The sequence below is a fragment of the Lolium perenne genome, chromosome 2, assembly GCF_019359855.2.
Source record: "Lolium perenne isolate Kyuss_39 chromosome 2, Kyuss_2.0, whole genome shotgun sequence".
Taxonomy (NCBI): Eukaryota; Viridiplantae; Streptophyta; class Magnoliopsida; order Poales; family Poaceae; genus Lolium; species Lolium perenne.
In genome coordinates this window covers 89,808,505-89,880,593 of record NC_067245.2, presented here as the reverse complement: position 1 = coordinate 89,880,593, position 72,089 = coordinate 89,808,505, and the positions used below count along the sequence as shown (strand labels likewise).

The 72,089-nt window shown below is 48.0% G+C and overlaps 1 protein-coding gene across 2 annotated transcripts; it reads left to right on the top strand.

Annotated features, from left to right (window-relative positions):
• The first annotated feature begins 24,727 nt into the window (after positions 1–24,727).
• LOC127333214 (cysteine-rich receptor-like protein kinase 6) lies at positions 24,728–28,530 on the top strand. 2 transcript variants are annotated; one of them, XM_051359557.2, is made up of 7 exons: positions 24,728–25,693; positions 26,408–26,542; positions 26,712–26,836; positions 26,947–27,157; positions 27,248–27,485; positions 27,561–27,734; positions 27,810–27,915. In XM_051359557.2, exons 1-6 carry the CDS (start codon positions 24,856–24,858, stop codon positions 27,721–27,723), a joined length of 1,710 nt encoding a protein of 569 aa, XP_051215517.1. In that variant the 5' UTR covers positions 24,728–24,855; the 3' UTR covers positions 27,724–27,734; positions 27,810–27,915. The 2 variants fall into 2 exon arrangements, with proteins under 2 accessions (XP_051215517.1, XP_051215516.1); XM_051359556.2 differs by having other exon boundaries at positions 24,731–25,693; positions 27,561–27,711; positions 27,810–28,530.
• Positions 28,531–72,089: the final 43,559 nt, after the last annotated feature.

The window sequence follows — 72,089 nt, the reverse complement described above, 5'->3', positions numbered from 1 at the left end:
ATGCAATCTTCCCAAGACTTCAAATTCTTCTTGACAAGGACTCGTAGTAATGTGGAGAGGCTTCGGTTCACCACTTTGGTTTGCCCATCGGTTTGTGGGTGTGAGGATGAGGAGAACAAAAGCTTGACGTTGAACTTGGCCATTAGCGTCTTCCAAAGGTAAATCATGAACTTGACATCTCAATCCGACACAATGGTTCTTGGTACACCGTGGAGTTTCACAATTTCCCTAAAAAACTAGGAAGCAATGTGTGAAGCATCATCCGTTCGGGAGCATGTATGAAATGAGCCATTTTAGAGAATCGATCAACCACTACAAAAATTGAATCATGACCATATTTGGTTCTAGGCAATCCTAGCACAAAATCCATACTTATGTCGGACCAAGGAGCATGAGGAATAGGCAATGGTGTATAAAGACCATAGGGGTTGGAAGTTGACTTAGCTTGTAAGCATGTTGTACACCGTCGGCAAAGGCGCTCCACATCGCGCTTCATTCTTGGCCAATAATAGTGAGTGGAGAGCATGGCATATGTCTTGTCTCTTCCAAAGTGTCCCATAAGACCACCACCATGCGATTCTTGTAAGAGCAAAAGGCGAAGCGAGGACATGGGAATGCAAAGTTTGTTGCCCTTGAACAAGAATCCTTGGTGCAAATAGAAATCTTCGATGCCCTTCTCACTAGACCACTTTGCAAAGATTGGGCCAAAGAAAGTATTGGAGGCATATAAATCTTTGATTTCATCAAGACCCAAAACATTGATATCCAAACGAGTGAGTAAGAGGGTGAGTTTGCGGGAAAGAGCATCCGCAACAACATTGTCCTTGCCCTTCTTGTATTTGATTACATATGGAAAGGACTCAATGAACTCAACCCATTTTGCATGACGTTTGTTCAAATTGTGTTGACTTTTCAAATATTTCAAAGACTCATGGTCGGAGTGGATAACAAACTCTTTTGGCCAAAGATAGTGTTGCCAAACTTCAAGAACACGAACCAAAGCGTAAAGTTCCTTGTCATATATAGGATAGTTGAGGCGTGCGCCATCCAACTTCTCGCTATAGTATGCCACGGGTTTTCCATCTTGCATAAGAACTCCACCAATACCGAGTCCACTTGCATCACACTCAATCTCAAAAGTTTTGGAAAAGTTTGGAAGAACAAGAAGTGGTGCCTCGGTAAGTCTCTTTTTCAACTCATCAAAAGCTTTTTGTTGTGCCTTGCCCCACACAAACGGAACATTCTTTTTGGTAAGCTCATTCAAAGGGCAAGAAATTGTGCTAAAATCTTTCACAAAGCGGCGGCAGAAACCGGCAAGTCCATGAAAACTTCGAACTTGACCAACATTGGTAGGAGTGGGCCAATTGTGGATGGCCTCAACCTTGGAAGAATCAACTTCAATGCCATTGGCGGAAACCACAAATCCAAGAAAAACCAACTTGTTTTGAGCAAAGGTGCACTTGGGAAGGTTTGCATAAAGCTTCTCATGACGCAAGATGCATAAGACTTCTCTCACATGTTGCACATGGTCCTCGAGATTTTTGCTATAAATGAGAATATCATCGAAATAGACAACCACACTCTTGCCATTGAGAGGTCGCAAGATGTGATTCATGAGACGCATGAAAGTAGATGGAGCATTTGAAAGACCAAATGGCATGACAAGCCATTCATAGAGACCAAGTTTGGTCTTGAATGCCGTCTTCCATTCATCACCTATTGCCATGCGAATTTGGTGGTAGCCACTACGCAAATCAATCTTAGAGAAAATCGTGGCACCACTCAATTCATCAAGCATGTCATCTAAACACGGAATGGGATGGCGGTATCGAACGGTAATGGCATTGATGGGGCGACAATCCATACACATTCGTTGCGTCTCATCCGGTTTAGGAACAAGAATCACGGGAACCGCACAAGGGCTTAAGCTTTCACGAACATACCCTTTTTCGAGGAGGTCTTGTATTTGGCGTTGGATCTCCTTTGTGTGTTCGGGGTTGGTGCGGTAGGCGGCGCGGTTTGGTAGAGGGGCGCCGGGTATGAGGTCGATGCGGTGCTCAATCCCACGAAGCGGTGGTAGTCCATGAGGAAGCTCGTCGGGGAAGACATCTTGGAATTCCTTCAAAAGAGACAACAAAGACGAAGGAAGTGTTGTTAAGTTGTTAGTCTCCGAGGATGGCCCCTTGCAAATGAGCACATAGTGCAATATGGTGGATGGGTTGTGGTGCAATTCTCTCATCTCACTCTTTGTAGCTATGAGGACACTCTTCATCTCACTCATATATGGCTTGTGGCGCTCACTTTCATTTTGGTGGGTCACTCTCTCACCACTCATCTCACTAGTGATGGTAGCTTCCTTAGCCCTCGCTAGAGCCTTTGCATTGTCCGCAATTAATTGGCTAGGAGTCATTGGGCGTAGGATGAACGTCTTGTCGCCGACCTTGAAGCTATAGGCATTTGTGTAGCCATCATGGCTTGCTCTTTTGTCATATTGCCAAGGGCGACCAAGTAGCATGTGGCACACCGTCATGGGCACTACATCACAATCAACGGTGTCTTCATAGGCGCCAATCTTGAAGGATACGGAGACGGTGTGTTGTATCTTGACGTTTCCATTGTCACTTAGCCATTGCACATGGTAAGGATGGGGGTGTTTCCGGAGTGTGAGGTTGAGATTGGAGCATAGTTCGGTGCTTGCAAGATTGTGGCAACTCCCTCCATCGATGATAACTTTTATTGACTTGCCATTGATTCCGGCTCTTGTTTGGAAGATGTTGCATCTTTGATCTTCATTGTGAAGTGCATTTGTTGTCAACACTTTGGTCACCACAAGGGATGGGCTTGCATCATGCACACATAGGACTTGCTCTTGGTCTTCCAAGTCATCATCCTCATGAGTGGTTGCGGCTTGTACCAAGGCTTCATATTCACCTTCACTCAAGTACTCCACATCTCCATCATCTCTAGTTATCATAACTCTTGTGTTCTTGCATTCAAAGGATTTATGTCCTTGAGCTCCACACTTGAAGCAAGTGATGTTACTAGATCCCGTGGAAGCTTTGGAGGACATAGTTGATTGATCCGGCTTGAAGCTTGTTGTCTTGAAGGCACTCTTCGTTTGCTTGGGAGGATCCTTTGGAGCAATAGCACTTGTGTTCTTGATGCTTGAGGAGGTGTTTGTTGCATTCCGCGCGGCGAAGAAGGACTTTGTTTTTGCACTTGCTATGTCTTCTCGCACTTGGCGCTCGGCTCTTGTAGCTTGATGAAGCAATTCAACCATGTTGGTGTAAGGCAAGAACTCCACTATCCTCTTGACGGGAATGTTCAATCCATTCAAGAATATTGCCATTGTTTGCTCTTCTCGCTCGTCCACATTGGCACTCATCATGGTCATATGCATCTCCTTGTAGTACTTCTCAACGGACTTGTAGCTTTGCTTGAGTTGAGTAAGCTTGTTGAAGAGGTCGTGTTTATGGTGGTTGGGCACAAAGCGTTTGTGCATGACTTCTTGCATCTTTTCCCATGTAGCAATGGGTTCTAGTTCTTCCTTGTCACGCTTCTTGTTCACTTCTTCCCACCAAACATTTGCATACCCTTCAAACTCTAGTGATGCCATGGCCACTTTCTTTGCTTCGGAGAAGTTGTGTATGCAGAAAATCTTGTCAACCTTGAGAACCCAAGATAGGTATGCATCGGGGTCTTCTTCTCCGTGGAATTTGGGCATGGTGAACTTGAGCTTCCCAAAGATTTCCTCTTCATTGCGGTCATTGCGTCTAGGAGGTGGTCTTTCTTCACCAAGGTCTTGACGTTGTTGAGGTGGAGGTTGTGGACCTTGAGCATCTCTATTGTTGTTGCTATGTTGTTGACGAGGAGGTGGTCTTCCATGACCTTCATCTTGATCATCATTGTTGCGGGGGCGTCGAGGCATCACAATTTCTTCACTTGATGCTTGGTGATGACTTGAGTCTTCATTTCTTGCCCTTGGAGGTGGTCTTCTAGCATGAGGATGATCATCATGATGGCGGCGATTGTCTTGACCTTGAGGGCGTTGAGGATGAACAACATTGATGATTTGGTGCTCTTGGCGCGCTTGCCTTTGTTCCTCTTCATGAAGGCATTGTCTTCTAGCTTGAGCTTCTTGTGCTTGTCGTTGCCGCTCTTGTTCTTCAAGTGCTTGTTGTTCATTGCGGAGACGCTCTTGTTCCCTTGCTCGAACTAGCTCTTGATCATGTCGAAGGCGTTCTTGCTCTTGTTGGAATTGAGCATTGAGGTTCTCTTGGTGAAGGCGCTCTTCTTCAAGGCGTTGACGTTCTTGGACAAGTCGAAGTCGAGCTTGCTCCACTTCTTGAGCTTGTTGGTGAAGCACTTGAACATCCACATTATGGTGGCATGGGTCTTCATTGGAATCATGGTGAGACGGTGTAGGAGCTCGTGACCTTGAGCTATGAGAGCGCGAAGACCTTGAGTGGTGTCTTCTATCTTCTTGATGGTTGAGTGTATGGAGGTGATACGTCTCCGACGTATCGATAATTTCTTATGTTCCATGCCACATTATTGATGTTATCTACATGTTTTATGCACACTTTATGTCATATTCGTGCATTTTTTGGAACTAACCTATTAACAAGATGCCGAAGTGCCGCTGTCTTTTTTCTGCTGTTTTTGGTTTCAGAAATCCTAGTAAGGAAATATTCTCGGAATTGGACGAAATCAAAGCCCAGGGGCCTATTTTCTCACGAAGCTTCCAGAAGTCCGAAGGAGAGACGAAGAGGGGCCACGGAGGGGCCACACCCTAGGGCGGCGCGACCCCCCCTTGGCCGCGCGGCCCTGTGGTGTGGGGCCCCCGTGCCGCCTCTTGACCTGCCCTTTCGCCTATAAAAAGTCTCCGTGATTTAAAACCCCAAGATCGAGAACCACGATACGGAAAACCTTCCAGAGACGCCGCCGCCGCCGATCCCATCTCGGGGATCCAGAGATCGCCTCCGCACCCTGCCGGAGAGGGGAATCATCTCCCGGAGGACTCTACGCCGCCATGGTCGCCTCCGGTGTGATGTGTGAGTAGTCTACCCCTGGACTATGGGTCCATAGCAGTAGCTAGATGGTTGTCTTCTCCCCATTGTGCTATCATTGTCGGATCTTGTGAGCTGCCTAACATGATCAAGATCATCTATCTGTAATTCTATATGTTGCGTTTGTTGGGATCCGATGAATAGAGAATACTTGTTATGTTGATTATCAAAGTTATGCTTATGTGTTGTTTATGATCTTGCATGCTTTCCGTTACTAGTAGATGCTCTGGCCAAGTAGATGCTTGTAACTCCAAGAGGGAGTACTTATGCTCGATAGTGGGTTCATGCCTGCATTGACACCGGGACAAAGGATGAAAGTTCTAAGGTTGTGTTGTGCTGTTGCCACTAGGGATAAAACATTGATGCTATGTCTAAGGATGTAGTTGTTGATTACATTACGCACCATACTTAATGCAATTGTCTGTTGCTTTGCAACTTAATACCGGAGGGGTTCGGATGATAACCCGAAGGTGGACTTTTTAGGCATAGATGCAGCTTGGATGGCGGTCTATGTACTTTGTCGTAATGCCCAATTAAATCTCACTATACTCATCATGATATGTATGTGCATGGTCATGCTCTCTTTATTTGTCAATTGCCCAACTGTAATTTGTTCACCCAACATGCTGTTCGTCTTATGGGAGAGACACCTCTAGTGAACTGTGGACCCCGGTCCAATTCTCTTTACTGAAATACAATCTACTGCAATACTTGTTCTACTGTTTTCTGCAAACAATCATCTTCCACACAATACGGTTAATCCTTTGTTACAGCAAGCCGGTGAGATTGACAACCTCACTGTTTCGTTGGGGCAAAGTACTTTGGTTGTGTTGTGCAGGTTCCACGTTGGCGCCGAATCCCCGGTGTTGCGCCGCACTACATCTCGCCGCCATCAACCTTCAACGTGCTTCTTGGCTCCTCCTGGTTCGATAAACCTTGGTTTCTTTCTGAGGGAAAACTTGCTGCTGTGCGCATCATACCTTCCTCTTGGGGTTGCCCAACGAACGTGTGAAATACACGCCATCAAGCATATTTTCTGGCGCCGTTGCCGGGGAGATCAAGACACGCTGCAAGGGGAGTCTCCACTTCTCAATCTCTTTACTTTGTTTTTGTCTTGCTTAGTTTTATTTATTACTTTGTTTGCTGCACTAAATCAAAATACAAAAAAATTAGTTGCTAGTTTTACTTTACTTGCTATCTTGTTTGCTATATCAAAAACACAAAAAAATTAGTTTACTTGCATTTACTTTATCTAGTTTGCTTTATTGTCTTGCACTCTATATTAAAAATACAAAAAAATTAGTTACTTTTGTTACCATGTCTAGCTCTGAACCTGTTACTTCTTCGCCTGAAGAATTAGTCTTCACTTTTAAACAAGGGGATGAGGAGAGTTTTAAGGATGCTTGGTCTAGAATTTTTACTTCTTATCGTAAAACTGAACCTCAAATGACTCTAAGTTTGCTCCTTAGTAATTTTTATTTTGGTCTTATGGTTCGCTATAGATATGCTTTGGACACTTTAGTGGGAGGAGATTTCCTTCATTGCAATGGGGATCAAGCTTTTAATGCCATAAAGAAGTTGGTTGCATCACATGATTCAGCTAATAACTTTGATTCAGCCCTCACTAGCATTTATAGTAGATTAAACAATCTCGAGATAAGTACATCTCGCTTGGATGATAACTATTGCCACGTTCGTAATCGTCTTGAACAAGTCTTAGTGAACTCTAAACTCTCATTGTGGGATCCCGCTATTAAAATTGTTATCGGTGATCGAACTCTCCATGCCTACTGTGATATTATGTATGAATTTTGCCTTATGCCTGAAAGTATTTATAAATCTTTGAAACTTTGGGGAGTTGAGGAAGGAGGAGAAGAAATAACTCTCATTGATAACTCTACTATAATTCCTAAAGGAATAGCCGCAGGTGTGCATACAACCATTCTTGGAAGAACAATATCCATTGATTATCTTGTTGTTGAAACAGGAAAACTCACACTCGGAAGATCCCTGCTGAAACTATTGGGAGCAGTCATTGATGTTGGAGAAGGCACTCTGAAATTCACCTCAATACCGGGGGGAAATCATATATTTCCTAAACCAAAGGGAAAGAAGAACAATAAGAAAGGTAAGGGTAAAGCCCAAGGTAAGGTTAACACTTCGTCTCTTGATAATACTTGATACACACTTTCTGCGCCTAGCTGAAAGGCGTTAAAGAAAAGCGCTTATGGGAGACAACCCATGTTTTTACCTACAGTACTTTGTTTTTATTTTGTGTCTTGGAAGTTGTTTACTACTGTAGCAACCTCTCCTTATCTTAGTTTTGTGTTTTGTTGTGCCAAGTTAAGCCGTTGATAGAAAAGTAAGTACTAGATTTGGATTACTGCACAGTTCCAGATTTCTTTGCTGTCACGAATCTGGGTCCACCTCCCTGTAGCTAGCTCAGAAAATTAAGCCGATTTACGTGCATGATCCTCAGATATGTATGCAACTTTCATTCAATTTGAGCATTTTCATCTGAGCAAGTCTGGTGCCATTTTAAAATTCGTCAATACGAACTGTTCTGTTTTGACAGATTCTGCCTTTTATTTCGCATTGCCTCTTTCGCTATGTTGGATGAATTTCTTTGATCCACTAATGTCCAGTAGCATTATGCAATGTCCAGAAGTGTTAAGAATGATTGTGTCACCTCTGAATATGTCAATTTATATTGTGCACTAACCCTCTAATGAGTTGTTTCGAGTTTGGTGTGGAGGAAGTTTTCAAGGGTCAAGAGAGGAGTATGATGCAACATGATCAAGGAGAGTGAAAGCTCTAAGCTTGGGGATGCCCCGGTGGTTCACCCCTGCATATATCAAGAAGACTCAAGCGTCTAAGCTTGGGGATGCCCAAGGCATCCCCTTCTTCATCGACAACATTATCAGGTTCCTCCCCTGAAACTATATTTTTATTCCATCACATCTTATGTGCTTTTTCTTGGAGCGTCGGTTTGTTTTTGTTTTTGTTTTGTTTGAATAAAATGGATCCTAGCATTCACTTTATGGGAGAGAGACACGCTCCGCTGTAGCATATGGACAAGTATGTCCTTGGTTTCTACTCATAGTATTCATGGCGAAATTTCTCCTTCGTTAAATTGTTATATGGTTGGAATTGGAAAATGATACATGTAGTAATTGCTATAAATGTTTTGGATAATGTGATACTTGGCAATTGTTGTGCTCATGTTTAAGCTCTTGCATCATATGCTTTGCACCCATTAATGAAGAAATACATAGAGCATGCTAAAATTTGGTTTGCATATTTGGTTTCTCTAAGGTCTAGATAATTTCTAGTATTGAGTTTGAACAACAAGGAAGACGGTGTAGAGTCTTATAATGTTTTCAATATGCCTTTTATGTGAGTTTTGCTGCACCGGTTCATCCTTGTGTTTGTTTCAAATAAGCCTTGCTAGCCTAAACCTTGTATCGAGAGGGAATACTTCTCATGCATCCAAAATACTTGAGCCAACCACTATGCCATTTGTGTCCACCATACCTACCTATACTACATGGTATTTTCCGCCATTCCAAAGTAAATTGCTTGAGTGCTACCTTTAAAATTCCATCATTCACCTATGCAATATATAGCTCATGGGACAAATAGCTTAAAAACTATTGTGGTATTGAATATGTCATTATGCACTTTATCTCTTATTAAGTTGCTTGTTGTGCGATAACCATGTTTACTGGGGACGCCATCAACTGTTCATTGTTGAATTTCATGTGAGTTGCTATGCATGTTCGTCTTGTCTGAAGTAAGGGCGATCTACACTGAGTTGAATGGTTTGAGCATGCATATTGTGAGAGAAGAACATTGGGCCGCTAACCGAAACCATGTTCCATGGTGGAAGTTTCAGTTTTGGACAACAATCCTCAAATCTCTAATGAGAAAAGAATTAATTGCTGTTGAATGCTTAAAGCATTAAAAGAGGAGTCCATTATCTGTTGTCTATGTTGTCCCGGTATGGATGTCTAAGTTGAGAATAATCAAAAGCGAGAAATCCAAATGCGAGCTTTCTCCTTAGACCTTTGTACAGGCGGCATAGAGGTACCCCTTTGTGATACTTGGTTAAAGCATGTATTGCGGTGATAATCCAGGTAGTCCAAGCTAATTAGGACAAGGTGCGGGCACTATTGGTACACTATGCATGAGGCTTGCAACTTATAAGATATAATTTACATGATGCATATGCTTTATTACTACCGTTGACAAAATTGTTTCATGTTTTCAAAATCAAAGCTCTAGCACAAATATAGCAATCGATGCTTTTCCTCTATGAGGACCATTCTTTTACTTTCAATGTTGAGTCAGTTCACCTATTTCTCTCCACCTCAAGAAGCAAACACTTGTGTGAACTATGCATTGATTCCTACATACTTGCTTATTGCACTCATTATATTACTCTATGTTGACAATATCCATGAGATATACATGTTACAAGTTGAAAGCAACCGCTGAAACTTAATCTTCTTTTGTGTTGCTTCAATATCTCTACTTTGAATTATTGCTTTATGAGTTAACTCTTATGCAAGACTTATTGATGCTTGTCTTGAAGTGCTATTCATGAAAAGTCTTTGCTATATGATTCACTTGTTTACTCATGTCATATACATTGTTTTGATCGCTGCATTCACTACATATGCTTTACAAATAGTATGATCAAGATTATGATGGCATGTCACTCCAGAAATTATCTGTGTTATCGTTTTACCTGCTCGGGACGAGCAGAACTAAGCTTGGGGATGCTGATTCGTCTCCGACGTATCGATAATTTCTTATGTTCCATGCCACATTATTGATGTTATCTACATGTTTTATGCACACTTTATGTCATATTCGTGCATTTTCTGGAACTAACCTATTAACAAGATGCCGACGTGCCACGTGCTGAATTCTGCTGTTTTTGGTTTCAGAAATCCTAGTAAGGAAATATTCTCGAATTGGACGAAATCAAAGCCCATGGGCCTATTTTCTCACGAAGCTTCCGTAAGTCCGAAGGAGAGACGAAGAGGGGCCACGGAGGGGCCACACCCTAGGCGGCGCGGCCCCCCCCTTGGCCGCGCGGCCCCGTGGTGTGGGGCCCCGTGCCGCCTCTTGACCTGCCCTTTCGCCTATAAAAAGTCTCCGTGACGAAAACCCCGCATCGAGAACCACGATACGGAAAACCTTCCCGGAGACGCCGCCGCCACCGATCCCATCTCGGGGATCCAGAGATCGCCTCCGGCACCCTGCCGGAGAGGGGAATCATCTCCCGGGGACTCTACGCCGCCATGGTCGCCTCCGGTGTGATGTGTGAGTAGTCTACCCCTGGACTATGGGTCCATAGCAGTAGCTAGATGGTTGTCTTCTCCCCATTGTGCTATCATTGTCGGATCTTGTGAGCTGCCTAACATGATCAAGATCATCTATCTGTAATTCTATATGTTGCGTTTGTTGGGATCCGATGAATAGAGAATACTTGTTATGTTGATTATCAAAGTTATGCTTATGTGTTGTTTATGATCTTGCATGCTTTCCGTTACTAGTAGATGCTCTGGCCAAGTAGATGCTTGTAACTCCAAGAGGGAGTACTTATGCTCGATAGTGGGTTCATGCCTGCATTGACACCGGGACAAAGGATGTAAAGTTCTAAGGTTGTGTTGTGCTGTTGCCACTAGGGATAAAACATTGATGCTATGTCTAAGGATGTAGTTGTTGATTACATTACGCACCATACTTAATGCAATTGTCTGTTGCTTTGCAACTTAATACTGGAGGGGGTTCGGATGATAACCTGAAGGTGGACTTTTTAGGCATAGATGCAGTTGGATGGCGGTCTATGTACTTTGTCGTAATGCCCAATTAAATCTCACTATACTCATCATGATATGTATGTGCATGGTCATGCTCTCTTTATTTGTCAATTGCCCAACTGTAATTTGTTCACCCAACATGCTGTTCGTCTTATGGGAGAGACACCTCTAGTGAACTGTGGACCCCGGTCCAATTCTCTTTACTGAAATACAATCATCGCAATACTTGTTCTACTGTTTTCTGCAAACAATCATCTTCCACACAATACGGTTAATCCTTTGTTACAGCAAGCCGGTGAGATTGACAACCTCACTGTTTCGTTGGGGCAAAGTACTTTGGTTGTGTTGTGCAGGTTCCACGTTGGCGCCGGAATCCCTGGTGTTGCGCCGCACTACATCTCGCCGCCATCAACCTTCAACGTGCTTCTTGGCTCCTCCTGGTTCGATAAACCTTGGTTTCTTTCTGAGGGAAAACTTGCTGCTGTGCGCATCATACCTTCCTCTTGGGGTTGCCCAACGAACGTGTGAAATACACGCCATCAGGAGGATATTGTCCAACGCCGTCTTCATTTACCTTGTCTCTTGACCTTGTATGGCAAGTGTTGCCTTCAACTCATTGCCTTGAGTTTCAATCTTCTCATTGAGGTCTTGAACTTGATTGTTGAGATCATTCCTTTGCACTTGAGCTCTTTCTTCATAGCGGGCATTGGTATCCTTGAGCATGGCTTCAAATTGATTGAGCTTGGCGTGGACGGCTTGAGTAGCTATCCAATGTTGGTGCCACATCATCGGTAGTTGGTTCCCTTCTCCACTAGACATGGTTACAACTAAAAACAAGAACTATGTGGTGGGTGGTTAGGAAAGACTACCAAGAATGTCAAAACTTGCAAACCAAAATCGAAAAGTTGTTTCAAGTCGGAGGGAAACCGATATGTATGCACACACACAAAAAACAAAAACTCTATATGGTGTTAGGTATGGATGTGGAAATCCAAATGGAAGAACCAAACGAAAAGTCTATTGTCAAAAGTGGGTAAGATCCAAAAGTCACAAGTCAAAGGCGGTGATCACAAAAGGCATACACAAGGAGGAACACACGCGTGGGACAAAATGGGGTTAGCGCGACTTGGAAAATGAGCAAGAACAAAATGGTCCTAACGAATACTACTAGCTCGGTGTCACGCTAACGCAAGAGAGACCGTGGCTTGGTTGCAAAATCGAGAAGCAACAAGATTTGCGCAAGACGCCTCTCTTCTCTTTTCTCTCTTTTGCTTAAAAGCTTTGGACTCTTTTGTGTATAGGTGTCACTCACACACTTTTTTCTTTTTGTATTTTTCTTTCTTTTTCTCACTATGTAAGTATACTACTATCTATGTAAGTATGTCACACTTCTTTTGCTTATCTTTTCGCACGAGCTTGCTTCGTAGCTTTGCTCAACACACGCACACCCTCACGGTCGGGATGCTTGCGCAATGCTTCGGAACACTAGAAAGCCACTCTCGATAGGAAAGGTACGCAAAAGAGGCTAGGGTTACAAGTTAGGAGCAAGTTATACCACTTGATGACGGTGGCCGACGATCTTGAACTTGCTATGGTGGTGGGGGTGTCAAATGAACCGCTTGGATCCCCGGGGTGCCGTCGTCGTTGTCGATGTTGCGGAAGCTTTGTGGTAGCTGAAATGGCACTCAAACCAAAATCCAAACACAAGGGGGTTAGTACCAAAACGAAAAACGAAGGTTGCTGTCAAAATTTCGGCCAGGCGGAACTTCCAGTCCTGAGGGGCGGAACTTCCGGTCCTGAGGGGCGGAACTTCCAGTCGCAATCAGATCTGCGGGCTGTCGATTTGGGCGGCAAATCCGGGCCGAAATCCTTCGAATTCGAGGAAATTTTGGCACTAAAAGCTGTAGGAAGGTGGGGGAATTGCAGATCAACACCAAAGACAAGTTTCTATTGGAGCAAAACCACCAAAAACTCAACAAATCGAGAGATCGATCCAAGGCCAATTTGGGGCTATTTCTTGGGAAAAAAATTTGGAAATTTTTTTGGGCGAAATTGGTGGAATTGGGGGATGTGGGGGTCAAATCCGTGGCAACCAAAGACCTGTTGATACCATATGATAAGGGCTAAGCCCAAGGATGTGCCCGATCTTCACGGATTTGGGTGGAATTCGTGGGGGAGGTGGATGAACGCGATGAACACGAAGAACGCGAGGGGAATCGTGGGGATACAACACACACACACACACAAATCGGTTTTCCCTCGTTGGCCCGAACCACCAACTCGATAGAGGTTGCGAGAAAAGACCTTCCGGTAGAAGTCCCGCAAAGAGATCGACAAATCGAAACTCGCAAGATCTAGAAGGGTGAAAAGACCGGAAGGTTGATAGAAGTGCAAGCAAAAGACCAAATAGGTAGAAGTGCAAGCAAAAGATCAAACAAACGGTAGAAGTCACCAAAGAGATCTTCACGAGTCGATAAGGAGCCCGGGTGGGTACAAGATCAAAGATCTAGGTAGGGTTCCCACAAGGGTGAGCTAAGCTCAGGTTTAATTTCACATCAAGTCTAATCTCAGATCTGAGCCAACAAGGCTATTTATAGGTGGGGGCGAAGGGGTAAGTTACACGCTGAAAAGTGCTGTCTTGCTGAAGTTCAATGGGGCGGAAGTTCCGATCATCTTGGGCGGAAGTTCCGGTCAGGGGCGGAAGTTCCGGTCTGGTGGGGCGGAAGTTCCGGTCGGGGCGGAAGTTCCGGGCAAGTTCCAGCCTTGTTCCGGAATTCCGCCATTGTCCCGCAGTAACATCCAGTATGGTTTTCGCGGACTTTCGGAACTTGGGCGGAAGTTCCGGTCCTCTGGGGCGGAAGTTCCGGCTGGGTCCTTTCTCCTGGGTGCTGGAAGGCATCTTGAGGGCATCTGGCCGGAAGTTCCGGTCTTGGGGGGCGGAAGTTCCGGCCTGGGCGCTGTAGCTCCATCTTCATCATTTCCAGCTCTCTCTTCATTGGCTTGGTCTCCATGGCTCGCTTCTTGGTCGATGTACCAGATTGAACATAGGGTATTGGCATGAAGTAGCAATCCATCCAAAGGGGTGTCAAAAGCATACGTGGAGAGGAGCGAATTCACCTCTTGGTGTAGGGCTTGGGCTCGAGCTCGTGTCATTGGACCACGAGGAGGGCTTGTCGGTCTTGATGTAGTATCGACCTTGGGTAGGGCTACATCAAGAACCATCCAGCATTCCAGTACCAGACGGACTCGTGGGAAGCAAGAGTCGGAAAAATCCTCTTGGTGCGGAGCACGAACGTCATGCTACCACAGTTCACCATGCCCTTGTCCTTGGTCTCCTTCTTGATGATACGTCTCAAACGTATCTATAATTTCTTATGTTCCATGCTAGTTTTATGACAATACTCACATGTTTTATATACACTTTACATCATTTTGATGCATTTTCCGGTACTAACCTATTAACAAGATGCCGAAGCGCCAGGTCCTGTTTTCTGCTGTTTTTGGTTTCAGAAATCCTACACAGGAAATATTCTCGGAATTGGACGAAACAAAAGCCCACGGTCTTATTTTCCACGGAGCCTTCCAGAACACCGAAGAGGAGACGAAGAGGGGCCACGAGGCGGCCACACCATAGGGGGGCGCGGCCCCACCCCTGGCTGCGCCGCCATATGGGGTGGGCCCCTCGGGCGCCTCCCGACTCTGCCCCTTCTCCTATTTATTCTTATGTAAGTTTTGCTGTACCGGTTCATACTTGTGTTTGCTTCAAAAAAACCTTGCTAGCCAAAGCCTTGTACTGAGAGGGAATGCTTCTCGTGCATCCAAAACCTTGAGCCAAAACTTATGCCATTTGTGTCCACCATAACTACCTACTATGTGGTATTTTTCTGCCATTCCAAAGTAAATTGCTTGCGTGCTACCTTTAAAAATTTCATTCCTTGTCTTTGCAATACATAGCTCATGGGAAAGTAGCCTAAAAACTATTGTGGTAATGAATATGTCGCTTATGTATCTTAGTTCTTATAAGTTGCTTGTTGAGCGGTAACCATGTTTCTGGGGACGCTATCAACCTGTTACACCTTTGTTGAATTTCATGTGAGTTGCTTGCATGTTCATCTTGTCTAAAGTAAGGGAGATTTCTCATGATTAAATGGTTTGAGTATGCATATTGTTAGAGAAGAACATTGGGCCGCCAACCAAAGCCATGTATCATGGTGGAAGTTTCAGCTTGGACATTAATCCTCACATCTCTTATGAGAATATTATCTGTTGTTGAATGCTTAAAGCATAAAAGAGGAGTCCATTATCTATTTTCTATGTTGTCCCGGTATGGATGTCCTCAAGTTGAGATCTATCAAAATTGAGAAATCAAGTGCGATCTATCTCCTTGGACCTTTGTACAGGTGGCATAGAGGTACCCCTTTGTCACACTTGGTTGAAACATATGTAATGCAATGATAATCCATGGAAGTCCGAGCTAATTAGGACAAGGTGCGGGCACTATTGGTATTCGATGCATGAGGCTTGCAACTTATAAGAGGTTTTATGCATAACACATATGAATTATTACTACCGTTGACAAAATTGTTTCCATGTTTTCATAATAAAAAGCTCTAGCACATGAGTAATCCCTGCTTCCCTCTGTGAAGGGCCTTTCTTTTACTTTATGTTGAGTCAGTTTACCTACTTCTTTCTATCTTAGAAGCAAACACTTGTGTCAACTGTGTGCATTGATTCTTACATGTTTACTTATTACACTTGTTATATTACTTTGTGTTGACAACTATCCATGAGATATACATGTTACAAGTTGAAAGCAATTGCTGAAACTTAATCATCCTTTGTGTTGCTTCAAAACCTTCTATTAAGAATCTATTGCTTTATGAGTTAACTCTTATGCAAGACTTGTTGATGCTTGTCTTGAAAGTACTATTCATGAAAAGTCTTTGCTATATGATTCGGTTGTTTAGTCGTTATCTATTTGTTAACAAATTATAGACCATTGCTTCGAATCATTTCATTCATCTCATATACTTTACAATAGTATTGATCAAGATTATGATAGTAGCATGTCACTTCAGAAATTATCCTTGTTATCGTTTACCTACTCGAGGGCGAGTAGGAACTAAGCTTGGGGATGCTTGATACTTCTCAAACGTATCAATAATTTCTTACGTTCCATGCTAGTTTTATGACAATACTCACATGTTTTATATACACTTTACATCATTTTGATGCATTTTCCGGTACTAACCTATTAACAAGATGCCGAAGCGCCAGTTCTTGTTTTCTGCTGTTTTTGGTTTCAGAAATCCTACACAGGAACTATTCTCGGAATTGGACGAAACAAAAGCCCACGATCTTATTTTCCACGGAGCCTTCCAGAACACCGAAGAGGAGACGAAGAGGGGCCACGAGGCGACCACACCATAGGGGGGCGCGGCCCCACCCCTGGCCGCGCCGCCATATGGGGTGGGCCCTTCGGGCGCCCCCCGACTCTGCCCCTTCGCCTATTTATTCCTTCCGTCGCGAAAACCATAGTACCGAGAGCCACGATACGAGAAAAGTTACTGAGACGCCGCCGCTGTCAACCCCATCTCGGGGGGTTCTGAAGATCGCCTCCGGCACCCTGCCAGAGAGGGGAATCATCACCGGAGGGCTCTACATCACCATGCCCGCCTCCGGACTGATGCGTGAGTAGTTCATCCTTGGACTATGGGTCCATAGCAGTAGCTAGATGGTTGTCTTCTCCTCTTGTGCTATCATGTTTAGATCTTGTGAGCTGCCTATCATGATCAAGATCATCTATTTGTAATGCTACATGTTGTGTTTGTTGGGATCCGATGAATATGGAATACTATGTCAAGTTGATTATCGATCTATCATATATGTGTTGTTTATGATCTTGCATGCTCTCCGTTTTAGTAGAGGCTCTGGCCAAGTTGATACTTGTGACTCCAAGAGGGAGTATTTATGCTCGATAGTGGGTTCATGCCTCCATTGAATCTGGGACAGTGACAAAAAGTTCTAAGATTGTGGATGTGCTGTTGCCACTAGGGATAAAACATCAATGCTTTGTCTAAGGATATTTGTATTGTTTACATTACACACAGTACTTAATGCAATTGTCTGTTGTTTGCAACTTAATACTGGAAGGGGTGCGGATGCTAACCCGAAGGTGGACTTTTTAGGCATAGATGCATGCTGGATAGTTGTCTATGTTCTTTCTCGTAATGCCCTAAGTAAATCTCATAGTAGTCATCATGATATGTATGTGCATTGTTATGCCCTCTCTATTTTTCAATTGCCCAACTGTAATTTGTTCACCCAACATGCTATTTATCTTATTGGAGAGACACCACTAGTGAACCGTGTTTACATCTGAAATACAATCTACTGCAATCATTGTTCTCTGTTGTTCTTTGCAAACAAACATCATTCTCCACACCATACGTTTAATCCTTTGTTTACAGCAAGCCGGTGAGATTGACAACCTCACTGTTAAGTTGGGGCAAAGTATTTTGATTGTGTTGTGCAGGTTCCACGCTGGCGCCGGAATCCCTGGTGTTGCGCCACACTACACTCCTTCACCAACAACCTTCACGTGGCCTTCATCTCCTACTGGTTCGATAACCTTGGTTTGTTACTGAGGGAAAACTTGCTGCTGTGCGCATCACACCTTCCTCTTGGGGTTCCCAACGGACGTGTGCTTCATGCGTCATCACTTGACTCAATAGAAAAATTGCCAGAGGCGGACGTTCGGTCGGACTCCGAGATAACCCTCGCAAAGAGTTGCGAAGTTGGAGAGAAGGAGAAAGAATTTGGACATATGTTGTGTGGTTGGAGGCCATAAGTGCTAAGCACCGATAGAAAGAATTCGAAGGGAGGAAGAGAGAGACCGCGCTCCACCCAAGCTTTCGTGAAAACACGTTCGTCAGGTTTAGGGGTCGGAGTGCTGGAGTCTTTGTGGAAACTCCAGGTATCCGGAGCAATGAGACCCTCCTTTGCGAAGGCTCTGAGTTTCGAATCCGTGACTTTGCTGGGCCACCATTGACCCTTCTCGCCTTCACGGTTCCGGGTCTTCAAACCCTTCTTCTGCTCAACTTCTTGTACTTTGGCTGCCATCCTATCTTGCCCTTCTAATTCCTCCAGGATCTCTTCGCGTGTTGGGATCCGGCCAAGGATATTGCTGGAAGAGGCGGAGTAAGGTTGAGCTAACCTAATATCGGAAACATTGGGCGGAAGGAATGCTAAAGGCTCAACGAATGTTGGTTCCGTTGAGTTTGGCTGTGGGCTATTCGGAGAGCTACCAGTGAATTTAGGTGAGCTAGTGGACATGTTTTCCGGCTGCATGCATCTGGTAAAACGCTTAAGAAGCCGGATGTAGCTAAGTCTATCTTCTACAAGTCCGGTGGACTTACCGGCAAAGGCGTGGCGGTTCCCCGTGACACCGGCGAGGAAGAAGTTCTCGGACTTGATGCGTAGGCCACCGACGTGACCACGAATCGGCGGCGGAGACGAAATCCTGGTCAAGCGCGACGTGGGCGAGAAATGTGCTAAGTTACCGTTACAAAAGAACGAATGATTTTCCGGTTGAATGAAGTCGGATATGATGAAGTTTTGGAAGCTCTTCGAGATTCTCTTCGGATCCGGGCAAAGATAGGCGGAGGAATGATGAATCTTGAAGAACTTCGGGGGCTACTATTGTGGATATACTTTATGGGTATATTAACGACGTGGTCTAGATCCGACAAGCCCGGGTGGCCCACAGATGGTGATGGTGGCATGTGGCCCATCGGGCAGCCTAGTTGCTGTTGATAGATGATGGACGAAGTCAATCCCAGGAACAGGAGCCGGATCTCAACCGACCTATGCAGGCAGTCGGATCCGTGAAGGCCCATGAAGTATCCGGATCCAATACGGCGTATAAGGAAAGGTGGATCCTTGACGTGCACGGCAATGTAATATTCCGTAGTTAGGCATCTTGTATTCCGGCTAGAACTCTCCGTGTAAACCCTAGATCCGAGCGCCTTTATAAGCCGGATCCCGGGAGCCCTAGAGGCAAAACCCCAACTCATTGTAACAACGCGAAAGCGCCCAGATAATTCCAGACAAGCAGCAGTAGGCCCTGTCATCGTGCAGGTGTTTCGAAGCTGGGTAAATCGCGTACCACCGTCCCGAGGACTCTCCACCCGATGGCCCCTACTTCTTCTCTCCCTCGTGAGGATCCCTCCTTTGAGGTACCGTCAAATAGTGTAAGGGTATATTGCCCCTATGTGTGGTTTTGGTAATTAATGACAACCCCTATGGACTAATGTTTTCATTGAGTTTATATGAAGGAATATTCAATGGGTACTACTTGTATTCCATGTGTTGGATTCAAGTATGGATACCATGAAGATAAAGATATACCTTGTGTATTGGCATCAAGATCATCGATTTGAAGATATATATGTGATATGATCAAGAAGAAGAAATGAAGATAGAGTTCTTATGTGGAACTCAATATTAGCCATGCTTTAGCTTATGTTATAAGCAACGAATGATCAAGATCTTGAGTGCTTGATTCCAAGTGAAGAATTCAAGTTATGGCTCTAAGTCGGTGTCATGATAGTCTCATAAGTTGAGCTATGGTTGACTAAGATTTAGAGCATGCAAACCAATGAAGAATCCTTTATACACCTCAAGATAGTATGATAGAGCATGAGAAGATACAAGGTTGACCAATACAAAGAGTGAAGAATAGATTCAAGATTTGTCAACACATGAAGCATGAAGAATGTGCCACGAGAAGTCATGTGGTATGGTAAGCCGTGTCAATCATGCTTTATGAACTAACCCATCATATATGTTCCCTTGTGTTGTCTATGTGGGTTAGATATCTTTCCATGGGCATGCATCAACAGTGTGATCTCATATAGCCCATGATAGGATGATGTCAAGTGGTGATCGTCATCAAGGTTGAGTTGGGCAAGTTCAAGTTGATCATCTCAAGAGGATCATATGCTTGAAGCTTGTCGTCCATTTGGTGATAACGGACATGTGAAGATGTGCATCAATGTAGCTTTCCCATCATGGTATGTATGGGAGAGCATTTGTGAGTCTTCACGAAGCAACAATGATCAAGTGAGGCATTCCGGCTTGAGTGGAGCTTGAAGAGTTATCATAAAGATCAAGAGGGATGCGCAAGGAAAAGGTATGGCCTTGATAGATTTTTCCTTTTACCAGTCTCAAGGTGGTTGATGGGAGACCGGATTATAGGATAGATAGCCGCACTATCAAGAGGGGCTTTCAGTTGGGTAACTTGATCACATCGTCTTAGGGATCTCAATCCTTTGCATACTTTGCATATCCCTATTGCTTCTTGGTGTTTCTCCGTGAGAGGTTCTTGAGCTTGTTGCTAGCTTTACAACAAGCCCAAGCTCATCGAAAACGGAATCCACATGCATCTTCTATTGCGTTTTCAAATTTGGACGTCTTCACCGTTTCTTGACGGTGGGGGATTCCCTCTCTAAAAACATATAAAAATATCCCGTGAGGAGTCTCCATATTTCCAACAAAATTGGTTTCATGTCAATCAGGGTCCGGACACAAAAGTTATCACATTTTTTGTATAACATGTTTTCCTGCTGGCCCGGTTTCTCGCCCGGCGTGACCGACCGTCCCACCGGATGACCCGGTTCAAACCGGCCCCTGAACTGGTTCCAACCGGGGCCATGTACTGCAAGACACGGAAGTATCCCGGTCATGGCCCAGTCACAGGCCCGGTTTGGACCGGCCGGGTCCGGCCTGTGGCCCGGTCTGACCGGCACCTGGAACGGACAGCCCGGCCCCAGGCCTTGTTGACCAGTCTCCTCGACTGTGCTGAGCTGAATCTCACCCAACGGTTATATTTCTCCCTAGACTATAAATATGCCTTCTTCCACCTTGGGCTGGATAAGTTCTTACAGTCTCTCTCCTCCATTGTTGACTTTAAAGAACTTGCCCTCTCTCTTGATCCCCCCCATGATTCTTGCTCATTCTTGAGGGATCTAAGAGAGGAGATCTAGATCTACAATCCCCACCAATCCATCTCTCCTCTAAGTGAGGGGAACCCTTTGGATCTAGATCTTGAAGTCATTTGTTGATTTCCTCTTTGTTCTTCCTCTCTAATCTCATCCTAGCATTTGTTGCTTAGGTGGGATTTGGGTGTGAAGGATTTGAACACCTCTAGTGTTCTTGCTTTGCATCATTTCATAGTTTTGAGCTCTCCACCACGATTAGTTTGAGTGAGAGACCGTGAGCTTGTTACTCTTGGAGGGAGACCTCCTAGTTGGCTTGGTTGGTGTCCCGATGACCTCTTCGTGGAAGATTGTGAAGGGGTTCGGGCTTCTCCTTCGTGGAGCTTGTGAAGTGGTTGTGGAGCTTGCCATCTCCGGAGTGGAGGAAAAGCTAACCATAAGGAAAGGGCCATTATCCTTCGTGAGTTTGGCTCGGAGAAGAAGGTGAGCCTTCGTGGCATTGAGAAATCCTTCGTGGGACCACCACCTCTCCAAACGTGACGTACCTTCTTGCAAAGGAAGAGAACACGGGAATACATCTTCATCTCCGTGTGCCTCGGTTATTTCTATACCCGAGCTTACTTTCCTTGTGATAGCCATCGAGGTTGAAGTATCTATTATATCTTGCTATCACTTGTTCATATATATTGTGCCTATCTTGCTTAGCTCTAGTTGTTGTTGCACTTAGTTGAGCCTAGTATATTTAGGGTTTGTGCTTGTAGAATAAACATTGTTTAATTCCGCATTCTTACAAGCCAAATCCGTAAGAGTTTTTTAAACGCCTATTCACCCCCCTCTAGGCGACATCTCGTCCTTTCAAATTGGCAAGAACACGCGTCGTCCCGCCACGACTTCTGTAGCCACCATAGAGTTAAGGTAGCGGTTCACCACACCCCTGTTCTCGGAGTCTTCTCCTGCTAGATTGGATCCGAAACTTGCCATTGCTAAAAATATGAAAGGACTGTGCAGGAAAACAAGGTTCGCTCGAAAAGACTTGATGCGAGATTAGATCGGCAAAGAGGCGTATATATTGACGGTTTTTAGGGTAAGACTTCAACGCTGTAGTCCAAACGGAGGCAAAACGGACTTCAGAGGGGCAAAAGAGCTATGGTGGCACATCCTGTTGAGGGGGGCGCGCCACCTGGGCTCTTTCCCCTTTGGGACTCCGTTTCGTCCAAATCTTTTGCTACCCGCTTTTATTTTCCAAAAATTACATTCCTAAAAGATTAAGATATTTCAAGATCATTACGCACGTGAAAATTAGCTTTTATTAATTTCTAATATCAGGCAGGGGATATTTCTTTTCAATTACGACCTCGGGACTCTGGAGATTTAACTCTTCCACCGTTCCATCGAATTTTGTACATGCAATATAATGTTCAAGATGGTGTCCATTAACAACATGAGGTTTACCTTTGTAGTTTCCATGAAGATAGATGACTCCAGAGCGATTCACCTCCTGCAAAACTAATGCACCTTATCACTTCGATGTTAACTTCCCTACGGAGAACTTGAAACGAAAGTTGAACAATAATACTTGATATCTTACTTTAAATTCATTTCTCTTTATTTTTTATCATACCAAATCTTCACTTTTTCCCATTAATAACCTAGCATGTTCATAAGTTTCATTCCTCCATTCATCTAACGAGTTTAGGTCTAGAATTCTTTTCATAGACGGGGGGAATATAAAATTATGTCAGTCTTAGTTATAGTGACAAAGCTCTTGGTACAGTGAGGTCTGGCGGGCCGCCCTACCTCGGTTTTAGGGAAAAAATATATATGGATGATTCGATTCGTTCGTTTCAAATCGTTGGGGAGAAAAAAAAAGTACCCCCTTCATCCATAAAAAAAATCTTATATTTATATAAAGCTAGATATATCTATATATTAAATAGTTTGTATATACATTTAACTTACATGAATGTAAAATATCCTTTTACGAACAAAGTAGTATGAGAAAAAACAATTCTGAGAAAGAGCGGTTGTTGGACCGTGTGCTCTCGGCTTCGTGGGCCTGGGCCAACTCGCTGAGATAACTGGGTGCAGCTCGCGACTCGAACCGCGCGCGTCCGAACGAACACGAGCGACTTGCCATGAGACTATGGTGAGGTCGGCGGCTGACCAAGCACCGAACTTGGCACTTCTGCAACGGCCATCCGACAGCGAAGGCGCTGGTGGCTTGTCCTAGGAGACTGCGCGACAGCAAGGGAGCTGCTGAACAATGGGAGGTCGGCGATAGTGCGGCGTGCGGGCGTGCATGACTTCTCAACGGTAAACTGGCGAGGACGCGTATGTTGGCCTGCTAGGCGATGCCCTCTGTGTAGTTCCCTGGTAGGCGCTGATGGCGAAAGGAGTACGACGAGCGAGTCAGTGAGGTCGCGATCAGGGAGGAAATAAGGGGATGCGGTTAGGTTGCGTGGCACATGGAATCGGGTCAAGCCGCCGCTTCTGCATTTATTTCCTCGTGTTTCTTCGGCATCAGGTATTCTGTACCGAATGGCGATGAATAGGCACAGGAAATAGGAGGTGTCAAGATCAGCAAAGAAAACTTGGTGGCACGGGGGAATAAACTATACTAGGATGATTTCCACGAGACTAAGTTCAGTCAAAGGATAAAGGATAGGATATGTTGGCTCACCATTAGCTATCGGTCTTTGGAAGAAAAAAAAAACACAGCGCGCTTTCTTTGTGGCGCACACACTTTTATCCATTTTCTACTTCCTTGAGACGTGAACCATTAGTCGAGACTGTATCACGCCAATCCTCATTTCCCCGCCTCAACCCACCACCACCACCATTTTGAATGCCCTATTTTACAAAGTAGGTTAGCCGAATTCGTGACATGTATGGTAAAAAATAGTCCACCTTAGGAGGCAAGACTCCTCCATATAAACCGATCATGATGTTTTTATAATTTGGATCTACCCGAAAAAACACAGCTTTCTTCCTGGCGCACGCACTTGTATCCATTTTCTACTTCCAAGTCGTGGAATTCAACTTGTTCCTGTCGGTTTTCACTTGTACGATCGACCACCAATGTGATCCATTAGTGGAGACTGTAGTCTTTGGGTAGGATTCCTCCATGTAAACCCAAGATTATGATGCTTTTCTAAGCTATATCTGGGGAGGCATTGAGGTAGAACCAATTCTCTTATTGTAATTGTGTACTTGTTTCCCTTATAGTAAATAATAGAGGCACGCAGGGGCTCGCCACCGTTGCAAGATCTAAACCTGTGAAGCTTTAGCCCGCTTCTCTCTCTCTCTCTCTCTCTCTCTCTCTCTCTCTCTCTAGCTGTGAGGTACCCACTATGGTGCACTCATCGATCACACAACGACGCCACACCTTCTTGAATTTGAACGCCTCCTCCTGCGCCGCCTGGTTCACGATTTTTGCATGCCGACGCTAGTAAGGATTGGATGATCATCTCGCTTGGAGGTGCCCTCCTTCGAACGATGCCTTCCTCCAGTCGCTGCTTCATCAATTTTTAGGGATTTAATTACGTCTTCTTATCTTATGCATAGTCCTCTATTAGTTCACGATAAATTTTTAGGGTTAATCCTGTTTAAACATAAGAGTAATTTTTCCTCAATGTGTGTTTTCTTAATTTTCGTGCCAAATGCTATATAGCTTATATTTAGAACTTATTTTGCACTCAGTGGACAAGGTTGTGCAATTAGCTCTTTCTTTTCTAACAAACGAGCCATTTTTGGGTTTGGCTCATTTTCTACCCACATTCCACACGAAGCTCGAAACAACGGGCTCTCTCCTCCAGAGTTCAGATGTTTCGCCACACTAAAAAGTCAATGAATGCTTTGCTCCACACCTCCAGTCAACCCCTCCCGCTAATGATACACGGACACCGAACAACCCCTTCTCTTGGCAAGCCAGTGAGCCACCGCTGACGCCAGAGTGCCATGGACAAGCCCCACCGCCGCTTATCCCGGTACCTCGCCGGCATCAGCGCAACATTCCTCCTCGCCGTCCTTCATGCCCCGCTCACCGCCGCGGAAGACGAACCGCCTCCGTGGCCAACCTGCGGGCCCTATCCCCCCACCGGCAACTACACACAGAACAGCACCTACCACGCCAACATCGATCTCCTCGCCGCGTCCCTCCCCGGGAACGCCTCCTCGTCCCCGTCGCTCTACGCCACAGGGAGCGTCGGCGACGTGCCGGACATCGTCTACGGCCAGGCGCTCTGCCGCGGCGACGTCGCCAACGCCTCCGCCTGCGAGAGCTGCATCGCGACCGCCTTCCGCGGCGCGCAGCAGGCGTGCCCGCTCTACAAGGACGTGATGATCTTCTACGACCTCTGCCAGCTCCGCTTCTCCAACCGGAACTTCCTCCTCGACGACGACTACATCGTCACCACGTACACGCTCCAGCGCTCCCGGCTCGTGGGCGCGCCGGCGTTCGACGCCGCCGTCGGGCTGCTCGTCAACGCCACCGCCGACCACGCGGTGGGGGACTCGTCCAGGCGGTTCGGCACGGGGGAGGAGGGCTTCGACGACAAGGGGAACCCCAAGATTTACGCGCTGTCGCAGTGCGCGCCGGAAACGACGGTGGACGTCTGCCGGACCTGCCTTCGCCGCATAATTGGGCAGCTGCGGAACTCCTTCAGCGGGAGGACAGGTGGAGGTATTTTCGGGGTGTGGTGTAACTTCCGGTACGAGGTGTACCCTTTCTTCTCCGGCCAGCCGCTGCTGCAGCTGCCGCAGTTCGTGGAGAGGCCACCGGTGACCGGAGGAGGAGGTGAGTTGGCCGTACGAAGCGAAATCATTTAGTTTGTTCTGCAGTTATGCAATCTGATGGCCTGTTTGGTAGTGATTAGATGTGCAATAACGTCCATATGTAAGAAAATGCAACTAATTTCTGGAATGCTGAACTAACGATTCTGTGTCTAGGAAGTAAAATACCGTTTCAATTTTTTTTCTCCTAAAACAGGATTAACCAACAAAAGAAATTATCAGCACAATCATGGAAAGTTCTCTAGCAAAATATTACATGTGCTACAAAATTCTGATTCAGTTATAACTAAGAACTATACCTTCTGAATTTGTTAGTTATTACTTCACTTGCAGAGGAAACTAGTAATCGTACAGGTAAAGCTTCTGAATCAGTTGACAACACCTCATTGTTTACTTTCCTGCTAATTAGTAGAGTTGCTTGACCCGAAAGAACTCTATTAATATGTATGTCTTGTGCAAAATCGCCAAGTATTTTTCACTGTAATGCACATATTTTTTCTATAAAGGAAATATATTAGTATCGCGGTATAGAAAGAACATGCGCCTTGACTAAAGACAATCTTGAAAATGGTTTTGTATGCTCTGAAACTCGCAAGGTTTCTTTATGAAAAATCCTGGAAATTTTTGTAGCAAAATACTACATGTGCTACAAGATTCTGATTCAGTCATACCTTAGAACTATACCTTCTGAATTTGATAGTGTATTACTTACTTGCAGAGAAAATGAGAAATCGTACAGTTAAAGTTCTAGCTATTGTGATGCCTACAATTGCTGTGATATTGGCGATCCCGGTGGTATATTTTTTCTGTTGGAGGAAGAGGAGAAGACCAGAAGCAGATGCGTTTCTACCTTGTAAGGCCTCTTAACCATTTTAAACTATCGAATAATGGGCAGTGGAGTACTGAATCAATCGATTACCCAGCGGTTGCTAAATTCAGTACCAAAGATCCATGCTTTTCATCATTGTGTATTTATCCTCCAACATTTTTTTTGAATTTTTTTTATCCTCCAACATAATTAGCTACCTCGGAGGATATTCAACACATCGATTCGCTTCTTCTTGATCTAGCAACACTAAGAGTTGCCACCGATGACTTTGACGAAAGGAAGATGCTTGGTAAAGGAGGGTTCGGTATGGTTTATAAGGTACATAATCATGCCGTATGTAGCTTATGTTTCGAAACAAATAGCTGTCAAAAAGCTTGGCCAGTCATGTGTTCTTTGGCCGAGTAGTAAGTATCTTGTTACTTGGACAGGGAGTCCTACCTGACAGTCAAGAAATAGCCGTCAAAAGGCTTGGTCAGACTTCCAGACAAGGAATAGGAGAACTGAAGAGTGAACTGGTTCTAGTTGCCAAGCTTCACCACAGGAATCTCGTGAGACTTGTTGGTGTTTGCTTGGAAGAAGATGAGAAAATACTTGTGTACGAATATATGCCCAATAGAAGCCTCGATACCATTATTTTCGGTAAGTTTTTAGTACTTTTTTTATTCACATGAGTAGTAACACATCTGCCACCAAATTTACAGTACAATGGTAATCTTGTTTGGGCCACAGATTTTGAGAGAAAGAAAGAGCTGGATTGGGGAAAGAGGTTCAAGATCATCAACGGGGTCGCTCGAGGCTTACAATACCTCCATGAAGATTCTCAACTGAAGATAGTTCACCGTGACCTCAAAGCGAGCAACGTACTACTAGATTTGGATTACAATCCCAAAATTTCTGATTTCGGCCTAGCAAAGATATTCGGAGGGGATCAATCACAGGATGTGACTCGTCGTATCGCCGGCACATAGTAAGCATGTGAGGTATATTTCTCTCAGAAAACACCAGAGCTAAATCAGGTTTTGAAGTTCTGTTTCTATCACAGCGGATACATGGCGCCTGAATACGCCATGCGCGGTCACTACTCCATCAAGTCGGACGTGTTCAGCTTCGGCGTCTTGGTCTTAGAGATCGTCACCGGGAGGAGAAACAGCGGCCCCTATAACACCGAGCAAGACGTCGATCTCTTGAATCTTGTGAGCACCTGAAGCATGTCCATGTATGAACTCTGCACGCAGCCAGATTCTGGAAACAATGTCTGACTAGTGAGTACCCTTTACCAAATTTACTGCAGGTATGGGAGCACTGGACCCGGGGAAATGTTATCGAGCTGATCGATCCGTCCCTGAGCAGTCATCCTCCCGTCGACCAGATTCTGAAGTGCATCCACGTCGGGCTCCTGTGCGTGCAGAGAAAACCGGCGAGCAGGCCGGCGATGTCGTCGGTGAATATCATGTTCAGCAGCCACACCGTCCGTCTCCCTTCTCTGTCCAGGCCAGCGTTCTGCATCCAGGAGGTCAGCGTGAATGAAAGCTCGACCGCCTATTCGGAAACCTACCCACTCACAGAAAAATCAACTGTGATGTCTTCGAACGAAGTGTCGATCACGGAGCTTTCACCCAGATGAGTCTTCCAGCTCCAGCTTTGGGAGCGGGTTGCTGAACAATATGTGTATAGCACTTACTTCAATTTCTGGAAATGATCCCGATGGAAGAGCCCGCCCGCCGGTATGGATATTAGTGCTGAATCTTGCATTCTATGTAAGTAGAACTGCGAAGCTGCAATGCTTAGGGACTGAAACTCGTGGACTTCACTGCATCATAGAAGTCAGAGTGATGCTGGTGTACAGGATGATAGATTGTCACAAGGACGAGGCTCCCGTTAGATGTAGATGTATATGTCTGTATATCGTAGTTTCCCCATATGTTAGGGGGCTTTCTGCATATGTGCACCTGTACTTGTACTACATATTGTGGCCTTTGGCCCCCTGGTAATATTACACGCATATTTCCTAACATGGTATCAGAGCCAAAAATTGATTCTCTAGTCTAGTACGTGTTCCTCCGGCCGCTTCTCCGTCCCCGGCCGGCGCCCGCCCTCAGCTCCCGGCCGATGTTCGCCGGCGTTCTCGGCCGCTTCTCCGTCCCCGGCCCGCCCGATTCGCCTGCTCCCAAGCGCCGATCCGCTCTTCGCGCCACGCCGATCCTCTCTAGCTCCGATCCTGATCCACGCGTGGCGCGATCTGCGCGCGCTGCCGATCCGCGCGTGGCTGCTTCCTCCCGATTCGCGCGTGGCGCGCGTCTGCCAGGCCCGCCCGTTTCTCCCGATCTGCTGGTTTCTCATCCCGTTTCCTGTAAATCCAAAAAAAAAACAAAAGAAAAAATTTACTATCGTCGGCTGTTGTTATCCGATGTCTTCCGCTGATCCCGCCTTATTTTTGGGCCTCCCTTCGGTACTTGGTATTTGTCCGCTGTCTCCGTGTATGACGGCTAGCCATTTTTCGTCGCCGTTTGCGGCCTCTTCACGCGGCTCTGCCCGCGCTTTACCGACTCCGTCTACGTCGGCTCGCCGCTCTATACCGACTTTCGCGGCCTCTTCCCGCGGCTCTGGCCGCGCTTCGCCGATTTTGTCTCCCTCTACATCGACTTTTGCGGCCTCTTCATGCGGCTCTGCCCGCGCTTCGCCGACTTCGTTTACGTCAGCCCGCCGCTCTACATCGACTTTTGCGGCCTCTTCATGCGGCTCTGCCCGCGCTTCGCCGACTTCGTTTACGTCGGTCCGCCGCTCTACATCGACTTTTGCGGCCTCTTCGCGCGGTTATGGCCGCGCTTCGTCGACTCCGTTTACGTCGGCCTGTCGCTCTACATCGACTTTCGCGGCCTCTTCACGTGGTTATGACCGCGCTTTGCCGACTCTGTCTTCATCGGCTTGTTGCTCTCCGTCGCCCCCTTTAGTGGCCTCTGTGCGTGTGGGTGATAGCTCCTCGTCAGCACCTGCTTGTACGCCGACCTCTCCAGTCGCGCCCCTCTCTGCGTATGAGATAGCGCAGCTTCACTACCTGCTTGATGCTTGGGATTCCAGTTTACGTCAGCAGCCTCGCGGTCCGAGTTTCAGCCCTCGCCCTCATTGCACCTACTGTGGCAAGGTTGGCCACACTTCCTCCACCTGCTAGACGCGGGATCCCAGTTTACGTCAGCAGTTCCAGGATCGTCAGCAGGCTGGCTCTTCAGGATCTTCTGCAGTTGCACTCTCTGATCAGGACATTCTGAGGGGTCTTCATGGTCTGCTCGCTACTACAGACTCTTCCTCGCCGGGCGCTGCTGGTTCTGTGACTGGCTCTTCTGGCACTGCGCGACCACCACTTTCTACACAGTCAGGTACGTCCCCATGGTATCTGGATTCTGGAGCTTCCTTTCATATGACCTCTGAGTCTTCTATTCTGTCTGCTCTTCGGTCTCTTATTTCTCCTGTCCGTGTTGTCACGGCTGATGGTACCTCTATTCATGTTTCTAGTAGAGGCACCCTTTCTACTCCCTCTTTCTCTGTCCCTGATGTTTCTCATGTTCCTCATCTTCAGATGAACCTTTTCTCTGCTAGCCAGCTCACCGATTCTGGTTGTCGCGTCATTCTTGACGCTGAGTCTTGTGCTGTTCAGGATCGGCGCACACGCCCTGGTTGGAGCTGGCCCTCGTAGCCGTAAGTCTCCGGGGCTTTGGGAGTTAGACTGGCTTCGTGTTCCTTCCGCTGCCACTTCATCTGCCAGTTCTCCTCCGGTTGTTGCCTCTGTCACCGGCTCTTTTCAGCAGTGGCATCATCGTCTTGGTCACCTTTGTGACTCTCGCCTGTCGTCTTTGGTTCATCGTGGCCTTCTGGGGTCTGTCTCTGGAGATGGGTCGTTACACTGTCAGGGTTGTTGGTTAGGCAAACAGATTCAGCTTTCCTATCCTACTAGTGTGTCTGTCTCTCAGCGACCGTTCGATTTAGTCCATTCAGATGTTTGGGGTCCGGCTCCCTTCGCTTCGAAAGGGGGCCATCGATACTATATCTTATTCATTGATGATTTTTCACGGTACACCTGGGTGTTTTTCATGCACTCTCGCAGTGAGGTGCTCTTTATTTATCAGCGTTTTGCGACCATGGTCCGCACTCAGTATTCCTCACCCATTCGCGTGTTCCGTGCTGATTCTGCTGGTGAGTATATCTCCCAGCACCTTCATGGTGTCCTTGCTGAGGAGGGCACCCTCGCTCAGTTTTCTTGTCCCGGCGCGCATGCTCAAAATGGCATCGCCGAGCGTAAGCATCGTCATCTTCTTGAGACCACCCATGCTATGATGATTGCTTCTTCTCTTCCGCCACATTTTAGGGCTGAGGCTGTCGCTACGTCGGCCCACCTCATTAACATTCAGCCTTCCGCTGCTCTACAGGGTGGTATTCCTCTCGAGCGTCTCTCTGGTGTTTCTCCAGACTACTCGACTCTCCGTTCATTTGGTTGCGTCTGCTATGTCCTTCTGCCTCCTCGCGAACGCACCAAACTGACTGCTCAATCTGTTGAGTGTGTTTTTCTCGGATACAGTGATGAGCATAAGGGCTATCGCTGTTGGGACCCCGTTGGTCGTCGGATGCGCATCTCTCGTGACGTCACGTTTGATGAGACTCGTCCCTTCTATCCTCGCCCCACCTTGGGTACTTACCCGATGGATGATATCTCGTTTCTTCTTTTTCCGGATGCACCCCCTGCTGTCCCTCCTCCCCTCCCTCCTACTTCTGATGCGCCCCCTTCGGTGCCATCCTCTCCTCTATCTAGTCCACCTAGTACTCCTCGTTCTCCTGCTTCGGATCCTTCTGATGCTGTCCCTTCTTCCGCTTCCTCTGATGCGTTGTCCTCTGCTGATGACCTTCCCCCTTCACGGCCTATCCGTCAGCGTCGTGCTCCAGCTCGTTACTCTCCTAGTCAGTATGGTCTCTCTGTCGTTTCCGAGCCGACTTCTTATCGGGATGCCGAGCGTCATCCTGAATGGCAGCTTGCCATGGCTGAGGAGATCGCTGCGCTTGAGCGCACTGGCACTTGGGATCTTGTTTCTCCACCTTCTGGTGTTCGTCCCATCACGTGTAAGTGGGTCTATAAAATTAAGACTCGCTCTGATGGATCTCTTGAGCGCTATAAAGCGCGTCTTGTGGCTCGTGGCTTTCAGCAGGAGCACGGCCGTGACTATGATGAGACTTTTGCCCCTGTGACTCATATGACTACTGTGCGTACCCTTCTTGATGTTGCTTCTGTTCGCCACTGGTCTGTCTCCCAGCTTGATGTTCAGAATGCTTTTCTTAATGGCGAGTTGAGTGAGGAGGTTTACATGCATCCTCCTCCTGGGTATTCTGTTCCCGATGGGATGGTTTGTCGTCTTCGACGTTCTCTGTATGGTCTCAAACAGGCCCCTCGTGCCTGGTTTGAGCGCTTCGCCTCTGTGGTGACTGCTGCTGGTTTCTCTCCTAGTCTTCATGATCCAGCACTTTTCGTTCACACTTCTCCTCGTGGACGTACTCTTCTTCTTCTCTATGTTGATGATATGATCATTACTGGTGATGATCCTGAGTATATTGCCTTCGTCAAGGCTCGTCTTCGTGATCAGTTTCTTATGACTGATCTTGGTCCTCTTCGCTATTTTCTTGCATTGAGGTTACCTCCACTTCTGATGGCTTTTCTATCTCTCAGGAAAAGTACATTCATGATCTTCTTGCTCGTGTTGCTCTTGGGGATGAGCGCACAGTTGATACTCCTATGGAGCTGAATGTTAAGCTTCATCCTACTGATGGTGATCCTCTTCCTGATCCCACCCGTTATCGCCATCTTGTTGGGAGTCTTGTTTATCTTGCTGTCACTCGTCCTGATATTTCTTATCCTATTCATATTTTGAGTCAGTTTGTCTCATCTTCTACCACTGTTCACTATAGTCATCTCCTCCGTGTTCTTCGTTATCTTCGTGGCACGATCACTCGTCGCCTTTTCTTTCCCCGTTCCAGCTCTCTCCAGCTCCAGTGCTATTCGGATGCCACGTGGGCGAGTGATCCTACGGATCGTCGTTCGCTTTCTGCTTACTGTGTGTTTCTTGGTGGTTCGCTTGTTGCTTGGAAGACGAAGAAACAGGTCGCAGTTTCCCGTTCGAGTGTTGAGGCTGAGTTGCGGGCTATGGCTTTGTTGATTGCTGAGGTGACTTGGTTACGGTGGTTGCTTGCAGATTTTGGGGTCTCTGTTACGACACCCACTCCACTTTTGTCTGACAGTACAGGTGCTATCAGTATTGCACGTGATCCGGTCAAGCATGAGCTGACCAAGCATATCGGTGTTTATGCTTTTTACACGCGTGCACAGGTACAGGATGATGTTGTTGCGGTTCATTATGTGCCTTCAGATTTGCAGTTGGCGGATTTCTTTACGAAGGCACAGACTCGAGCGCAGCATGATTTCTTACTCTCCAAACTCAGTGTTGTGGATCCACCATGAGTTTGAGGGGGGTGTTAGATGTATATGTCTGTATATTGTAGTTTCCCCATATGTTAGGGGGCTTTCTGCATATGTGCACCTGTACATGTACTATATATTGTGGCCTTTGGCCCCTTGGTAATACTACACGCATATTTTCTAACAGCTACAAAGTGCCCGGTTACCGGTTAGTCTTACCCGGTGCTCCCCCTGTCGGAATCTAATTCTTTCCCAAAATAGAAATGGGGGATGCGGTGATAGTGACAGGTAACAACTTTGGCACTACGGATACTCCGAAAATATAAAAGCACATGGTCCTCCACATTTCCTTCCGCGTGTTTAAACCCGTGCAATCTTAGATGCGAAACTTCGTCCATTTTTTACAAAAAATTATTACATCCCCTAAAATCAACCCATACCACTAAGTATGTGTGATCTAATTGAGGATGTACAAAATGCAGTGATGGATGTAAAAATTTGTAAAAATTACATCCAAACTCACTAAAACTTGGATCACAAAAATACAGTGTTTTACACCTTTATCAATTGAAACATTCTGAATGTAGAAAAATGAAAAAAATTACAGCTAGAGTGGAGAAGAATTAATATAGTTACATCCATCTACTGATCTCCGGATGAATAGTTCAAGAGCCACTAATTAGTCTGCAAAAAATTACATCCAGGAACCATAATATACATCTTTCTACCGATTTTAGTCTGCCAAAAATCACTTCCAGGAACCATAATATACATCCTTCTACCAATCTGGAAGTAGAAAGTTTAAGAGGCAAAATTATTCTGCAAAATTTACATCCAAAAACATCATTTCGATTCTTCAATTGATCTGGAAGTAGAAAACTACATGACCGATATGCAATAGAGTAGATCAAGTAGTAATAAGCACCTTAAGAAGCATGAACTCGCGAAACAAAACAGAGAAGGATTAGGGGCAAGAAGAGACAAGGAGTGGAGATGATAGCACATACACACACTAGAGAAAAAAGTGGCTTGTTGGCCTGCTGGCGTGCAGGGCCATAGCTGCAGCAGCTATCGATTGGGAGCCAGGCGATGGGCGGTGCTGCTGCGCGAAGAGCAAAGGCTTTGACCAGGGCCTGGTGTGGAGATTGGTTGCCCTGCTGCTGTCGGTGTGCTGCAGGTCCTGTGCCGGCCCGGAGACCAAGTCGAAGACGAGCTGGAGCAGTGACGATTGGGGCTTGGCGGTCGGATCAAATCAGCACGTCAGCTCTGCATGAAAAACAATACGCTAGGGTTTTGGGCTATGATAGTGCACAACTCAATCGTGAGCGTGCCTTGGCATTATATAGGTACAAGGTATACAGAATTAGAGTCAGATACGGTTGGTTTATACAAGCACCATACCGTATGTCTATACTAAAGTATTAGATAGTTTATCACCCTCCCTCGATCTCAACGGGACAATGTAAGTTGAGATTGCATCGACAGAAAGTAAATAGTGGTAGTGGAAGAGGTTTAGTGAATATATCTGCCAGCTGATCCTTGGAGGAAATAAATCTGATTTGAAGCAACTTTTGAGCAACCCATTCTCGCACAAAATAAAAATCTACCTCGATGTGCTTAGTCCTTGCATGAAACACCGGGTTCGAAGAAAGAAACGTTGCTCCAATATTGTCGCACCATAAAATAGGTGGACTACTCTGTGATACTCCAAGTTCACCAAGTAAAGCTTGTACCCAAATAAGTTCAGCAGTTGCATTAGCAAGCGCCTTGTACTCAGATTCTATACTGGAACGAGAAACTGTAGCCTATTTATGAGCACTCCAGGAAATAAGATTACCACCATAGAAGATAGCAAAACCCCCGTTGATTGCCGGTCATCAGAATTGCCAGCCCAATCCGCATCAGAGAAGGCACACAGAAGATCGGGCGTTGTACGAGACGGCCGAAGTAGTAAACCATGGGACAGAGTTGCTTGCACATAGCGTAAGATGCGCTTGACTGCTGACCAATGGGAACACCGATGAGCATGTAGATACTGACAAACTTTGTTAACAGCAAACGAAATATCGGGGCGAGTCATAGTGAGATACTGTAATCCACCGACAATGCTACGGTATCGAGTAGAATCATCAGCAGAGAGGAGAGTACCATCAGTAGCAGAAAGTCTGTCAGTAGATACCATAGGAGTAGACACTGGAGTGCATTTATGCAACCATGCACGCTGCAGTAAATCAGAAGCGTACTTGTGTTGACTCATAAGAAGATCACGACCAAGTGTATGCACCTCGATTCCAAGGAAATAGTGTAGAGAGCCGAGATTCTTCAGAGCAAACGAAGCACCAAGCTGATGAACAAGGCGATCAGCTAGTAGACGAGCTCACCACAATAATATCGTCCACATAAACAAGTAAGTAGAGCGTGATGTCAGGGCGCCGGAGCATAAACAACGAAGTATCTGCTGTCGATGGAGTAAAACCAAGAACAACAAGGACAGAACTGAGTCGAGCATGCCAGGCACGTGGAGCTTGTTTCAACCCATAGAGAGCCTTGTCAAGACGACATAGGTAACCAGAACAATCGGAATTCTCAAAACCAGGAGGTTGCCGCATGAACACCTCTTCTTCAAGAACTCCATGTAAGAATGCGTTCTGTATATCGAGCTGACGAAGATGCCAACCTCGAGTGAGATCCATGGAAAGGAGTAGTCGAATGGTGGTAGGTTTAACAACGGTACTAAAAGTATCTGTTATATTGTGATCCAAATTCCAAGAAGAGGCTAACTTCTGACGAGCAGAGCGAGGCCCGTCGCCGGTAGGCTTGGGCCGAGCGAAGCCCCCCGCCGTACGGATCGTTGCCACCGTCTATATATATTCCCTGTAAGCCGCCGCTAGGGTTTGGTCGCATCATTGTGCATCTCGATTATAACAAGTGGTATCAGAGCCCGTGTTCTTTGGATCTAGGGTTTACGAGATGTCGTCACTGAAGTTCGATCTACCGCAGCTGGACTACACCACGAGATTTGCTTTGTGGCAAGTGAAGATGAGGGCGATTCTCGCCCAATCTTCAGATCTGGATGAAGCGATCGATGCTTTTGGCGAGAAAGCGAAGGATACCTGGACCGATGCGGAGAAGCGGAAAGACCGTAAGGCTTTATCGTTGATTCAACTCCATCTGTCCAATAATATTCTGCAGGAAGTGCTGCAGGAGAAAACCACCGCCGAGTTATGGGTCAAACTAGAGGAGATATGTTTGTCCAAGGATCTCACGGGCAGATTGCATGTGAAGATGAAGCTGTTCTCGCATAAGTTGCAAGAGGGAGGTTCGGTAATGAATCACCTATCTTCCTGAAAAGAGATTGTTTCTGATTTGCAATCTATAGAAGTTAAGTATGAGGATGAGGATTTAGGTCTTCTTCTTTTATGCTCGCTGCCTAATTCTTTCAGTAATTTTCGTGACACCATATTATTGAGCCGCGGCAAACTAACTCTCGCGGAAGTTTATGATGCTCTCCAACAAAAGGAGAAAATGAAATCTATGGTGCAGGCTGAAAGTTCGTCCTCCAAGGCGGAGGCATTAGAGGTCCGTGGCAGGCCTGAGCAGCGAGATAACTACTACCACAACAACAGAGATAAGAGCAAGGGCGACAGAGGTCGCTCAAAGTCCAAAGGATGTGACAAGTTCTGCAGGTATTGTAAGAAATCTAACCACAATATTGATGATTGTTGGAAGCTGCAGAACAAGGAGAAAAGGAACAGAACTTACCAACCGGAAAATAATGATGGTAATGGTAAGGCTGCCGTTGTCACCGGTAAGGGTGAGGCTGCTGTTGTTGCTGGTAATGATGGTAGTGATAGTTCTGATGGAGATTGCTTAGCTGTCTTGGCTGCATGTGTTTCACGTGATGATGAATGGATTCTTGATACTGCATGTTCGGTTCATATTTGTTGTAACAAAGATTGGTTCAGTTCTTATGAGTCTGTGCAGAGTGGAGATTTTGTGCGTGTGGGGAATGACAACCAGTGCAGCATTGTTGGCATTGGTTCTGTTCAGATCAAGACCCATGATGGGATGACACGCATGTTGACAGGAGTGAAACACATACCCTCCATGGCGAGGAATTTGATCTCTTTGAGTACCCTTGATTGTGACGGGTACAAGTACAAATGTGGGAACAAACTTTTGAAGGTATCATCAGGTTCTCTCATTATTATGATTGGTGATATGAATTCTGCGAAATTATATGTCCTTAGAGGTAGCACTTTGCCTGGTATTGCTGCTGCTGTTAGTTCTGATGAATCTAGTAAGACTAACCTTTGGCATAAGCGTCTTGGACATATGAGTGAGCTTGGCATGGCAGAATTGGCAAAGAGAGAGCTAATTGATGGCTGCGATTTAGTTAAGCTTGAGTTCTGTGAGCATTGCATCTTTGGTAAGCATAAAAGAGTAAAATTTAATGCTTCCGTTCATACCACCAAAGGCATTTTAGATTATGTACACGCTGATGTTTGGGGTCCGTCCCGTAGAACTTCTAATGGTGGTGCTAATTACATGCTTACTATTATTGATGATTACTCAAGGAAAGTGTGGCCGTATTTCCTGAAACATAAATCTAATGTTTTTAATGCTTTTAAGAAGTGGAAAGTTATGGTAGAAACCCAAACTGAAAAGAAGGTTAAGATACTCCGTACTGACAATGGTATGGAATTTTGTTCAAATGAATTTGATGAGTTTTGCAGCAATGATGGGATGGTAAGACATCATACCATTCCGTACACCCCTCAACAGAATGGCGTGGCTGAACGCATGAACAGGACCATTATTTCGAGGGCTCGCTGCATGTTGTCTAATGCAAAGATGCATAGAAGTTTTTGGGCTGAAGCAGCCTCCACCGCATGCTATCTCATCAACAGGTCACCTTCTGTTCCACTTGATAAGAAAACTCCAATTGAGGTATGGTCTGGTTCGCCTGCTGATTATTCAGATTTGAGAGTTTTTGGTTGCACTGCTTACGTTCATGTTGATAATGGAAAGTTGGAGCCAAGGGCTGTTAAGTGCATCTTCCTTGGTTATGGTTCAGGAGTTAAGGCATATAGATTATGGAATCCTAAAACTAAGAAAATTGTGTTGAGCAGGAATATCATTTTTAATGAGGCGGTTATGTTTAATGATAGTCCGTCTTCTGATATTTCTGATGTTATTGATTCTCCTGATGTTTCTGATGATGAGCAGCATAGAATTGGCGTGCAGGTGGAGCACGCAAAGTAGAATGAAAATGTGGTTCCTGAAACCAACAATGATGATAATGATGTTCCACCTTCACCACCTATTGTTCAGCGACAAGGACGGTCTATTGCTGCTGACTGCCCTAAGAGAAATATTGCACCTCCTACCCGATTAATTCAAGAATGTGATATTGTTGATTATGCTTTGAGTTGTGCTGAAAAGGTGGAGCATGATATTGAACCAGCTACATATACTGAAGCCATTGCTTCAGTTGATAAAGAGAAGTGGGTAGGTGCGATGCAAGAAGAGATGCAATCGCTTGAGAAGAATGGCACATGGGATGTTGTGTACTTACCTAAACAAAAGAAGGCTGTCCGCTGCAAGTGGATATTTAAAAGAAAGGAAGGTTTGTCTCCTAATGAGCCTCCACGGTTTAAGGCAAGGTTAGTAGCAAAAGGTTTCAGTCAAATTCCAGGTGTTGATTATAATGATGTATTCTCCCCGGTTGTGAAGCATAGTTCTATTCGTGCTTTCTTTGGTATTGTTGCTATGCATGATCTTGAGCTTGAGCAGCTAGATGTAAAGACTGCTTTTCTGCATGGTGAGTTGGAGGAGGAGATATATATGGACCAACCTGAAGGTTATGTTGTGCCTGGTTAGGAGGATCTTGTTTGCAAATTAAAGAGGTCCCTTTATGGTCTGAAAGCCGCCACGATTGGTATAAAAGGTTTGATTCATTTATGCTTACACATGGTTTTGAGAGATCTCAGTATGATAGTTGTGTGTATATCAAGTTTGTTAATGGATCACCTATTTATGTGATGCTATATGTTGATGATATGTTGATTGCTGCCAAGAGCATGAAAGAGATCACTATTTTAAAGAAGGGATTTCTATTTTCGTGCCCCTGGTTCGTTAGTTGTACTCAGTTTTCCCCAGTCCCTTAGTTTTTCCTCAGTTTTCCCCTCCTCTAGTTTGAAACACGCACAAGTGCTGGAACGGCCGGTAGCCGTCAGGTCAGAGGCCTTGACCGTTAGTCTGACCGGGTGGGGCCGCATAGGGGCAGCTCCTCCCTGACCGTCTCGTGCTGACGGGTAGGGTCAGGAGACACGTCGGAGCAGCCATCCATCTATCGCTGACGTGTGGGCCGTTTTATTTCATGATTTTATACGCGGTGCTGCCAATGACAAATGGGGCCGCTCTATAGGGCTGCCGCAGCCAATGACCAGTGGGGTCATCTATTTTTCAGGAAAAGACATATATTGCCGCTCTGTGGGGCTGCCGCAGCCAATGACCAGTGGGGTCGTCTATTTATTTAGAGAAACTCATATATTGCCGCTCTGTGGGGCCTCCGCAGCCAATGACCAGTGGGGTCGTCTATTTTTCAGGAAAATACATATATTGCCGCTCTGTGGGGCTGCCGCAGCCAATGACCAGTGGGGTCGTCTATTTATTTAGAGAAAATCATATATTGCCGCTCTGTGGGGCCTCCGCAGCCAATGACCAGTGGGGTCGTCTATTTTTCAGGAAAAGACACATATTGTCGCTCTGTGTGGCTGCCGCAGCCAATGACCAGTGGGATCGTCTACTTATTTAGAGAGAAAAAAATCATATATTGCCGCTCTGTGGGGCCTGCGCAACCAATGACCAGTGGGTCGTCTATTTTTCAGGAAAACTCACATATTGCCGCTCTGATATATGTCTTTAGAGAATATCATAGAGAGAAGCAACAAGTTCGCTAATTAATTATTCTTAAGCTAGACCGGAGAACCGCTGGCAGCTCGTTCCCCACCGTCGGACGGAGCAGCCATCGCCGGCGCCTCGTCGCGCCGCCGGCCTCATCCCCGGCGGCGTCGGACGAACTGCGGCGCTGCACGTCAACCACGGCTCCAAAGCACTTGTTTCGTCCGCACGCATTGTACCCACCGCAGGAAAGTCCGCCGCAAGCAGATCCGCCGCCCACGACGACCGGGATTTGTTCCGCGCACCAATTGGTATAGCTTGGTAAGACCTCCGCTTCTGCCTCCCCCGCCCCCTAATCGATTCGGTTCCCGTAATTTATTGGAGTTTGCAGGTACGAAATAGTCCTCAATGTCTGGTCGTAGCGGGTACACCGGCGAGGGTGGGGATTCGATCATGTCGTGGCCACGTTCTACTTCTCCTACCTCGTCGGAAGTGCAGGTATCTAGCTTCAGCTCTCTGTACTACCGTTGAATTTGAAGTTCCGCCATGGCCTGTTGGGGTGATTTCAGTTGTTCTTTTTTCCATTATTGTTACAGTTAGCCAGGCAAGCTGATGATCCATGGTACATTGCATACCAAGATGAATCAACCCAGTGGTGTAGCCAGAGGATGGATTTGGAGGAGAAGGTGGCCAATTTAGGTGATGAATTGGCCCGTAAAAACCTGATGATATTCGAGCTGAAGCGTATTGTGGAGGAAGAAAAGAAGAATTCAGAGCTTATTCGCAAGGAGAAGTTGAGAGTTGAGACAGATCTTGCCGTATTTGATCAAGTGGTATAAAATCTAGAACATGAACTTAAAGTGATGGGAGAGGAGAAAAGTAGATTCATCTGTGCAGTTTTATTAGGTGTCATCCCTGTCCTAGCAGTTATGTGGTTCTGGTAGACGATTTAGTATAGAATTGTTATTCAGTAGATGGCTCTAACCACTGTATTTTGTTGTGGCTCTAAGCACTGTATTTTGGTGTACAATTTCCTACTTGTGCTAAGTAATGCGCACGATAATTTTAGAATGCATGAACATTTTATAAAAGTGAAGGGATCCCAAAAGTGAAAGCATGTACCAGCCTCCGGATCAAATACATATCAATATCTTCCCAATCAAGTTGGGATAGAATTCAAATCATACATACGGATGTACATGGACACATCAAGAACGTGGAGAAGCTTTTTTTGAGACGGAGGTAGTAGTTCGAACAATTTTATCCCATTTGGAAATTGAAAAATACAAATTTATCATAATTTATCCCAATTTGCGGCGTCGAACACGATCATCTGCGCCATCAAACGTTGAAGCGATGTTATCGGCGATGGCTTCAATGTTCGTGGCATCGATGACCAGTGTCGGAACCGCCGCTGTCTTGGTGTACTTCATCAGCGACGGATCTACGGAGGGCTGGATCGGCGGCTTTGCAGCGCGGTTGTAGACGATGGCTTCAATTGTCTTGGCATCGATTCGCACTCTCGGCACTGGAAGTGAGACATCAACAGGCTCCGACATTGAAGGCTGGGTCTGCGCTGTCGAAGCGATGTTGTAGGCGATGGCTTCAATGTTCGTGGCATCGATGACCACTGTCGGCACGGCCGCCGTCTTGGTGTTCTTCATCATTCAACAGATCTGAGAATAGAATCCTCACCGGTTAGAGACAGAGAGAGACATTTCAACTATTTCTGACGGTTAGATCCTCACCGGCACTCTTAGATCCACGGCGCACGCACGGTTAGATCCGCGCCGCCGCACGCCGCCGCACGCACGGTTAGATCCGCGCCGCCGCATGCCGCCGCACGCACGGTTAGATCCGCGCCGCCGCACGCCGCCGCACGCACGGTTAGATCCGCGCCGCTGCACGCACGGTTAGATCCGCGCCGCCGCGACCGCCGTAGTAAGAGAGGAAATACGAGAGAGGAGGATGCGACTGGAATATGCGACTGCCAGGGTTGGTAGGTATGTGCTCTGCTCTTGTCTCCGTATGCGTCCATCGTGGTAGAGAGAGAGATACAGGCCGTCCGATCATAAATGATCGAACGGTGCAAGCGTTCGTTGAGCTTTCAACTAACCAAGATCCGTGTGACATACATCTCGACCAATCAGAGATCAGCCAGTGAGTACAAGTTAGGAAAACTGAGTAGAACTAAGAGGGGGAAAAGTGAGGAAATGTTTATCGGAAGGGCAAAACTAAGTATGACTGAGTAAAACAAGTGGGCCTGGAGGGGAAAAACTGAGTAACACTAAGTAAAACAGGGGCACCCAAATAATAAACGGACTAAGGGAAATTGAAGCTTTTGGCATAAAAATTGTAAAATTGTGTTATTTGAACAATATATTACATTTTGGCCGACTAGATATTGTTTGCAACTCAAAGATACACAAGTGTGACGAATTTGGACTCATTTGGACAAAGTTTGTAAGCATAGTGGGTATTTGGGAGGTGTATTGAGCAGAAAGCCCTGCATCTTCATATCTAGTAGCTCATGGACTAGGAAGTGGTTTTGAAGCTTTTGGCATAAAAACTTCATATCTCTATATTTCCTTTTCCATTATTATTTCTCTAGGTTGTAGGTAACATAACAAGGCTCCATGGGAAGGTTCCACCATGTTTTGAATTATTTTGAATTGAACCCTAAAACCCTAAAACCCTAAAATGATAAATGTGGCTTAAATGTGGCATACAAATTGTTCATACAAATTCAAATTGTTCAACACAAAGGGATCCCCAATACAAAGGGAACCACAATACAAATTGTTCATACAAATTCAAATTGTTCAACACAAAGGCATCCCCAATACAAATTGTTCAACACAAAGGGATCCCCAATACAAAGGGAACCACAATACAAATTGTTCATACAAATTCAAATTAGTTGTTCAGAATAAAATCTTTCTCTTGCTCCTGGTGTGACTCGCCGGGGCCACCACCTTACTCCGGGTAACCCTACCAGGGATATTACCGGTGTCTACCTTCCTTTTGCCCTCTTTCTTGTTCTTCTTCTTCTGCAAAGCTTGTGCTTTTTCTTCTGCCATGTACTCTTCGAAGTTAGCTTCTATCATGGCCTTACTACTTTCGAGGCATTCTCGACTATACTGTTCCCTCTCCTCTAGACTCATCGGTTGAAGCCATTCTACATCCATCTGTTCCCTCTGCTCTCGATCCATCGGTTCAATCTCCTCATGTTCAATTGCTGCTTCAATCTCCTCTGCATTTGCTGCTTCAATCTCCTCATGTTGAACTGCTGCTTCAATCTCCTCTGCATTTGCTGCTTCAATCTCCTCATGTTGAACTGCTGCTTCAATCTCCTCTGCATTTGCTGCTTCAATCTCCTCATGTTGAACTGCTGCTTCAATCTCCTCTGCATTTGCTGCTTCAATCACCTCATGTTGAACTGCTGCTTCAATCTCAAGTTGAATTGCTGCTTCATTCTCCTCTGCATTTTCTGCTCCCGCCTGATCTTCCATTCCAAAAGCTGGGTCAACTCCATTTTTACAAAGCCTAGCAATGTGTCCAGGAATTCCACAATGTTTGCACTTACGTTTTCGAATTGGTGCACCACCCTCTGCACTAGCTCTGATCCTATTCTTCCTCGCCCTACCTGCCGGTCTAGTCAATACTGGAGAGTACAGTTTGAAGCCTGGATCGACTTTCATCCATTGGTCTTTTCCCAACAAGGTAGGAACATTCATAGCATATGCAGCCCTAAATTTGGCAACAGAGAAATACTCTGACACATACTGATCAACTTCACCATCTTCACCCCCTATAACACTCATGAAAAACAATGCGTGTATGCAGGGTATCCCACGGATCTGCCATCCCCTACAATGGCATGTCCTATCAACCAAACTCACTGGATACCTCCACTGCCTATTTTCTTTGTCAGTGTAGGTTACCTCAGCCTCCATTCCTTTTCTGACGCATTGCATCCTCAATTGTTTTGCCCTGGCATGCAAAGACTTAATCAAAGATGGGAGCATGAGATGGCCAACATAATTTGTGGATGCAATTCTTTGACGCAGATCGATCTTTATCATGATCATCTACCTAATCTTATCAAATATTTGCCACAGCATAAGCCCTTTCAATGACTTGACCTTTGAATTGAAACTCTCCGCAAGGTTACTTGTTACATAGTCTACCTTGCAAATTTCATTGAATTGGCTTCTTGACCACACCCTACCATGATGTTCATCCAAGTACTCCTTCACCCCAGGTTTTTGTTTATACAACACATCCAAATGAAACAGATGCTTCCTAGAGTTGCATGTGTATGAAGCTGGCCATAGGTTGTCAGTAAAAACTTTACCCTTGAATTTCTTTGTAAAATTCTGTACCAAGTGTCGCATACATTCCCTATGCTCCACTCCAGGGAATACTGCTTCTACCGCAGTCTCCAAACCTTTGCAAGCGTCTGTGTGGATAACAAGTCTTGGTGGATGACCTATAAGGTCGCGCAAATTCTGCAGAAACCAAGTCCAACTTTCCTGTGACTCAACCTCCAAAACCCCATAAGCAACAGGGAACATCCAATTATGTCCATCAACTGCAGTAGCAGCAACTAGCTGTCCTTTAAACCTGCCATGAAGAGCTGATGCATCCACGGCCAAATAAGGCCTGCAACCCTCCAAAAAGCCTTTCCAGCACGCTTTGAAACAAACAAAAGCCCTTCTAAAACATTCCTTGTGCATTACCTTCCCGCTTTTCAATTTGTAGGGAACTGTATGCTTGTCTATCGCTACAACACTGCCTGGACTAGCCATCTCCACTTCAGCTTTGAAAGTGTAAAGCAACTGAAAGCTTTCATTCCATGGACCATTGATCTTGTCAAGAGCCATTTCCTTTGCATAGAACATCCTCATGTAAGGTACTTCCATTTTATACTTCTCAACCACCTTTTTTACGAGTGCTGTTGGACCAAGTGAAGGATCTTCTCTCAGCCAATCTAGGATTATATCTGCCAACCACCTAGTCTTCGCTAGCTTTGTTTTCAGCTCTGGCTCTCCCCCTAGAGGTGGACACCTATGGATCTCCTTATTCTTCTTTATCTGAAACATAATGATAAGGGATGTCAGTAATAGATAACAAATTTTACACCATGATCTAAATACCCAACTGGTTGGCGTAGTACCTGAACCAAGCTGCTTCTACGCATTGTGGATGCATGCAGCCTAAACCTACACCTTGGGTATGGGCATTTAATTGTGAACCTACCTGGCTCACTTTTAATAACCTCAAAATTATTCTTAGTGAGAATGTGATATGTAGTAATTGCATTACGGCAGTCCATCATCGTTTGAAACACGGTGCCTTCTACAAGCTGGGGATTCTCCCTGTTCCACTCAATTGTTGGCAAGTCTTCACCTTCGTAATCGGCTAAAACGAGGCTGTCATCATTCTCATTCTTCTCTTCATCATCAGTGTCATCAAATCTGGCACCAAAAGCCATATCTTCCATGTATTGATCCTCCATTGCCTGCTTACTGCATCGATCTACCAATTCAGGAAACATCAACTCATCCTCATCATCTTGAGGAGGCTGATCCTCAATGTCTGCATCGTCCTCCACATCGACCGTACGAACGATCTGGCTACCACTAGCACTGGGGACAGATGGTGCTGCTGTGGACCTACAAGGAGCGCCACGGCGCACACTATTAGCAGAGGCAGCAGCAGTAGAGAGACATGATGCCCGACCACCTGATGATGCCCCAGCACCAGAGAGAGATGATGCCTGGCCCCTGTCCACATGGATACGAATTTTACCGAACCGGCAAGAAGCATTCAAAGCAAAAAGAAATCCCAGATCGTCTTCGGAAATTAGTGGAACAAATCTTCCCTCCGAGCTGTTGAAATATTCGAAATGAACTGCATCGAGAGAGCTCCAGGTGTAGTTATCGTAGATGTTAGCTTTGAAATCCGTTAACGAGATGGTGGTTGCAACCACCGCAGGGAAGTTAAACCCAGTCTTACAGCATTTAGAATCACGCGTAAAGCTAGAATCCAGCCTAACCACCAGCCGAAAAGCCAGCGCTGGATCCATCCTATTCGAAAAGCAACGCAGTTAGTTGAGCAACAACGATTGGCGCTCAAAAACTGCCTACTGTTAATTCACATGGGATAGGCAGACGATGCTTACCCAGATGGAATCCATGCGTTAGATCCCTCCGATTCCCAATCTTCTCCACGGCTGGCGGGAATAGTCTGCACACCAGACGGAATTACAAAGAGGACAGGGGTAGATCCAGATCTGGTGGAGGCGGAGCCCGGGGGTGGTGGTGGGGGCGGGGCTGGCTCGGCGGCGGACGACGCCATAAGGTAGGTGGGCAGGATGGCGTGGCGGCGGAGGGGCGGTGTGTGAGCTCCTCCAGTCTCAGACGGAGGGGAAAGCTTTGGGTCAGCTCTTCCAGTCAATAGTCAACACATTTCGAAAGCAACGGTCAAGTCAAAACCACCGCGGCTCCCTAGCCGTCACCGGTAACGGAAGGCCTCTGAACAGACGGCAACCCTCCCGTCCGAGCCTCTGAAAGGGGTTTCAAACTAGAGGGAGGGGAAAACTGAGGAAAAGTTAAGAGGCTGGGGAAAACTGAGTACAACTAACGAACCAGGGGCACGAAACTAGAAATCCCTTTAAAGAATCAATTAAGTAGTGAGTTTGAGATGAAGGATCTTGGTCCTGCTAAGAAAATACTAGGCATGGAAATTAAAAGGGACAGAAAGTCTAGTTTGTTGTTTCTTAGTCAAGAAAAGTACATTGAGAAAGTTCTTCATCGTTTTAATATGCATGATGCAAAGTCAGTTACTACTCCTATTGCTTCTCATTTAAAGTTGCCAGCTTTGCAATGTCCTAGCTCTGAAGATGATACTGAGTACATGTCTCGAGTTCCCTATTCTAGTGCTGTTGGTTCCTTGATGTATGCCATGGTTTGTTCACGTCCTGATCTGTCATATGCTATAAGTTTGGTCAGTCGATACATGATTAATCCTGGTAAAGAACATTGGAAAGCTGTTCAGTGGATTTTCAGGTACCTTCGCGGCACATCAAAAGCTTGCTTGAGGTTTGGCAGGATTGGTGAGGGGCTCGTCGGATATGTGGATTCAGATTATGCTGGTGATTTGGATAAGAGAAGGTCCCTCACAGGTTATGTGTTTACTGTTGGTGGATGTGCTGTTAGCTGGAAGGCTACTTTGCAGGATGTTGTTGCACAATCTACTACTGAGGCTGAGTACATGGCTATTGCTGAGGCAGGTAAAGAGGCTGTTTGGCTGAAAGGTTTATATGCTGAGCTTTGTGGAGATAATTCTTGCATTAAGTTGTTCAGTGATAGTCAAAGTGCTATTTATCTTACTAAAGATCAGATGTTCCATGAGAGGACAAAGCACATTGATATTAAGTACCACGCAATCAGAGATGTGGTTGCAATAGGTAAAGTGAAGGTATGCAAGATTAGTACTCATGATAATCCTGCTGATATGATGACTAAGCCTGTCACTGTGTCCAAGTTTGAGCTTTGCTCAAGCTTGGTTGGTATAACTGTTTAGCCCAAGTGTCTATAGGCGCCAGCAAGTATTTTCTTTGTTGATTCAGGTGATTGTTGAAGTTCATGCTACAAGGAATTTGTCTCAAGGTGGAGTTTGTTATATTGTGATCCAAATTCCAAGAAGAAGCTAACTTCAGACTCGCTTCGCTCGGCCCAAGCCGGTACGGATCGTTGCCACCGTCTATATATATTCCCTGTAAGCCGCCGCTAGGGTTTGGTCGCATCATTGTGCATCTCGATTATAACAGTATCCTCGTAGTCTAGGCCGTAGCGTTGCTTGAACCCCTTTGCCACCAATCGAGCTTTGTATCTGTCAATAGACCCATCAGGTTTCCTTTTAATTTTGAACACCCATTTACAGTCAATTATGTTGACATCAGAACGAGGAGGAACAAGATGCCAGGTCTTGTTTCGCTGTAGAGCACTAAATTCATCTTCCATGGCTGTCCTTCAATGCGGTGAAGTCATGGCCGCTCTATGATCACGCGGTTCAGTGTTGACAAGAGCTGCATCCAAGCGAGAAGTGTTCCATGCAATCGTTCCATCTGTGCGATGTTTCTCCTGCCGAATACCGCGCTGAAGGCTGATGACCCACAAGTATAGGGGGTGTATCGCAGTATCTTCGATAAGTAAGAGTGTCGAACCCAACGAGGAGCAGAAGGTGTTGACAAGCAGTTTCGATGAAGGATTCACTGTAAATGCTCACAGACAAGTATTCAGGGGGTTTTGATGTAGCAGTTGAATAAAGTACGAGTAAATAAAGTGCGAGAGTAACAATTGCAGCGAGTGGCCCAATCCTTCTTAGCACAAAGGACAAGCCGGTTTGTTTACTTATAATGACCAAACATTCTCGAGGACACACGGGATTTTAGTCTAGTGCTTTCGCTACATACGGCTAATTAATCTTCATTGTTTTGATAAGTGTTATGTGGGTGAACCTGTGCTAATGTACCGCCCTTCCTAGGACTAATACATACTTGTGATTATACCCCTTGCAAGCATCCGCAACTACAAGAAAGTAATTAAGAATAAATCTAACCACAGCCTTAAACTCTGAGATCCTGCTATCTCTCCTGCATCGATATACCAACGGGGGCTTAGGTTTCTGTCACTCCGGCAACCCCGCAATTGGCAAACGAGTACAAGATGCATTCCCCTAGGCCCATAAAGGTGAAGTGTCGTGTAGTCGACGTTCACACGACACCACTAGAAGAATAACACCACAACTTAAATATCATAACATTGAATATTACTCAACCATAATTCACTACTAACATTTAGACTTCACCCATGTCCTCAAGAACTAAACGAACTACTCACGAGACATCATATGGAACATGATCAGAGGTGATATGATGATGAATAACAATCTGAACATAAACCTTGGTTCAATGGTTTCACTCAATAGCATCAATAACAAGTAGAAATCAATACCGGGAGAGTTTCCCCTATCAAACAATCAAGATCAAACCCAAATTGCTACGGCGGTGACGATGTCCAGCGGTGGAGACGGCGGTGATGATGGTGGAGATGATGATGATGGTGATGGAGATGATGTCCAACTCGATGGCGGTGACGATGGCGTCGATTTCCCCCTCCCGGAGGGAATTTCCCCGGCGGATCTCAGCCCGCCGGAGAGCTCTTTTCTCTCTGGTGTTCTCCGCCCCGCAGAGGCGGCTGTAACTCTTCGCGAGGTACCCTCTGTGGCTTAGTTCTTCGGGACGAAGGATTTCGCGAAGAAAAGGAGGCGAGAGGGGCTGTGGGCCCCCCTCCTCACCAGGCGGCGTGGCCAGGCCATGGGCCGCGCCGGCCTATGGTCTGGGCCCACCTTGGGTCCCCTCGGCTCCCCCTTCTGGCTTCCTTCGTCATCTGGAAAAATAGGATTTTTGGTATAATTTCCTTCCACAGTTGATCTTCCGAAATATTGCGTTCTTACGGTGCTTTTTCCAGCAGAATCCTGGCTCCGGTGCTCGATCCTCCAATAATCATGAAACATGCAAAATAGATGAAATAACATAAGTATTATGTCCAAATATGAAATATATCAATGAATAACAGCAAATTATGATATAAGATAGTGATGCAAATTGGACGTATCAACTCCCCCCAAGCTTAGACTTCACTTGTCCCCAAGCGAAACTGAACTCGGTAAACAGGACCACATGTTTATGGAGTGAAGAGTCGATCAATAAAATACGGACAAGAAGCATCATATTCATTCACACAAGACATTTGTCGGGGGGAAGACCCCGGGTAGGGCAATGGACGCGGAGCAGCCGGCTGGCCACTGGCCGGCTCGCGGCAAAGGCCGGCTGAGGAGCAGCCGGCTGGCGCCGTGGCTGGCTGGTCCGGAAGCCGGCTGGCTCTAGGTCCTAGTCGGCCTGGCTACGGCCGCCAATGCTGTGGCTGGGCCGGCTTCTACAAGCCATATCCGACTGGGGGTTTGTACCTCAGACCGACTCGAGGCTGGCGAGTCTTGCACTAGAAGGAACCGGGTTGGTGATCCGGGTTCCCAAAGTCCACGCTGACTTCATCTTCCGTAAAGCGCGGGGCACTGTGGAGCAATAGTGCCACGCGCCGGACAGGCCATCATGTCCACGTCGATCCGTACTGGCTACAGTGGCTGATGGCGACAGGGACACCTCCTCTCCATACCGCTGACCTTGGCAGCCGGATGGGACAGGCCATGAGGCCTCAACGACTCCTGACGTCACTGCCTCGGGAAGGAGCGGAAGCCGGAGCCGGCCAAGCCGGCCAGTAGACTATAGGGTCTTATATGTAAAGTGCCAGTGCCTATATAAGCCGCACTACCCCCTCTCGTGCAGGGGATCGATCATTCTCACTTCACTTCCACCCTTAGCGCTGCCCTGTGAGAGAGACTCTCGTCTTCCTTAGCCTCCCAGGAGCAGCCGGACACAGCTCAAGGAGCAACCTTGTATTGTGTGATCATCATATACACTCTAGCAGGAGTAGAGGTGTTACCTCCATTGGAGGGCCTCGAACCTGGGTACGTCGCTGTGTCGCTCGTCCCCATACCCGCATCCGGATACCGCCTTGAGATCTCCTAGGAACCACCTTCGTTAGCCACCCTATGGCATATGCCGTGACGATACCACGACATTTGGCGCCCACCGTGGGGCCTTCAGCATCCTCGGCCGGTGTCTTCATCCGGACGGGCCTCACCATCACCACCGGCGAGCGAGTCGCTTCAGGCTTGATCTGGAGATTCGGCTCCCTCGACTGCGTCAGCGACAACGCTGGCTGCTTCGCCGACCGGCCCTTCCCAGCCGGCGGCAGCGTCATCTCCTTCGGCGGCCACGACGTCTACGTCGCCACCGTCGCACCGCCGCGCTACCCGCGGCAGGTGCTGCGCTGCGCAAGCCCTCCTCCGCGAGCCGGCAGCAGCGCTCCCGCCAGCCCCGCCGTCGTGCAAGTCATGATGGCTGGCGAGGAGCTCCCCACCAAGAACCCGCGCACCCGTGGCCCCAACCTGGAGCGCAACGTCGACCCCAACGCCTCCGGCTCGGGCCCAAAGGCGCCGCCACCTCCATCCCGGCTGGACGAAGTCCGGACGAAGTTGAGCTCTCCGCTCACTGCAGGTGGCGACGCCGCCACCGTCGAGGCGGACCTGGAAGCACATCGCCAGCTCCTCCTCCAGCAGGCCGAAGAGCTGGTTGCAGCCAAGCGCCAGCTGGCCATCACCCAGCGTGAGTTCGAGCACGCCCATGGCTTCACACCAGGCGGCAACAACCCCAGCCGAGCCGGCATGATCCGCAAGCGCGGAGGCGGCTTAGGCGCTGAGATCGAGCGTGACGGCGTGGAAGCGCCGGCTCCGTCCGCGGAGCTGCCCGTCTACAACACCCCCGACAAGAACATCCTCGCAGCTGAAGCGGCTTCGAAGGAGCTAGCCCTCCTCGAAGGAGAAGAGCTGCGCCGCCAGACGCAGCGCGTAGCTGACCTGTGCCGGGCTGCAGCTGAGCAGACCAAGGACCCCAGGTATGATGCTTCGAAAGCTCCTCCCGTCTGCGCTGCTGCAGGCACCAGCAAGGACCCCCACAGAGACACGGCCGAGTCCGCCTCGCCCGCACCAAGCCGGCACAGAGACTCCCGCGACACCCGCGCAGGTTCAAGCCGGACAAGCCGGCTGGACGGCGGCCACAGCGGCCGCAACCGCCCACCACCAAACCGGAACGAGGAGCATGACTCCGAGCTGGCGGCGCCGAGGCGCCAACACAGGCCGGCTCCAGAGCGAACCGGCACCCGCCAGCCGGCACGTTCCCAGCTGGGCCCCCGCGTCGAGCCCGTCGACGCCAGAGACCGCCTCGATCGGCTGGTCGAGTCCCGCATCGCGGAAGAAGAGGCGCCGGCTTGCCCCAAGTGCTTCGGGCCCCGCATCGCCAACGAGCCCATGCTCGACGGCTTCCAGCTCCCCCGCGACACACCCAAGTACGACGGCACCGCCAAGCCGGAGGACTGGCTGCAGGACTACTCCACCACAGTCGGCATCTCCAGAGGCAACAAGCGCTGGGCGGTGCGCTACTCCCCCCTGATGCTGGTCGGCTCCGCCCGCACCTGGCTCAACAACTTGCCAGCCGGCAGCATCAACGGCTGGCTTGATTTCGAGGAGGCCTTCATCAGCAACTTCACCGGCACCTATCGCCGGCCGGGTCGCCCCCAGCAGCTCGAGATGTGCAAGCAGGGCCCGGACGAGACGGATCGCGCGTACCTGACGCGCTGGTGCGAGATGCGCAACTCCTGCGAGGGCGTGCACGAGATCCAGGCCATCAGCTTCTTCATGGGCGGCTGCCGGCCCAACACCATGCTGTGGCACAAGCTGCGCCGCAGCGAGCCCAAGTCCATGGCCGCTCTCATGGCCATCGCCGACAAGTACGCGCTGGCTGAGGAAGCCGGCAAGGCGACGGCTGAACCAGTGCCAGCTCCCTCTAGGCGGGACCACCACAAGTCGGCTGAGCACAAGCCGGCAGACGGCGCCTCTCATGGCAGCTGGCGGGACAACTACCGCGGCAAGCGTCACAGCGACCAGCCGGACCGCCGGTACGGCTCCGCCCACGTAGCCGCCGTGGCAGACAACGCGGCAGGCGGCAGCCGCCTCCAGAAGCAAGACCGGCAATGGAAGCCGAAGTACACCTTCGAGCAGATGCTCGACTCGTCGTGCAAGTACCACAGCGGCAAGAACCCCTCCAACCACACCACCCGCGACTGCCACTTCATGAAGCGGCTGACAAGCGGTGAACCTCTCCCGCCTCCACCCCCGCCCCCTCCAGCCGGCGGGCCGGGTGGCGCAGCCGGCGCGGAGAACGCCAACCTCGAGCACCATGAGGCTAACCAAGTGCACCATGGCCGATATCTGGCCGAAGATGCTACCTACATCATCTTCACCTCCAAGCCCGAGGACAAGACGAGCCAGCAGAGCCGTTCCCTCGAGGTCAACGCGGTCATACCGCCGGTCCCCAGTACCTAAACTGGTCAGAGCAGGCCATCACTTTTGATCGCCGCGACACACCGGCTGTCCTACCGAAGCCGGGCAGCTACGCCATGGTCCTCGACCCCACCATTGGCACGACTTGGCGCAGCGTGCGTTTTTCGCGCGTCCTCATCGACGGCGGCAGCAGCATCAACATCCTCTACCGCGACACCGCCCGCAAGCTAGGCATCCAGGAAGCCGAGCTGCGTCCCACCCCCACCGTCTTCCATGGCATCGTGCCGGGCCACTGCTGCCAGCCGATTGGCCGGATCACGCTGGAGGTGATGTTCGGGAAGCCGGATCACTTCTGCACCGAGAAGATAGAGTTCGAGGTGGTGGACCTCGTCAGTCCCTACCACGCGCTCCTGGGCAGGCCGGCCCTGACCAAGTTCATGGCGGTGCCCCATTATGGGTACCTGAAGATAAAGCTGCCTGGCCCCAAGGGGGTCATCACCATAGCCGGCGACTATCGCCGCTCCATGGACTGCGCCACGCAGAGCTCCAAGATGGCCCAGACGCTGGTCATCGCCACCGAGAAGCAGCTCATCCACGACGCTGTCGCCCTCGCCAAGGCCGCGCAGACAGACATGCCGGCTGCAGGCAACCCAGCTGGGACGACCCACTTCCAGCCGGCCGACAACACCAAGAAGATCCTGCTGGACCTGGCGCAGCCGGACAAGTACGTCACCATCGGTGCCGGCTTGAGCAGGAAATAGGAAAGCGAGGTCACCAGCTTCCTCCGTGAGAATCGGGACATCTTCGCATGGACTCCAAGAGACATGCCGGGTGTGCCGAGGGAGTTGGCTGAGCACCACCTCCACGTCCGGCCTGAAGCCAAGCCGGTGAAGCAGCCTCTCAGGCGCTTCGCCGAAGAAAGAAGGAAGGCCATCGGTGAAGAAATCGCCCGGCTGCTGGCAGCCGGCTTTATCATGGAAGTGCTGCACCCGGACTGGTTGGCGAACCCGGTCCTGGTTTTGAAGAAGAACGGCTCCTGGCGCATGTGTATCGACTACACCAGCCTGAACAAGGCATGCCCGAAGGACCCCTTCCCCCTGCCGCGCATAGATCAAGTCATAGACTCGACTGTCGGCTGTGAACTGTTGTCTTTCCTAGATGCCTATTCAGGCTACCACCAGATTCCTTTGAATCCGGATGATCAAATAAAGACTTCGTTCATTACCCCGTATGGGGCTTATTGCTACACGACTATGCCGTTCGGCTTGAAAAATGCAGGCGCCACCTACCAAAGGTGCATGCAAAAATGCTTGCAGGATCAAATCGGCAGAAACGTTCACGCATATGTGGATGATGTCGTTGTAAAGACCAAGGAGACGACTACTCTCCTTGATGACCTGAGAGAAACCTTCACCAATCTGCGAAGATTCCGGATGAAGCTCAACCCGGCCAAGTGCACATTCGGCGTGCCGTCTGGCCAGCTCCTTGGCTACCTCGTCTCTCAGCGAGGGATCGAAGCCAACCCGGAGAAGATCAGTGCTCTGGAGAAGATGGAACTGCCGCAGTGCCTCAAGGACGTCCAGAAGTTCGCTGGCTGCCTGGCCTCCTTGAGCCGCTTCGTCAGCCGGCTGGGAGAGAAGGCACTGCCCCTGTACCAATTGATGAAGAAGGCGGACAAGTTCGTCTGGTCACCGCAGGCAGATGAAGCCTTTCGTGACCTGAAGCGCGTGCTCTCAACCGCGCCAATCCTCGCAACGCCGGCTTCAATGGAGCCGATGATGTTGTATATCGCAGCCACCAACCGAGTGGTTAGCGTTGTCCTGGTGGTGGAGCGCAAAGAAGCCGGCAGGGAGCAGCTGGTTCAGCGCCCAGTCTACTACCTCAGTGAAGTGCTCTCCCAGTCGAAGCAAAACTACCCCCACTACCAGAAGGTCACCTACGGCGTATACATGGCGGCCAAGAAGCTCAAGCATTACTTCCAAGAGCACCCCATCAAGGTGGTTGCTACAGCACCCTTGGCGGAAATCATTGGCAGCAAGGACGCCAATGGCCGGGTTGCCAAGTGGGCCCTGGAGCTAGCCGCCCACACCATCCTCTACGAGCCGCGCACAGCCATCAAGTCACAGATCCTCGCGGACTTCTTCGTCGACTGGGCCGAGATGCAATACTTTTCGCCTGTGCCGGATTCCACACATTGGAAGATGCATTTTGACGGCTCGAAGATGCGCAACGGCTTGGGAGCCGGCATCGTCATCACCTCTCCCAAGGGAGACCGGCTGGACTACGTCCTGCAGATCCACTTCGCCGCATCCAACAATGTGGCGGAGTATGAAGCGCTCATTCATGGGCTGAAGCTGGCCAAGGAGATTGGCGTGCATCGCATACTCTGCTTCGGCGACTCCGATTTGGTCATACAGCAAGCATCTGGCGACTGGGATGCGAAGGACGCCAACATGGCCTCGTACCGCTTCCACGTCCAGCAGCTATCCGGCTTCTTCGACGGCTGCGAATTCCACCACGTGCCACGGGCAAACAACGAGGCGGCCGACGCCTTGTCCAAGATTGGCTCAACCCGGCAAGCCATTCCGCCGGGTGTCACCTTGGCGGTTCTCAAGAAGCCGTCCATCATACCGTCACCGGACTCGGATTCAATATTCGTGCCGGCTGACCCGGGGGCTGCTCAGCCGAACCCGGGGGCTTCATCGCCCAAGTCGGGGGCTAACAAGCCGAACCCGCCGGCTACCATGCCGAACCCGGGGACTTCTCAGTCCAACCCGGGGGCTTCATCACCAAACTCGGGGGCTAGCAAGCCGAACCCGCCGGCTAGCAAGCCGAACCCGGCGACCATGCAGTCGAATCCGGAAGCTCCCACACAGGAGGCCTTGTTGGTTAGCGTATTCGAGATAAAATGCGTACCTTCATGGGCACAAGAATTCCTCTCCTACCTCACCGACGGTGTGCTGCCGGATGATAGAGTCCAGGCCAGGCAGATTGAGAGAAGGGCCAAGGCCTATACAATCATCAACCACCAGCTGTACAAACGCAGCGTAAGTGGGGTGTTCCAGCGGTGCGTCGAGCCGGCTGAAGGGATTGAAATCCTACGGGAAATCCATCAAGGAGAGTGCGGACATCACGCCTCATCCAGAGCCATAGTGGCCAAAGCTTTCCGGCAGGGTTTTTACTGGCCGACTGCGCTCAGAGACGCAGAAGAGTTGGTGAAGAAGTGCAATGGCTGTCAACGCTTCGCAAAGAAGAGACACCAGCCGGCTTCCGCCCTGAAAACCATCCCCATCACATGGCCGTTTGCCGTATGGGGCCTGGACATGGTGGGCCCGTTCAGAACAGCGCGAGGCGGCATGACTCATCTCTTGGTGATGATTGACAAATTCACCAAGTGGATTGAAGCCAAGCCAATCAAGAAGCTGGACGGCTCCACAGCCGTCACATTCCTCAAAGAAATCATCGTGAGGTTCGGCTACCCCCATAGCATCATTACCGACAACGGCAGCAACTTCTCCCAAGGCATCTTCTCTCGCTATTGCGGGGAAATGGGGATCCGGATGGCCCTAGCCTCTGTGGCGCACCCGGAGTCTAACGGACAAGTGGAGAAGGCTAACGGCTTGGTCCTAGCCGGCATCCGGCCCCGGCTGGTGGAGCCGCTCGAGCGAGCAGCCGGCTGCTGGATTGAAGAGCTGCCCAATGTGCTGTGGAGCTTGCGCACAACGACAAACCGCTCAGTCGGCTTCACACCTTTCTTCCTCGTATACGGGGCCGAAGCCGTCCTGCCGACTGATATCGAGCACGACGCGCCAAGGATCAAGCTCTACACAGAAGCCGAAGCCAAAGAAGCTCGCGAAGATGGAGTCGACTTGGTCGAAGAAGCCCGGCTGCTGGCTGCGTCCAGATCTACTATCTACCAGCAGAGCCTCCGACGCTATCACAACCGGAAGGTCCAGCCCTTAGCATTCCGAGAAGGAGATCTAGTGCTCCGGCTGATCCAGCGGACAGCCGGACAGCATAAACTGTCATCCCCATGGGAGGGTCCCTTCATTGTGAGCAAGGCAGTAGGCAATGATTCCTACTATCTCATAGATGCCCAAGAGGCTAGAGAAAACAAGCCGGACAAGGCTGACGAGGAGACTAAGCGTCCCTGGAATGTCAACTTGCTCCGCCCATTTTACACTTGAGAGCAGGAATGTATGTATCCCTTGTATCCCTTTTGTAAGTTATGAAAAGCATGCGCCAAGAGCGCCGTTTCCGACAAGTTTTTCGCGTACTCTACTTTGTTCCGCCAATTGGCTTAAACCCTCTCACGCGGCCGGCTCAGTAACGTGATCCGGTTTCCGATAGCCGGCTTCCGATCCAGCTACAGACTGCAACCCGGCTGTCCGGCTGGCGGGAGTAAGGCCTAGGGAGCCGGCACGCGAAAGACGACTAAGGGAAAGAGTAAAAGCGAATTGACTTGCAACTTTTCATAAAAGTGCCGGATTACCGAAATCGGCTCGTTCGACTGAAATACTGTCGGCCTCACCCAGCGGCCCGCTCTTGATCCGGCGACGGATCGCAAGTCGGACGTACGACCGGCAAGAGCAAAGCCAAAGAGTGGGGCAGATGGGAAAAAGCGAACAAGTCGAAAGAAAGCAAGCCGGCACACAAATGATTAACAAACACATTAAAGTGTGACATAATAAAAGGATGATAATGTTCATACATATGCACCCGGCATCCCGGGGATTTAACAAATTGTCTTGGCAAAAACAACTAAGAGACAGGTAAATTAAACACCGGCTGGAGGAGGACCAGCCGGAGGAGCATCAGCGGAGCCGGCTGCCGGGTCGTCCCCAGGCGCATCTTCCGCCTCCTCGTCTTGTATCTCCTCATCCTCGTCGTCAGACGGCGGGTTCGGGTCCGCAACGAAGAGGCCCTTGTCGACGAAGTCGGCGATGGCGCTGGCTCGGGCAAGCCGGGCAGTCTTGTATTCGGCCGGGAGCTTGTCCTCCACGCCGGCCCGCCGGTACTCGAGCTGCCCAAGGTCCACCTCGTTGTACCAGGAGAGGACGAAGGACAGCGCCATGTCGGCTCCAGCGCGCGTAGCAGACTCCTTCCAGTCGAGGAAGCGATCCGGCGCCCGCTCCATCCAGGAGATGAGGTCGGAGAGATCTTGCGGCACCGCCTCCGCGGGCCACAGCATCGGGACCAGCTCCTCAGCCGCCTTCCGGAGCTCCCAGCCAAGCTTGGTGATGGGCTCGACGCGGGCAGCCATGAATGCCATATAATCCTCCATGGTGAAATACTCCGAGCTGCCCTCGCCAGTCGCCCGCCTCCTAGCCTCGCGCGCAACGCCAACGGCTGCTAATGCCGCATCCTGCGTTTCCGGGAAGGCCGCTGCAAGAAGAAACACGTCAGAAATCGTCAAAGCCGAGATAAGCTAAAAAATGCAAATTTTCGAAGTCCTAAAGTAGGCCTGGCGGCAGCCGGCAAGAGCCGACTGCCCCTGCCCGAAGATGGAGATTCCGAAGGATAAAAGGAAAAGCCTGGCGGCAGCCGGCAATAACCGACTGCCCCCAGCCCGAAGATGGAGATAGCAAAAAATCAGTTTCCGCCGCCGGCTGCCAACCTAAGCCGGCAGCCGACAGCCGAAAGCCGGCAAAGGGAAAGGAAGAAAGAAAAATGCACTCACCCGACAGGCCACGGTCGAGCGCGCCAATCTCGTCCACCCAGCGCTTGGCGGTGGCCGACAGCTCCGTGGTCTTGGTGGTGACCTCCTCCTGAAGTGCAAGCCGCTGCTTCTCCACCTCGGTCAGCCGCCTGCTCAGGTCCTCCACCTTCTCCTTCTCAGCCGTCCTGAGGAGGGCAAGCTCCTTGAGGTGGTTCTCCTCAAGCCGGCGCAGCCGCACCAACTCCCCCTCAGCCACCTTGAGCTTGGCGGCAGCAGATCGGCCCGCCTCCTCGCTCTCGGCGCACTGAGCGCGAGCAGCCCGAAGATCCGCCTCCAGCTGCGGGACCTTGGCGGCTTCAGCTGCAAGGCAGCCAGAAAGAAGCGTCAGCCAACCAAGACTAAAGAAAGAAGACATCAAGTCGGAAGGAAAAAGATCCTACCCTTGACGGCCTCCAGCTCGCGAGCCAAGTCGGCCCGGTCAAGCTTGGCCTTGTGGTAGTGGGTCACGGCGTGGTTGTACAAATTGGTGCGCCGCTCCGCCACAGCCTAAGGACAAAGAAAATCAGTCAGCTAGACGAAACCCGGACCGGCTCCGAGCAGCTGGCCCATGCCTCGGAGGGCTACCAGGATAATAACCAAATCGAAAAACAGATGAAGCGCTTACCTTGCTGGCTTCCTCCACCTTGGCGACGTTGGCCGTGGTCTCGGCAGCCCTGGCCTTGAGGTTGGCCTGCAAGCCGGAGAAGAACATCTTCACCGACACTTGGCCTGGGTTCCCCTCCCGGCTGGTCACCTCGTAGGAGTCCGCGCTGAGCCACGCTTGCTCCATAGTGCCAGCCGAGCCGAGGCTGGAGTCGGAGGCGGACGGCACGTGCAGCAGCCGGGCGCCCTTGGCCACATGCAGGCTCCCCAACGGCGCCGACGGGGCTTCCGTCCTCACCAGCGCGCGCGAGTCGGCGCCCTCCACGCGCGCCGGCTCATCCCTTGCCGGCTCCCGCCTGGCCGGCTCCTCCCTTGTCAGCTCCGGCGGTGGCGGCGCTCCAGGCGAAGCAGTTGGCCCAGTCGGTGCGGCCATCTCCGGCGCCTGAGGTGCCCCCTCCGGGCTCTCCACCAACACCACCACGCTTGGCCCGGCTCCGGCTCCGGCTCCGGTCGCGGGTGGCGCAGCCCTGCTGGCTCCGGCTCCGGTCGAAGGCGGCATGCCCCGGCCGGCCCCAGCGGCTGGGTCCAGAAGACGAGCACGGCGCGGGAACATGTCGTCCAGCATCGGCTGGCGCGTCGGCTCGGCCCGCGTGCCGCGGCCAGGCGCTGAGGCCAGTGGCACGGCGAAGGAAGGCGCCCTTGCGGGAGGCGGAGTACCCGCAGGCGGTGGCGGCGTAGGCGCGCGCGACGGAGGCTGTGGCATCGACTCCCTCCTCTGTCGCGGAAGCGGCGACACGACACGCGGGGCTTGCCGGGAGCCGCCGCCCTGAGCGAACTTGATGGGGGCCCTAGCCGAACAAATAAGAAAAAGATAAGCATAAAGAGTAAGGAAAGAAAAGGAATCAAACAAGAGAAAAAGAGAACTCACCCGGCCTGCTCCGGAACCTTCTTCGGCTGCTGCCGGCGGAGCTTCTTCGCCTTCGCCTCCAAGGCAACGGTGGAGCGAGGGTCGCCGACCCGCTTCTTCCCCTTGGGCGCCGAAGTCGCCGTGGTGCTAGGCGGCCTCGCGCGCAGAGGCACCGCAGGGATCGGCCCCATGGCGGACGTCGCCGGCTCGTCGTCCTCCTGCTGCTCTGGCGAAGGAGGCGGGTTGTGCTCCCCCTGGCCGCCTAAGTCAGGCGCCTGCAGCAGGTCGTCGTCGCCGGCCTGGTCGCCGGCTTGGCAGCCGGAGCGACGTGATCCGGCGTCCACCTCCTTGTCGCCAGGTCGCCGTCCTCGACGTTCTGGCGGTCGAAGAGCTAGAAAAACAGAAGACATGAGCAAACAGCAAGCCGGAAGTCGGCAGAAAGAAAGAGAAGTCGGCCTCGCAGCCGCAAGCCGGAAGTCGGCCCAAACAGTAAAGCTTACCAGCTCGGGCGGCAGGTCCCTGTTGCGGGGCGCCAGCCCGTAGTTCCACTCGTCCGGCATGTTCGCCTTGGTGATGTTGTTCACCCGGCGGGCCACCTGAGCCATGGAGAGCGGCGCCTTGGACGTCCGGGTCAGATCAAACCGGCCGGACATGTGCCCGATCTTGTGGGTGCGCATTTGGAGCTGCAGCACCCGGCGCTCGGCGATGGTGCAAAGGAGGTCCTCGGCGGTCAGCCCGTTCTCGATGGCCACCCCCAGGAAATCCCAGAGTTGGCTCACCTCCGCGTCCGGGTCCGTCGTGCGGGCGTTGTAGCCCCAGTTGATCCGGCTGACTGGAGGAGCCGGGTTGAACTCCGGCAGATTGATCCGGTCGACGAGCTGGCCCTCGTTGCGCACGTAGAAGAATGACATCTGCCAATTCTTCACCGAGTCAACGGTTGGAATCTTGGGGAAGGGCGTACCCGGCCGAGTGTAGATCGAGGCGGCGCCGCAGGTCCACAGGTGGCCGTCAGTGGTCTGCGCCTTGAGGTAGAAGAGCCGGCTCCAGAAATCTATGTCTGGCCACAAGCCGGCATACGCCTCCATGAAGGCCACGTAGCAGCTGAGGAGGACACAGGCGTTGGCCGGCAGGTGGTGCGGCTGCAAGCCGAAGTAGTCGAGGAATTGGCGGAAGAGGTTGGACGCCGGCAGGCCCAACCCGCGGTCGAGGTGCGCGCCGAAGACGACGCGCTCGCCGGGCTCCGGCTCGGGCTCCGTCTCCGCGCCGGGCGCCCTCGTGACAACCGTCGACGGGATCCGGCGGAGGTGCACCAAGCGCTCGATATCATCGTCCCTCATGTAGGATCCCCTCCAAGATCCGCTGGCGGAGGCCATTGACGAAGAAGACGAAAAAGAGGACCACAAAAGGTGAAATGGGGAAGAAGAACCTCGCGAGGCCGGCGGCGACGGCGATAGCGAAGGGCGCACGGTTGAAACTCGGGGCCCCGTGGCGCCGGCTCGACGGAGTGGCGGCGGCGGCTTGACGGAGATACGCTCGCCGGAGTTCGCCAGTGAAAAATGTTCGCCGGGGCAGCGAGGAGCTCGAGCGCGAGGAAGAGCGGAGCGAGAGCACGAGCGGAGCGGAGACGCGAGGAAGAAGAAGAAGTGCGGGAGTGCCGCCTCGATCCCCCCCCCCCCCCCCCCGCGCGGCATTTATAGCCGCCCGGGGCGGACGGTTGGGCTCCAAGTGGCGTACGTGGCCACGTCGCCCGGATCTTCTGCGCAATAACTCCCCCCACGATCGCTGCGGTTACCGGAAACTGCCACACCACGTCGCCCACAACCGCACCAGATCCGGAAGAGACATTGATGTGACCAGACGAACTGGCGGCAGAGCCCAGACGTCAGACCGGTCAAGTCGGGTGCAGGACCCGAGGCGGCGGAGACTCCGGTGCGCCGCAAGCCGGAGCCGGACATTAAGTTCACCTCGGCCCAAAAATTTGTCCAGCAAGGCGGAGACATCGCCAAAACTTGCGAGAAAGCAAAAGTTGCATAAGTGTAAATAGTGGCCGGCTAGGAGCAGCCGGCCGAGACGAGCCGGAAGAGGGCGCAGCCGGCTGAATGGAAATTCTCAGTCGGCCCCTCCGAGTGCCGTCAAGTATATTCAAGAGATCAAAAGCCAGGAAAACCTGCCTAGGTCCTTCTTAACGCAGGACCTTGCCAGCTTCGGGGGCTAATGTCGGGGGGAAGACCCTGGGTAGGGCAATGGACGCGGAGCAGCCGGCTGGCCACTGGCCGGCTCGCGGCAAAGGCCGGCTGAGGAGCAGCCGGCTGGCGCCGTGGCCGGCTGGTCCGGAAGCCGGCTGGCTCTAGGTCCTAGTCGGCCTGGCTACGGCCGCCAATGCTGTGGCTGGGCCGGCTTCTACAAGCCATATCCGACTGGGGGTTTGTACCTCAGACCGACTCGAGGCTGGCGAGTCTTGCACTAGAAGGAACCGGGTTGGTGATCCGGGTTCCCAAAGTCCACGCAGACTTCATCTTCCGTAAAGCGCGGGGCACTGTGGAGCAATAGTGCCACGCGCCGGACAGGCCATCATGGTCCACGTCGATCCGTACTGGCTACAGTGGCTGATGGCGACAGGGACACCTCCTCTCCATACCGCTGACCTTGGCAGCCGGATGGGACAGGCCATGAGGCCTCAACGACTCCTGACGTCACTGCCTCGGGAAGGAGCGGAAGCCGGAGCCGGCCAAGCCGGCCAGTAGACTATAGGGTCTTATATGTAAAGTGCCGGTGCCTATATAAGCCGCACTACCCCCTCTCGTGCAGGGGATCGATCATTCTCACTTCACTTCCACCCTTAGCGCTACCCTGTGAGAGAGACTCTCGTCTTCCTTAGCCTCCCAGGAGCAGCCGGACACAGCTCAAGGAGCAACCTTGTATTGTGTGATCATCATATACACTCTAGCAGGAGTAGAGGTGTTACCTCCATTGGAGGGCCTCGAACCTGGGTACGTCGCCGTGTCGCTCGTCCCCATACCCGCATCCGGATACCGCCTTGAGATCTCCTAGGAACCACCTTCGTTAGCCACCCTATGGCATATGCCGTGACGATACCACGACAACATTCTAGTAAACAACTTCCTCATATAACTCAACTTGAAACAAGTATAAGGTAATCACAAATAAAGGTGCATAAGAAATCATAGTTGGTGATGGCAAACTTCGTTCTTGGTCAGAGAACAATTAACAGATTATACTTATCTCATTGAGCAGCGTTCTCATGTTAAAGTTTATATGGCGCAACTTGCATATTCAATCATAATAGTCTCCTCATGATCATTGATAACTTGCAAAGCTATATTCATTCAGATAAAACTTGTACATAAACAAGGAAAAATAAAAGACATGATGAAGTAAATCACAGCATAATGGTTTGATCACGACTACTCAAATGCTTGCTTGAGATGGAGGGAAATAGGTTTACTGACTCAACATAAAGTAAAAGACAGGCCCTTCGCAGAGGGAAGCAGGGATTAAATCATGTGCTAGAGCTTTTTCAGTTTTGAAATAATATAAAGAGAATAAAAGTAATATTTTGAGAGGTGTTTGTTGTTGTCAACGACTGGTAGCGGGTACTCTAACCCCCTTGCCAGGCAAACCTTCGAAGAGCGGCTCCCATTTTATTTTTATTTTGTGTGGCACTCCTTACAACCTTTCTTTCACAAACCATGGCTAACCGAATCCTCGGGTGCCTGCCAACAATCTCATACCATGAAGGAGTGCCTTTTTATTTTAGTTTTATTATGATGACACTCCCCCAACCTTTGCTTACACAAGCCATGGCTAACCAAATCCTTCGGGTGCCTTCCATCAATCACATACCATGGAGGAGTGTCTATTTAGTTTAATTAATTCGGGACTGGGAATCCCATTGCCACCTCTTTTTGCAAAATTATTGGATAAGCGGATGAAGCCACTAGTCCATTAGTGAAAGTTGCCCAACAAGATTGAAAGATAAAACACCACATACTTCCTCATGAGCTATAAAACATTGACACAAATAAGGGATAGTAAATTTTGAATTGTTTAAAGGTAGCACACGAAGTATTTACTTGGAATGGCAGGAAATACCATGTAGTAGGTAGATATGGTGGACACAAATGGCATAGGTTTGGGTTAAGGTTTGGATGCACGAGAAGTATTCCCTCTCAGTACAGGTCTTTGGCTAGCAAGGTTAATTAGCAAGCATAAGATTTGAAGGAAACAAACAAATATACATGTGATAGAAACAATCATGCATCTTCCTTGTAAGCGCAAACAGTTTTAATTTCAGAATAATAGGCTATGAGCTAACAAGAAAGACGGACAATGAAACAACTACATGTATTTCTCTTTTCTATTTAAACCTCAAAGTGTTGTTGCTCTTGACCAATGCTAAGTTTGCCAAAACCAAATAGATTTATTCAATGCTCCCAAAGTGATACCAATACTAAAATCAAGGTCAATCATATAATAGAGATTGCAAACTAAAATAAGATGTGCAATATGTAAATGATAAGACTTCTCATTAATATTCCATAACGATAACTCACACCAAGGGATACATAGACGACTAATTAAAGGAGAGATACTTCCAAACTGCAACCCATCTTATATGATAACTTCCCTACTCATGATATGACACTACTTGACAGTAAAAAGTAAAAGGTAGTGATGATGTGATACCGCGGCACTCCCCCAAGCTTGGAACAAACCAAGGGGATGCCAATACCGATGATGAATTACTCCTTTGGCGATGGTGGTGATGAATTCCCGTCATCAGACTTCCAAGGAAGAGGCTCTCCATCAACAAACGACATCTTGGTCTCGGGAATCTTGAAACTAGCAGCATGGCTTATGTGTTTAAACCTGTTTTCATACTCACAGTTCTGATTCTGAATGTCATAGAGTTGAGCTTGGAGTTTGTTGGTGGTGTCGTGAAGTGAGAGGATGTCGCCCCATAGCTTTGCAGTTTCCTTCTCGTGTTCAGTAATGAGTTCAGACACAATCTTGTGGAAGATGTCCACCTCACGCTCAGCCATCTTCTTGTATTTGAAGACCTCTTGTTCTAGCTTCTCCATCCTGTCTTCCAAACTTCCTTCTCCTTTAGGACCCTGGACATCCTTGATCTGCAGTTCTCCCTCAACGAGCAGCAACTCCTTGGGGTGCATCTTCAGCTCCTCCATGTACAAGTTGTCAACGTCCTTGCAGGAGCTGCCCTTCGGAGTTTCTGACGAAGACATGATGGCTCTAGATCCGAAGCAAATCCTGGCAGAAATAGCTCGAAACAAAACGCGTCGAGAAAACGATATACGGACCTCCAGGGGTCCGGGGGATTATATAGCAAAAAATTTCACGACAAAAGGAAAGTACCAGGTCGAACCAGAGTCGGAAAGGGGCGACGAGGCGGCCAGCACATAGGGCGGCGCGGCCTAGCTGGGGCCCGCGCCGGCCTATGGCGGCACGCACTCGTGCGTCTCCTCCACTCCGTTTCGATCTCGTAATTTTTCATATTTTCCAAAAACAGCAAAAATATTGTTCGGAAAGTAAATTGCGAACTTTTTATTACCAGTACTGTTACCTATTCAAAGTCGAGTTCTGGCGGACTGTCGATTTGTCCTTTGATGAAAGCCTCCGGTGTTTCCACTCGAATAATATCAACATCAACATTATAAGAATCACCTGAGATATAATGCTTGAGTCTTTGTCCATTCACCACTTGCGTGGCATTGCCTTGGAGAGAGCTAATTTTAATTGCTCCTGAACGATACACCTGCTCGACAACATATGGTCCTTCCCATTTCGAGAGTAATTTCCCTGCAAAGAATCTGAGACGAGACCGATACAATAGGACTTTGTCCCCAATATTAAATTCTCTTTTAATAATCCTTCTATCATGCCATTTCTTAACTTTCTCTTTAAAGAGTTTAGCATTTTCATAAGCTTCACTTCTCCATTCATCTAAAGAACTCAATTGCAGCAATCTCTTATTTTCGGCAAGTTTAGGATCTTTATTTAATTCTCTAACAGCCCAATAAGCCTTGTGCTCTAGTTCTAAAGGTAAATGACAAGCTTTCCCATAAACCATTTTATAAGGTGACATTCCCATGGGATTTTTATAAGCAGTTCTATAAGCCCATAGTGCATCCTTCAATTTACTAGCCCAATTCTTTCTAGTTTTATTAACAGTCTTTTGCAAGATAGATTTAATTTCTCTATTTGATAATTCTACTTGCCCACTAGTTTGAGGATGATAAGCGAAAGCAATTCTATGATTAATACCATATTTAGCAAGAGTTTTTCTAAAACCACCATGAATAAAATGAGAACCTCCATCAGTCATAATATATCTAGGAACTCCAAATCTAGGAAAAATAATATCTAAAAGCATTCTTAAAGAGGTCTCACCATCGGCACTTTTTGTAGGTATGGCTTCCACCCATTTAGTAACATAATCAACAGCAACAAGTATATGAGTGTTACCTTCTGAAGAGGGAAAAGGTCCCATGAAGTCAAATCCCCAACAATCGAACGGTTCAATAACAAGAGTATAATTCATAGGCATTTCATTGCGTCTAGAGATATTACCAACCCTTTGGCATTCATCACAAGATAAAATAAACTTTCTTGCATCTTTGAAGAGAGTCGGCCAATAAAAACCTGATTGTAGAACCTTTTGCGCGGTTCTTTCTCCGGCGTGATGTCCTCCATAAGCACTACCATGACATTTACTCAATATCTCTTGTTGTTCATATTCGGGAACACATCTTCGCAGAATACCATCCACTCCTTCTTTATATAAGTGTGGGTCATCCCAAAAATAATGCCTCAAGTCATAAAAGAATTTCCTCCTTTGTTGAGCTGAAAAGGTGGGAGGCAAGTACTTGGAAACAATAAAGTTAGCATAATCAGCATACCAAGGACTTTCTCATGAGCTCACCTTTATTGCAGCCAATTGTTCATTTGGAAAACTATCATTTACAGGAACAGGATCATAAGCAATATTTTCCAATCTAGACAAATTATCAGTAACAGGATTATCATCACCTTTCCTATCTACAATATGTAAATCAAATTCTTGCAACAGAAGTACCCATCTAATAAGCCTTGGCTTAGCATCTTTCTTTTGCATAAGGTATCTGATTGCAGCATGATCAGTATGTATAGTAACTTTTGAATCAACAATATAAGATCTAAACTTATCACAAGCAAAAAATACAGCTAGCAATTCCATTTCAGTAGTAGCATAATTTCTTTGAGCAGCATCAAGAGTTTTACTAGCATAATGAATAACATTCAATTTTTTGTTTACTCGCTGTCCAAGAACAGCGCCTACAGCAAAATCACTAGCATCACACATAATTTCAAATGGTAAGTTCCAATCAGGGGGTTCAACTATAGGAGCGGTTGTTAAGGCCTTCTTTAGAGTTTCAAAAGCTTCCTTACAATCATCATCAAAAACAAAAGGTACATCTTTTTGAAGAAGATTAGTAAGAGGCTTTGAAATCTTGGAGAAGTCTTTAATAAACCTCCTATAAAACCCAGCATGACCAAGAACACTACGAATACCTTTAACATCCCTAGGATAGGGCATCTTCTCAATTGCTTCAACTTTAGCTCTATCAACTTCAATACCTTTCTCGGAAATTTTATGTCCCAATACAATTCCTTCATTAACCATAAAGTGGCATTTCTCCCAATTAAGAACAAGGTTAGTTTCTTCACATCTCTGCAAAACTTTATCAAGGTTCCGCAAGCAATTATCAAAAGAATTCCCATAGAAAGAAAAATCATCCATGAATACCTCTACAATACTCTCGCAAAAGCCATGAAAAATAGCAGACATGCATCTTTGAAAAGTAGCAGGAGCATTACATAAACCAAAAGGCATACGTCTATAAGCATAAGTTCCATAGGGACAAGTGAAAGTGGTTTTCTCTTGATCCTTAGTTTTAACAGCAATTTGCGAAAATCCAGAATAACCATCAAGAAAACAAAAATGAGTATTTTTAGACAACCTTTCTAACATTTGATCAATAAAAGGCAAAGGGTAATGATCTTTTTTAGTTACCTTATTAACTTTCCGATAATCAATGCACATTCTATATCCTACAACTACTCTTTGAGGTATGAGCTCATCATTATCATTGGGCACAACAGTCATTCCTCCTTTCTTAGGAACACAATGCACATGACTAACCCATCTACTATCAGCAATAGGATATATAATATCATCTTCAAGAAGTCTTAATACCTCATTTCTTACCACATCCTTCATCTTGGGAATTAGACGACGCTGAGGTTCAACAACAGGCTTCGCATCATCCTCCATATTAATGGCGTGTTGGCAAATAGAGGGAGAAATCCCCTTCAAGTCATCAAGAGTGTAGCCAATAGCACCTCGGTGTTTCTTCAATATTTCCAATAACCTTTCTTCTTCAAACTCTGTAAGCTTAGAACTAATAATAACATGATATATTTTCTTATCATCAATATGAGCATATTTAAGATTATCAGGCAAAGGTTTTAAATCAAAGACAGGATCTTCCTTCGGTGGCGGTGTCGTACCCAGATCTTCCACCGGTAAATCATGCTTAAGAATAGCTTGGCGAAGAAAAATTTCCTCAAGCTCATCTCTTTCTTTCCTAAAAACTTCACTCTCGCTATTCTCCAAATGTTGCTGCAAAGGATTATTAGGAACAAGAACAATAGATGCACACTGTTCCATTTTAAAATCATTATTAGGCAAATCAGCTTTATAAGGAGTTTTGGTAAATTTAGAGAAGTTAAACTCATAAGATTCACCAGCAAATTTAGTTAAAATTTTCTCTTTCTTGCAATCTATAATAGCTCCACAAGTATTTAGAAAAGGTCTACCAAAAATGATAGGACAATATTCACTAGTAGCAGAACCAAGTACCAAAAAGTCAGCAGGATATTTAATCTTACCACATAGAACTTCCACATCTCGAACAATACCAATTGGAGAAATAGTTTCTCTATTAGCCAGCTGAATAACCACATCAATATCTTCAAGTTCACAAGAACCAATTTCGTGCATAATCTCCGTGTAAAGCTCATAAGGAATAGCACTAATACTTGCACCAATATCACATAAACCATAATAGCAATGATCACCAATTCTAACAGATAGCATAGGAACACTAGCTTGCTTGGGTTTATTAGGATGTGAAACAATATTAGAAGCATCTTCACAGAAAATAATATGCCCATCCTCCAAATTTTCAGTCACAAGATCTTTAACTATTGCAACAGCAGGTTCAACTTTTATTTGTTCTTCAGGTTCTATAGGTTTCTTTTCACTTTTATGAACCGCACTATTTATAATAGAGTACTCCTTCATTTTAGCAGGGAAAGGAGTTTTTTCAACATAAGCTTCAGGAATAACATGATCAACAGTTTCAACTACAATGCATTTATTAATAGATGAATCAATTTTATCTTTATACGGTTCATGACACTTATCAAAATTCTTCTTAGGCAATTCATAATGAGAGGCAAAAGCTTTATAAAGATTTGCAGCAACTTGAGAATCAAGACCATAAGTAGCACTCATATTACGAAATTTATCAGTATCCATAAAAGATTCAATGCATTTATAATCATAATTTATACCTGATTCTCTATCTTTGTCGTTCTCCCATCCTTCAGTATTTTCCTGGATCCGATTAAGAAGGTCCCTTTTAAACTCTTCCTTATTGCGCGTGAATGATCCAGAACAAGAAGTATCCAGCAAGGTCTTGTCTTCAAAAGAAAGTCTTGCATAGAAATTATCAATAATAATATTACCAGGAAGCTCATGAATGGGGCATTTGAGCATTAAAGACTTCAATCTCCCCCAAGCTTGGGCAATACTCTCTCCATCATGAGGCCAAAAATTATATATGCGATTCCGATCCTTGTGAATTTCACTTGGAGGATAGAACTTAGAATAAAACTGGGGCACAATATCATTCCATTCAAGAGAATCCCCATTATCCAGTAATTTATACCAATGCGCCGCTTTACCAGACAGCGATATAGAGAATAGTTTCTTCCTCACTTCATCCATAGCAATACCTGCACACTTGAATAAACCGCATAATTCATGCAAGAACAATAAATGATCTCCAGGGTGGACAGTTCCATCCCCTGTATAACGGTTACCCACTACGCGTTCAATAATTTTCATAGGTATTTTGTATGGTATCTCTTCCTTACCAGGCGCCTCATCCACTACCTTTGCAGTAGTAGAAGATTTCCCAAATAAACATTCAAAAGGAGATCTCTCCATAATGAATTATGGCAGCAGGTAGAAATAAAATCAGCACAAACAGTAGAAGTTTCCCTTACCAATTCCACTTACCAATAGCGCTTCACTCCCCGGCAACGGCGCCAGAAAATAGTCTTGATGACCCACAAATATAGGGGGTGTATCGCAGTATCTTCGATAAGTAAGAGTGTCGAACACAACGAGGAGCAGAAGGTGTTGACAAGCAGTTTCGATGAAGGATTCACTGTAAATGCTCACAGACAAGTATTCAGGGGGTTTTGATGTAGCAGTTGAATAAAGTACGAGTAAATAAAGTGCGAGAGTAACAATTGCAGCGAGTGGCCCAATCCTTTTTAGCACAAAGGACAAGCCGGTTTGTTTACTTATAATGACCAAACGTTCTCGAGGACACACGGGATTTTAGTCTAGTGCTTTCGCTACATACGGCTAATTAATCTTCATTGTTTTGATAAGTGTTATGTGGGTGAACCTGTGCTAATGTACCGCCCTTCCTAGGACTAATACATACTTGTGATTATACCCCTTGCAAGCATCCACAACTACAAGAAAGTAATTAAGAATAAATCTAACCACAGCCTTAAACTCTGAGATCCTGCTATCCCTCCTGCATCGATATACCAACGGGGGCTTAGGTTTCTGTCACTCCGGCAACCCCGCAATTGGCAGACGAGTACAAGATGCATTCCCCTAGGCCCATAAAGTTGAAGTGTCGTGTAGTCGACGTTCACACGACACCACTAGAAGAATAATACCACAACTTAAATATCATAACATTGAATATTACTCAACCATAATTCACTACTAACATTTAGACTTCACCCATGTCCTCAAGAACTAAAAGAACTACTCACGAGACATCATATGGAACATGATCAGAGGTGATATGATGATGAATAACAATCTGAACATAAACCTTGGTTCAACGGTTTCACTCAATAGCATCAATAACAAGTAGAAATCAATACCGGGAGAGTTTCCCCTATCAAACAATCAAGATCAAACCCAAATTTCTACGGCGGTGACGATGTCCAGCGGTGGAGACGGCGGTGATGATGGTGGAGATGATGATGATGGTGATGGAGATGATGTCCAACTCGATGGCGGTGACGATGGCGTCGATTTCCCCCTCCCGGAGGGAATTTCCCCGGCGGATCTCAGCCCGCCGGAGAGCTCTTTTCTCTCTGGTGTTCTCCGCCCCGCAGAGGCGGCTGTAACTCTTCGCGAGGTACCCTCTGTGGCTTAGGTCTTCGGGACGAAGGATTTCGCGAAGAAAAGGAGGCGAGAGGGGCTGTGGGCCCCCCTCCTCACCAGGCGGCGCGGCCAGGCCATGGGCCGCGCCGGCCTATGGTCTGGGCCCACCTTGGGTCCCCTCGGCTCCCCCTTCTGGCTTCCTTCGTCATCTGGAAAAATAGGATTTTTGGTATAATTTCCTTCCACAGTTGATTTTCCAAAATATTGCGTTCTGACGGTGCTTTTTCCAGCAGAATCCTGGCTCCGGTGCTCGATCCTCCAATAATCATGAAACATGCAAAATAGATGAAATAACATAAGTATTATGTCCAAATATGAAATATATCAATGAATAACAGCAAATTATGATATAAGATAGTGATGCAAATTGGACGTATCAAAGGCGCGTAACAGGCCGGCCGACCGGTG

What these genes read in the sequence shown, in the direction of transcription:
- LOC127333214 (XM_051359556.2), top strand. Translation starts at nt 24,856, where the DNA reads ATGGACAAGCCCCACCGCCGCTTATCCCGGTACCTCGCCGGCATCAGC. An exon ending in GGTTCGGTATGGTTTATAAG is followed by an intron (nt 26,837 to 26,946) that starts GTACATAATCAT and finishes TTACTTGGACAG; the next exon opens with GGAGTCCTACCTGACAGTCA. An exon ending in CGTCGTATCGCCGGCACATA is followed by an intron (nt 27,486 to 27,560) that starts GTAAGCATGTGA and finishes TTTCTATCACAG; the next exon opens with CGGATACATGGCGCCTGAAT.